This window comes from Ornithorhynchus anatinus, chromosome 1 (genome assembly GCF_004115215.2).
Source record: "Ornithorhynchus anatinus isolate Pmale09 chromosome 1, mOrnAna1.pri.v4, whole genome shotgun sequence".
Taxonomy (NCBI): Eukaryota; Metazoa; Chordata; class Mammalia; order Monotremata; family Ornithorhynchidae; genus Ornithorhynchus; species Ornithorhynchus anatinus.
In genome coordinates, this window is record NC_041728.1 from 70,729,167 (window position 1) to 70,786,669 (window position 57,503).

Consider the following 57,503-nt stretch of genomic DNA (forward strand, 5'->3'; position numbering starts at 1 on the left):
CCTGTACTGAGTGTTGGGGTGGATACAAAGTAATCAGGTTGGACACAGTCCCTTGTCCCACTTGGGGCTCACAGTCTCAATCCCCATTTTACAGATGAAGTAACTGAGGCCCAGAGAGGTGAAGTGACTTCAAAGTCACACAGCAGACCAGTGGTGGAGCTATTCATTCATTCAGTTGTATTTATCGAGTGCTTACTGTGTGAAGAGCACTGTACTAAGCGCTTGGGAAAGTACAATACTGCAGCATGGCCTAGTGGATAGAACACAGTCCTGGGAGTCAGAAGGTCATTCATTCAATAGTATTTATTGAGCGCTTACTATGTGCAGACCACTCTACTAAGCACTTGGCATGTACAAATCAGTAACAGAGACAGTCCCTGCCCTTTGACGGGCTTACAGTCTAATTGGGGGAGACAGGCAAAAACAATAGCAATAAATAGAATCAAGAGGATGAACATCTCATTAAAACAATAGCAAATAAATAGAATCAAGGTGATGTACATCTCATTAGCAAAATAAATAGAGTAATGAAAATATATACAGTTGAGCGGATGAGTACAGTGCTGAGGGTTTGGGAAGGGAGAGGGGGAGGAGCAGAGGGAAATGGGGGGAAAAGAGGGTTAAGCTGCGGAGAGGTGAAGGGGGGGTGGTAGAGGGAGTAGAGGGAGAAGAGGAGCTCAGTCTGGGAAGGCCTCTTGGAGGAGGTGAGTTTTAAGTAGGGTTTTGAAGAGGGGAAGAGAATCAATTTGGCGGAGGTGAGGAGGGAGGGCGTTTCGGGACCGCGGGAGGACGTGGCCCAGGAGTCGACGGCGGAATAGGTGAGAACGGGGGACGGCGAGGAGGTGGGCGGCAGAGGAGCGGAGCGTGCGGGGTGGGCGGTGGAAAGAGAGAAGGGAGGAGAGGTAGGAGGGGGCAAGGTGATGGAGAGCCTTGAAGCCTAGAGTGAGAAGTTTTTGTTTCGTGCGGAGGTCATGGCCTCTAATCCAGGCCCTGCCACTTGTCTGCTGTGTGGACTTGGGCAAGTCACTTCACTCCTCTGCACCTCAGTTACCTCTTTTGTAAAAGGGGGGTTAAGTAATTGTACTTTCCAAGGGCTTAGTACAGCACTCTGCACACAGTAAACGCATATGACTGAAAGAATGAATGACTGGGAGTCCCACGTGGGATAGGGACTGTGTCCAACCCGATTTGCTTGTAATAATAATAATTATGGTATTTGTTAAGGGGTTACTATGTGCCAAGCACTGTTCTAAGCGCTGGGGTAGAGACAAGGTAATCAGGTTGTGCCACGTGGGGCTCACAGCCTACATCCCCATTTTCCAGATGAGGCAACTGAGGCCCAGAGAAGTTAAGTGTGACTTAACCAAGGTCACACAGCAGACAAATGGCAGAGCCAGAATTAGAATCCATGACCGCTGACTCCCAAGCCTGGGCTCTTGTCACTAAGCAAAGCTGCTTCTCTTTCCACCCCAGCACTTAGGACAGTGACTGGCACGTAGTGATCACTTCACAAATCCCACAATTATTATTATTATTAATTCCAGTCATGGTGCCTTTTTACTTGTTTTGTTGTCTGTCTCCCCCGTTTAGACTGTGAGCCCGTCACTGGGCAGGGATTGTCTCAATCTGTTGCCTAATTGTCCATTCCAAGCGCTTAGGGCAGTGCTCTGCACACAGTAAGCGCTCAATCAATACGACTGACTGACTGAATGATGGTATTGATGCCTGTCTACTTGTTTTGTTGCGTGTCTCCCCCTTCTACACAGTGAGCCCATTGTTTGGCAGGGATTGCCTCTCCTGGTGCCCAACTGTACATTCCAAGTGCTTAGGGCAGTGCTCTGCACACAGTAAGTGCTCAATCAATACGGTTGAATGAATAAATGACTGATGGCGTTGATGCCTGTCTACTTTAGTTTTGTTGTCTGTCTCCCCTGTTTAGACTGTGAGCCCGTTGTTGGGTAGGGACTGTCTTTCTCTGTTGCCCAAATGTACATTCCAAGTGCTTAGTAGAGTGCTCTGCACACAGTAAGCGCTCAATCAATATGCCTGAATGAATGAACGATGGTATTGATGCCTGTCTACTTGTTTTGTTGTCTGTCACCCCCTTCTAGGCTGTGAGCCCGTTGTTGGGCAGGGATTGCCTTTCTGGTGCCCAATTGTACATTCCAAGCGCTTAGGGCAGTGTTCTGCACACAGTAAGCGCTCAATCAATACGATTGAATGAATGAGTGACAGATGGCATTGATGCCTGTCTACTTTAGTTTTGCTTTGCTGACTCCCCTTTTAGACTGTGAGCCTGTTGTTGGGCAGGGATGGTCTCTCTGGTGCCCAACTGTCCCTTCCAAGTACTTAGGGCAGTGCTCTGCACCCAGTAAGCTCTCAATCAATACTCCTGAATGAATGAATGAATGATGGCACTGATGCCTGTCTACTTGTTTTGCTTTTCTGTCTCCCCTATTTAGACTGTGAGCCCGTTGTTGGGCAGGGATGGTCTCTTTGGTGCCCAACTGCCCCTTCCAAGCGCTTAGGGCAGTGCTCTGCACCCAGCAAGTGCTCAATCAATACTCCTGAATGAATGAACGATGGCACTGATGCCTGTCTACTTGTTTTGCTTTTCTGTCTCCCCTTTTTAGACTGTGAGCCTATTGTTGGGCAGGGATGGTCTCTCTGGTGCCCAACTGTCCCTTCCAAGTGCTTAGGGCAGTGCTCTGCACCCAGTAGGTGCTCAATCAATACTCCTGAATGAATGAATGAATGATGGCACTGTTGCCTGTCTACTTGTTTTGCTTTTCTGTCTCCCCTATTTAGACTGTGAGCCCGTTGTTGGGCAGGGATGGTCTCTCTGGTGCCCAACTGTCCCTTCCAAGCGCTTAGGGCAGCGCTCTGCACCCAGTAGGCGCTCAATCAATACTCCTGAATGAATGAATGAAGGAATGACTAGAACAGTTGCCCCCCCCCCGAGGGCCAGTCCCGCGCTCTTCCCAGCATGCCTCGCGGCCTCCCCTTCGCGGGCCTCTCTCTCCCCCGCCCTCCCCCGCCCTGCGCCTGCGCGGCAGGCCGGGTCACGTGTCGCGCGGGCGGGCCGCTCTAGCCGGCGTCCGGCCCCCGTCTCGCTGGTGGCGGCGGGCGCTCCGTCCCCGCCCCCCTGGTGTCGTCTCGCCTCCCCTCGCCTCCCGTGCCCCGGCGCCGTCGGGTCCCCGCGCCCGTCCCCGTGGCTCGCCGCTCTGGGAAGATGGCCGCCGTACGCCGGGCTCGCAGTTACTGCCGCTGCCTGGTGCGCTTCTCCGACCGAGAACTCTGCTAAGCCCCGCCCGCAGGGACTGGGAGAGGATACACCGACGGCCTCCCCCCCCGGCCGGGGGGGGAGGGGCAGGGGGAAGCCCCCCGGACGCCCGCCCCGCCGCCATGGTAAGGGGGGAGGGGCGGCCTCGGCTCGGGCGCCAGTGCGCAGGCGCCGGGAGGGGGGGGGGGAGAGAGAGCGAGAGAAGGGGCGCGCGCATGCGTCCTCCACGGGGGGGGAGGGGGAGGTCAGGGGTCACGGGCCCCCGGCCTCCGTCCTCCCCCATCATAATGCTATTGATGGTATTTGTTAATCATCATAATGGTGGTCCTTAGTAATAATAATGGTGGTATTTGTTAATCATCATAATGATGGTTCTTAATAGTAATGATGGTATTTGTTGATCATAATAATGGTGGTCCTTAGTAATAATAATGGTGGTATTTGTTAATCATCATAATGATGGTTCTTAATAGTAATGATGGTATTTGTTGATCATCATAATGGTGGTCCTTAGTAATAATAATGGTGGTATTTGTTAATCATCATAATGATGGTGCTTAATAGTAATGATGGTATTTGTTGATCATCATAATGGTGGTCCTTAGTAATAATAATGGTGGTATTTGTTAATCATCATAATGATGGTGCTTAATAGTAATGATGGTATTTGTTAATCATCATAATGGTGGTCCTTAGTAATAATAATGGTGGTATTTGTTAATCATCATAATGATGGTCCTTAGTAATAATGATAATGATGGTATTCGTTAATCAAAATAATGATGGTTTTGTTAATCACAATAATGATGGTACTTGATAATAATAATGATGATACTTGATAATAATGATGGTATTTGTTAATCATAATAATGATGGTGCTTAATAATAATAATGGTGGTATTTGTTAATCATAATAATGATGGTGCTTAATAAGAATGGTATTTGTTAATCATAATAATGATGGTACTTAATAACAATAATAGTACTTAATAATAACAATGATGGTATTTGTTAATCATAATGATGATGGTCTTAATAATAATAATGATGGTATTTGTTAATCATAATGGCGATATGTGTTGATAATAATGATATTTGTTTATAATAATGGTATTTGTTAATAACAACGATGATTTTTTTAATAGTGATGATGGTACTTTAAATAATGATGGTATTTGTTAATCATAATGATATTTGTTAATAATAATGATGATATTTGTTAATAATATGTGTGGATAATAATGATATTTTTAAATAATGATGATGGTACTTTTAATAATGATGGTATTTGTTAATCATAATGACGATATTTGTTGTTAATAATGGCATTTGTTCATAATAACGATGATATTTTTTAATAATGATGATGGTACTTTTAATAATAATGATGGTATTTGCTAATAATAATAATGATGGTATTTGTTAATGATGATGATATCTGTTAATGGTATTTGTTGATAGTAACGATGATATTTGTTAATAATGATGATGGTACTTGTTAATAATAATGATGGTATTTATTAATAATGATGATGGTATGGGGCTCAATGGAAAGAACCCGGGCTGGGGAGTCAGAGGTCATGAGTTTTAATCCCAGCTCTGCTGCTTGCCTGCTGTGTGACTTTGGGCAAGTCACTTCACTTCTCTGGGCCTCAGTGACCTCATCTGTAAAATGGGGATTTAAACTGAGCCCCACATGGGACAATCTGATGACCCTGTATCCCCCCAGCACTTAGAACAGTGCTTTGCACATAGTAAGTGCTTAACAAATACCATCATAGTATCATATATAATAGTAATAATAACAATAATGACAGTATTTGTTAATAATAATGATGGTATTTGTTATTAATAATAATGATGATGATACTTGTTAATAATGATGGTATTTGTTAATAATGATGATATTTGTTAGTAATAATAATAATAATGATATTTGGTAATAATAATAATGATATTTGTTAAGCTTTTCCTATGTGCCAAGCACTGTTCTAAGCACTGGGGGGGATATGAGGTTATCAGGTGGTCCCGCGTGGGGCTCACAGTCTTCATCCCCATTTTGTAATAATAATGATGGTATTTGTTAAGCGCTTACTATATGCCAGGCACTGTTCTAAGCGCTGGGGAGGGATACGAGGTCATCACGTCTCACGTGGGGCTCACAGTCATCATCCCCATTTTGTAATAATAATAATGATGGTATTTGTTAAGCACTTACTATGTGCCAAGCACTGTTCTAAGCGCTGGTGGAGACACAAGGTGATCAGGTTGGACACAGTCCCCTGTCCCACTTGGGGCTCACGGTCTCCATCCCCATTTTAAGGATGAGGGAACTGAGGCCCAGAGAAGTGAAGGGAGTTGCCCAAGGTCGCACAGCAGGCGAGTGGCGGAGGCGGGATTAGAACCCAGGTCCTTCTGGCTCCCAGGCCCCGGGTGCTGTCAGAGAAGCAGCGTGCCTTAGTGGAAAGAGCGCGGGCTTCGGAGTCAGAGGTCGTGGGTTCTAATTCTGGCTCTGCCACTTATTGGCTGTGTGACCTTGGACAAGTCACTTGACTTCTCTGTGTCTGTTACCCCATCTTTAAATCGTGGATTTAGACTGTGAGCCCCACGTGGGACAACCTGATGACCTTGTATCTACCCCAGCGCTTAGAACAGTGCTTGGCACATAGCAAGTGCTTAAATAGGGTGGAGAGAGGAGAGCTTAGTCCGAGAAGGCTTGGTGAAAAGTCAAGGTCTTAGGAGCCAGATGGATAACGCATCAGGTTAACATTGTGTCCAACCTGATTAACTTCCACGTACCCCAGCGCTTAGAACAGTGCCTGGCCTCTAGTAAGCAATTAACAAGTGCCATGATGATTATAATTGATACCCTACTGCCGTCTAGCTAGAAAGCTAAAAAGGATTTCCCGTTAGTTATAGCAGCAACCAGATATACTTTACGACTCTCTCGTAACTTGCATTTGTTCAGCGCGCGCGTGAAAAGCCAGTAACGGCAGAAGCGTTTGAGAACTGCAGGGCATTTCCCCAGCGAACAAGCTTCAGCTTTTCAGGGAACTCACAGGGGTCCCCGGATAAGGTGTCGGGCGGTGTTTATGCTGACGAGGGGTGGCAGCTATTTCTAGAGTCTGGTCAGCGGCGATAGCGGTCAGGAAATGAAACCGGCCTTACATAATGTTGACTTGCAGTGCGGCTGTGCAGATCGCGATCAAATGAAAAGGTCTGTGCAGATGCAAACTTATTCTGCGAATGTCCTGCCGGTTTCTGTAAACAGACATTCTTCAAAATCGTCCCAGAAACTTCACCTTCAGAGCTAGTCGTACTAAACTGTGGTTTCACCAAAAGTCGTACGATTCCCCTTTGCTCTATGAAACTATAACTGAATTAGCAAATTTTGGCTACTTGGGATACACTGACCTTCTACACCCTAAGGTAAACTTAAAAAAAAAACCTCATTCGAGTCTGCCGCGATATAGTACGTGGGTGTTTACAATAAGCTTAGAATTTGGGTCGTATATCAAAATGTAAGTATACAATTAAAGCGGGGCTCGAGTAGACAATTTTTCAACATCAACACCGACATTAATAAATGCGCCCACTCTCTGCTGGGCACTGAACTAGTCATCAGGAAGCAGAGCTGTTTTCCCTGTTGTAGAGAAATGCGAATCTCTGCCTCGGACAGACCCAAGTGCAATTACATGAAAACCCAAGAGATGCGAATATTCGTGATGAACTATACCAGTGGACATGGAGGCAGCACCGCCCTGTGGGAAGAGCATAAGTCAGGGAGTCGAGAGACTAGGGTTTGAAACCCAGCTCTGTCATTGGCCTACTGCGTGACCCCGGGTAAGTCACTAACCTCTCAGGGCCTCAGTTTCTTCTTCGTAAAATGGGGATAAGGTACCTGACTCCGAGGCCCGTGTGGGATAGGATTTTTCGTCCTATCTCCTAAGCATGAATCTACCCCTGTGGTTAGCCCATAGTAGTAATTGCTGAATAAACGTCATTATTTCTGATTTTTCTGATTTTTAGATGTTTACAGGTTCTTAGTAAGTGGTACGTGGAGTAAGCGATGCGTGGAGCGGTCACCTTGCTCCCTCCTACCTCATCTCGCTACTCTCCTACTACAACCCAGCCCGCACACTTCACTCCCGTAACGCAAACCTTCTCACTGCACCTCTCCTTGTAGTAGGAGAATAGCGAGGTGAGGTAGGAAGGGGCAAGGTGATTGAGTGTGTTAAAACCCGTGGTAAGGAGTTTCTGTTTGCCGAGGTGGGTGGGCAACCACCAGAGGTTCTTGAGGAGTGGGGAAACACGGCCTGAATGCTTCCGTAGAAAAACGGTCCAGGAAGCGGCTTGAAGTACGGTCCGGAGCGGGGAGAGAAGGGAGGCAGGGAGCTCAGCAAGGAAATTGTTAAAGTAATCAAGGCAGGAGAGGAGAAGTGTTTGGATTAACACGGTAGCAGTTTGGTTGGAGAGGAAAGGGCGGATTTTAGCGATGTTGCGAAAGTCGAAGCGGCAGGATTTAGTCACAGATTGAATACGTGGGTTGAACGAGGGAGGTGAGTCGAGGATAATGCCAAGATTAAGGGCTCGTGAGACAGGGGTAGTGGTGCCGTCTACAGTGATGGGAAATCGGGGGGAGGACAAGGTTTGGTGGGAAAAGAAGGAATTCTGTTTAAATATGTCCAGAGAAGGTGATTCCGCGACCTACTTACAGTCGTAATTTGGCAGCGGTTCCCAACCGATGGTGAAATGGAGAGACAAAGTCAGGTTCTGACAGGAAGCAGCATGGTTTCCAGGCGCTTGGCCAGTGGAGTTTACCCGGTGGGCTTCGCCTGTGGAAACGAAGCAGAAGAGTAGGCTTCAGGTTGGGAGAATTTAGGCTGCAGCTATGCAAGGGTAGTTTTGCTCAGAGCACTGAAAGATTGGTTGGCGAGAGCTGTGAGGAGGCCCAGAGTAGCAAGCTTCAAGGAGGATCCGAAAAGGAGCCCAGGGATATTTTGGAATCGTCGGGTAATTTTCTGCCTATCTCTAGGCATCACTGCTGTGTTTTGAAGCAGATGTTGCCGTGAGCCGTTGGCATGACTGGTGACAAGACCGTGGTACAGTCACCTGATGTTAAAGGGCCATAGAGAAAGGGAACAAAGTATTGCCACAGTGGCCTGGTGTCCAAATCAAATATTAAGAAAGTTCCTCTTGCTCTTCTGGAGTAGCACACACACACACACACACGCAAGGCTTAAACCCAGCTGAATCTCACAGGGTGTCCCTTTCAGCTGCTTTCTCTCTCCCTCCACGCCCCCCTCCCCACCACCCCAGTCCTCCCCCCGATGGGCTTGGGAGTGAAGGTTGGGGTGTCTAAGCAGTGTGCCCTAGTGGAAAGAGTCAGAGGATCAGGGGTTTCTAATCCCAACTCTGCCACTAGCCTGCTGGGTGACCTTGCCTACTGCGCTTCCGATTCCTTATCTGGAAAATGGGAATAAAATACCCTTTCTTCCTCCTACTTAGACCGAGAGCTGCATTTAGGACAGGAACCGTGTCTGAGCTCCATATACCGCGTCTTACCTAGAGAGGGAGAAGCAGCGTGGTCCAGTGGAACGAGCTGCGGCCTGGGAGTCAAAGGACCTGGGTTCTCATGCCGGCTGTACCAGTTGCTTGTTGTGTGACCCTGGGCAAGTCCCTTAATTTCTCTGTGCCTCAGTTTCCTCAACTGTAAAATGGGGATTAAATTCCTTGCCCTCCATCGTAGACCGTTAGCCCCATGTGGGGCGGCGACTGCGTCCGACCTGATTGACTCGTTCCTACCCCAGTGCTTAGAACAGTGTTCGACACATAGTAAGTGCTTTTCAAATAGCATTAGAAAAATCGCTCAGTACAGTGCTTGGCACATCGTAAGTACATAACAAATACCATATCAATGCCGGGGGTGGGTGGGGGGGGAGTTCTGTCCTTTAGTTTTGAGCTATTGGAGGAGTTGCTTTCAGAACTGTGCCTGGTGATAATGCCAGTACGTGGAGAGCCTAACTTTTTGGCAGTTTGAGAGGCCAAGGTCTGCATCTCAACCACAAAGCCCTTCCAGCCCTTCTCCATTGTAACGCTGGGCACTGTGACGCTCTTGCGTAGTTTCCATCCCAACCGATCCTACTTTTGGGGTCCAGCCAGAGGCCCTTACGGGCTGCACTGTCAAATTCCTTTCCCTTCATTTGACTTGGGGAATTGGCTCTGGTGACAGGTAAGCAAAATAAAGGCCTTTCGTGTTTCAGATATTTTAAGGCTGGCCAGAAAAGCAGCTCCCACCAGCACGGAATCGATTGGCAGATTCTCAGTTTCTTCCTTTTTTATGACATCGATGTCATTCCTGGGGGGCAGGTAGGCTTCTCTGGCTTCATCGACATAAGAAGTTGTTGAGGATGATAATAAAATATAGTATTAATGTGACTGGTTATAAATGGAATCCGACATGTTTTTACCTGTTCGAGCAATAGCCTAATGATTATGCCAGTTATAAAGTGCTTGCTTTTTACTATGTACTAAGTGCCAGGGTAAATATAGATATATTGCTTTGTTTTGTTTTATCTCTCTCCCTCCGACTAGAATGTGACCCCATTGTTGGATAGAGATTGTCTCTAGTTGTTGCTGAATTGTACTTTCCAAGCTCTTAGTAGAGTGCTGTGCACACAGTGAGCGTTCAATAAATACAGTCGAATGAATATAGTGATATGAAGTTGATACCTCCCCTGTGCCACACTGGGCTCACAGTCTATCTCATCCTCAATTTACAGTGAGGAAACTGAGGCCCAGCAGAGTTAAGTGACTTACCCAAGGTCACACTGTAGGCTAGTGATCAAGTTGGGGCTTGAGTCTGGTTCTCTTGGCTGACTTCTTGTCATAGATTCTTACGCCTCATAGAAAATACTGACTCGTTTGAAATTGTTTCCCTCTCAGGCAGAAGCTGATGAAGATTGTCGCTCTGATACCGTAAGAGCTGATGAAGATGATGAAGATGAAAGTCCTGCTGAAGCAAATCTTCAGGTATCTCTCTGATGTTGCATGTTATGTCTCATTCCAATTGTTTTAAGAATTGGTAAGAGATAATCTATAATAATAGTGCCAAAGTCTCAATAGGTCAGGTTAGGATTCATTAATTGCATTCCAGCATACATCGAAGCAGCATAATGTAGATAGAGCCCGGGCCTGGGAGTCAGAAGTTCATGGGTTCTAATCCTGGCTCTGCTACTTGTCTCCTGTGTGACCTAAGGCAAGTCACTTCACTTCTTTGGGCCTCAGTTACCTCATCTACAAAATGGGGATTGAGATTGTGAGCTCCGTGTAGGATAGGAACTGAGTCCAATCCAATGTGCCATTGCCCATTTGTATTCACCCCAGCACTTGTACAGTGCCTGGCACGTAGTAAACGCGTAACAAATAGTAATTATTATTTCATGCAAGAAAACATCACCTGAAAGATCAGGTCTCATTTCTTCTAAGCCATACACTTGTGGGTTAACCCTAATATGCATGGCTTTTCTAATGTTATTCAAGCCTGAGGGTAGCTGACAGGTATTTGGGGAATTAGGGAAGTAGATTCTGCAAAATGTAAAGGCTGACCCACATTCCCAGATGTGGTTTTATACCACAAGGAATATTTTATTTGTTGTATTTTCTAACAAGCATTTCCTCACATCTCCAGGTAAATGGTGTCTGCTCTCTTGCCATTTTGTTACTATTCATTTTTGAGATAAGAGATCACACAGATTAAAGCCCAGCCAGCTTTCCAGTTTAAAAAGAAAGGAGTCTCTTTACTGGACTTGGAAAATTTGAGGGAGCAAATCCTCTTCGGAAAGGTGTAGGTAACTCATTGGTACAAAAATTCCATAAAAGTCCCCTCTTTTGAAGTTGCAGAGAGGATTCCCTTATCTAGGAAAAATGATCCTGTTTGCAGAAATGACAAGGTGTACCTTGCAGGCGCTAAAGAGTACGTGTTTCATCACTGAAAAACTTCTTGGAGTAGCAGAGGCTGACCCAGTCTTGGTAGTTTATTTGCAGTTCGGCATTCTGTCTATTTGCCTTTTTCTGGTCATCAGCTTGAAGTCTGGGCAAAGCACAATAATTCTTTCATCTCTTTTAAAAACTACGAGAGAGATAACCTTAGCATGAACAGGGTGCCTTGGAGAACTTTTAAAGAAAAAACAAAAACATGGTGCTTGGCCTCAAGAAACTTAGACCCTCTCTGACCGGTGTAGCTTAACCCAGGAACAGCTCTGTTATATTGTACTCTCCCGAGCACTTAGTACAGTGTTCTGCATACAGTAAGCACTCAATAAATACAATTGGTAATAAAAATCATGTACAAGAAATGTAAAGCAGTGAGAAGCAGCATGTTCTATTGAAAAGAACACAGGCCTGGGAGTCAGAGGACCTGGGTTCTAATCCCAACTCTGCCACTTGCCTGTAGTGACCATGGACATGTCACTTCTCTGGTCCTCAGTTTCCTCATCTGTAAAATGGGGATTGTATATCTGTTCCTTCTCTTGCTTAGACTGTGAGTCCCAGGCTCTGTTACCCTGGTACTCGGTACATATTAAGCACTTAACAAACACCACAATTATTATTATTACTACTACTACTACAAGTAAATCCCATAGTGCTTTGAGGAGTGGAAACGCGTGGCCTGACCTAATAATAGTAATGTTGGTATTTGTTAAGCGCTTACTATGTGCCGAGCACTGTTCTAAGCGCTGGGGTAGACACAGGGCAATCAGGTTGTCCCACGTGGGGCTCACAGTCTTAATCCCCATTTTACAGATGAGGTAACTGAGGCACCGAGAAGTTAAGTGACTTGCCCAAGGTCACACAGCTGACAAGTGGTAGAGCCGGGGTTCGAACCCATGACCTCTGACTCCAAAGCCCGTGCTCTTTCCAGTGAGCCACGCTGCTGACCTGGTGTTGGATGTGTTGGGAGGGAAGGAGGAGATGCTGGAGACCCTCCTCATTTGGATGGCGACTCCCTGGGATCCATTGGAATCGCTCACATCCTCCATCTGAATGGAGACGGTGTCCTTCCAGTTGTGTTGAAGGCCCAGCTGGATTCAGTCAGGCAGTTGAACCCAATTTGTCTAAGCTGGTTGTGGCCTGGGAACATATGTATAGACTCTTAGTACAATACTTTGTACTTAGTACAGAGCTGTGCACACAGTAAGAACTCAATAAATACCATTGATTGATTGTGTATTAGACATCATGGTTTGGTATCACCTCTCCCACCTTTATAGTATTTTACTTTCCCAAGTGCTTACTGCAGGGCTCTGCACATAGCAAGCACTCAAATACCTTTGATTGATGATGTCATCCACTCCCCTTCCCCCTGCTTTTGGGGGTTTAAAAGTGTGATAATTCATCCGTGAGTGAGTTCCTTGATTAGTGAGCTTCAGGTTTTGGGCATTAGCAATAATTGGCCCTTATCAATGGTTGACCGTTTGTTCTTGTTTTCGCCAGCTGTCGCTCTTTTCTTTGGCAGGTCTGGGTGTAGGCCGAGGTGCAAAGCAGTCATTTTGAAAAGATCGGTCCAGGATGGTATGACTGACTAGTGACTTTACAAAATATTCATAACAAATGATTAAACTTTTTTGTCTTAGGCACAGCTCCAGATGTTCCGAGCCCAGTGGATGTTTGAACTTACCCCAGGCGTAAGCTCTAGTGGTTTGGAAACGCGGTCGTGCAGAACGTCGGCAAGGGGGCCTCCAGGAAAGGCCGCGGATACCAAAGGAAAGCAAGAACTAGCGAAAGAGGAGAAGGTAAATATTAAGTGCTAACCCTTCCCTGAGACAGAAGGGTAGCAGCTGGGGATCATTCAGATTCTCTCCTCTGCAGAGATCTGGAAGGAATCAGGCTCCCTAAATTGAGTAGCTCACAGTCCATCCCTCTGCATTGGACGTGAATCCATTTGACATGTTCTTCCCAGTCTCGATTTCTCAGTTTGAGCCTCCACTGTTCTTTCTTGAGAGGAAGCTGGAAGTTGAGCGGAACGTATATAGGATGAATTCAGGTTTTCTTTTTCGAGTTGCTGTCCGGTCCCAACGAGGGGTGGTTTCCCAGACCATCAGGTTGGAATTGAACAGTTGCACTTCTTTCCTGGGTTTCCTTCACCACATGTTTTTTTTGCTCTTCCCATCAGCCACTGGAGTTCACTCAAGGGAAGCAGAAATGGCAGTGTCCCCGACTCAGCCGTTGCTAAGGAGACCCACCGCCTGCCCATCAAATTCTCCTCCTTAAGTCTTGCGTTGCTGTTGCCATATTGACTTGCTTTTAACGTCAGGTTTCAAAAGCCGAGTCTCTTATCTTTTTAAAGGCGAGAGAACTGTTCCTGAAAGCAGTGGAACAAGAACAAAACGGAGCTCTTTATGAAGGTAAGGTGTAGTGCTGAGATGAATTCCGCTTGAACGGCTGCTGAAAAACCGTTGTGGTCATTGGATGATTTGTTGGAGATTATATTTGATTATTATTTGCTTATATTAGCATTAGTAGATTCTAGAAAGTTTATTATTAAAACCTAGTGTATCTTTGAAAGACTTAAAGCCAGAGCTCTGATGAGCGAGGCCATTTTGGTTCACTTCAAAGAACACTGCAGCCTAGGGCTAGGACGCTGAGATAGGGAGGAAAGCCGCTGACAAATAGACTTGGGTATATGCAGAACAGCACTTTGAAATTGAATTCCAAACTCAAGTGAGAATCTCTAGAAATTTTGGATAATGTCTGTCTTCTCAACCCCCCTCACCCTCATTCTTGTCCTAAAGGGGTGAAGTTGACTTCTCCTCTAGGCTCTAACCTCCTTATGGGCAGGGAATGTGTCCACCAACTCCGCTTTATTGTGCTCTCCCAAGAGAATACAGTACTCTGCTCACAGTAAGCACTCAATAAATACAGTTGATTGGATTGACCCATGGTGGTACTTAGGGGAGAAGAACAGTAAATGGAAATCTGGAATGGTTTCACAGGACTCATATGCATTTTCTGTATACAATTTAGATTTTCTTAAGAAGTCCTGTTTAAAGACCTAGGTTGGCAGCACCGTTTGATAGCATTTTTGACATAGGACAAAAGGAAGATCCAAATAAAGGTGGGAAAATGTCCTCTGGAATCCCAGTATTTGTGTCCAGTTGCTATATGGGATTTGAGCCCCATGTGGGACAGGGACTGTCCAACCTAATTAGCTTATAAATACCCCAGTGCTTAGCACAATGTTCGATACGTAGTAAGCGCTTAACAAGTACCATCATCATTATTATTATTAGGTAGCCTGGGCTTGCAGAGGTTTTGGAGTTAGTTATTATTCTTGGAAAAATAGTAAAGCAAGGGAAATTCTATATGCGGGTTGGAAACGGCTATTAGCCCAATTTAAGATGAGGAGAGTGAATGATAATGTTTGGCACGTAATAACCATTTATACTTTATCGTTTCAGCCATCAAGTTTTATCGAAGGGCCATGCAGTTGGTACCTGACATAGAGTTCAAGATTACGTACGCCCGGTCTCCAGAAGGTGATGGCGTGGGAAACAGCTAGTGCGTATATCATTTGATCTGCTGTGAGCCATAGAAGCAGAGAAGTTAAGCATCTCTGCCACATCGACACTCCACAGTATAACACCATAGTGCAAATACTAATGTTTAGATCCAGTAATTTTCCCTAACAGGAGGCATATAAATCTAGTGGATTCCTTCCCTAGTGGAGGCATATAAATCTGCCAGGAAGTTAAGATCACACTCAGCCATGAAACCTAAGCATATGTTTTCTAATTTTTTCAGGCTGATAATTGAAACTCTTTTTAATGAGCCAGCTAATAGAAAGAGAAAGTTAAAGAATTAATTTGAATTCTGCACAGCTTTTTAAATCTTCGCGTTTGAAACAGAAAGCAGAGAAGGATAATGAAGGGTTTGCATCCTGAAAGTACTTTTAAGGTGTGCAACTAATGCATCTATATTATTTAGCCTAGGTCTGTGGCCTGAAATAAATTAGGCCTGGCATAATTGGAATGGTGTTTAGAGAAAGTAAATCTTTTCATTCATGTCTGTCTCCGGCCTGTAAGGTGGTTATGGGCAGGGAATGTGTCTGTTTATTGTTGTATTGTACTGTCCCAAGTACTCAGTACAAAGCTCTGCATATAGTGAATGCTCAGTAAATACTGAATGAAATAATTATCCACCAAATTAGTCCTGGACTTCAGGTGATGTGTATTAACACACAGCATCAGACAGATCCCACTTGTAGATCTAGGACGGGACAGTTTAATTTGTTTTAGGGCCAAAGACATTTGAACCTGTTTGCAACAGGGCATTCTGGAGTGATTGTGCAACTTATCTCTAAAGTCACAGGGTCACGTTTGCTGGTAAGGCTGGCGAGGAAAGAAAATGAGAGAATTCTCCCTCAAAAAACCCAGCTACCAAATAATCTGCTTTAGAAAAAGCTACACATCAGTGAATGGGTATGCCTGGGAGATGTTTTCTTCATAAGGCACCCTAGCTAGAACTGCTTAAATCAGGCATGGAGTCATGAACTCAGGTGTCTTTTATTCATGCCACACTAGCTGGTGATCAGGGCAGCAGATAAGCATCTGCTCTTCTTGTCTGAAGAAGGGAGAACCAAAATCATCATTATCAATGGTATTCAATCAGTGGTATTTACTGAGTGCTTACTGTGTACAGAGCACTGTACTAAGCACTTGGGTGAGTTCAATACAGTGGTGGTGGACACCTTCCCTGCCCAAATGAGCTTCCCCAGGCAAGTTGTAGAATTTCATTTTCCATTTGCTTCCTGAATTGGAAGCATTTTTTCTAATGAAAACTAGTCCTGAGTTTTAGAGAAATGTCTTTAAAAGAATTCACATAACTTTCCCAGTATGGTCTTCTTGCTTGGTTGTTTTGCAGTGTTTTGCTCTTTCACTAAGTGCTTGGGGCAGACCAAGAACCAGTTAAGATTTGGATTAACCCTTCTCAGGGTTGGGAGGGGTCGGAAAAGGCCCCAGTCCCTCACCATTCCGCCCAGAGGAATAAATATCTGCCATAAAGGTTTCATCAAAGACAGCTTCAGATGCTCTGAATGTGGTTTGAAGAGCTGATCAATGTTCTCGTAAAGGCTGCAGGTTGCTTCTCTAATCTCCTGCCCCTCCCATGTAAAACTGCTTACTGCCCAGCCATTAAGGCTTAAAGCATCTAAAAGTTTTTCTTCCACAGGATTATCAAGAAGTGTTTCAGGTCTTGCCTCTGGGAATTTCCAGGAGCCTGTAGAGTAAAATTACAACCGGAGAGGAGACTGGAAAGGGGAAGACAAAAGTTTATAACAATGATGAAGTATTAAATTGCTTATTAGTGGCAGATGACATCCCAGACTTGTTGAATTGATTGACCAATAACAGTGTCCTTGAACTGAGCTCGTCCTCAGCCGGCTCACTTTACCCACTGACTGGCTGCCTCCCAGGGGGTTGAAAGGTTCCATTCTTTTGGATCTCTTCTGTCCTTGCCTTTCAGTATTGAGGATAATGACGACGACAGCCAGATGGCTGATCTATTGTCCTACTTCCAGCAGCAGCTGACCTTTCAGGAATCGTTGCTCAAACTCTGTCAGCCTGAGCTGGAGACCAGCCAAACTCACATCTCAGGTGAGAAAACTTAGATGTTACAACTCTGGGGCGAAGTGTTTGGGGAAGCGTCTTTCTAAGATCAAGTATTGAAGTCTTGAGGTGGTGTCTTACCAGCCTTTTATTGCTCGGACTAGGAAATCCCCACCCTGAGCTGAGTTCCAGGGTGTGAGGAGAAGCTTATTCTCCCTAGAAGACTGGAAGATTTATTTCTGTCTCAGTAGAAGCTTTGTGGACCGCTGGAAAATCTGGAAAAAGGGCTGGCGTCATCAAACATGCCATTATAGAGAATCTGCAGCATATAGGAAGGGTATTAATGACTAAACATCCTGACATTTCCCGGTAGCAAATGTATTACATTTAATTTGGGGATTGAGAGAGAAACTGGAAATCATCTGCCTCAGTGAGCAATTGGAGATTTTCAAGCAGGGGGAGGAATTCGAGTTAACATGCAATAGGGATTGTCGATGTAGGAGACCTACATCTAATCTTTTAAATGATAGCTAAAGGTTTTTAAGTGACTTCAGGGGTCTAATGTGGTGTCAGAAAGGATAAGATCTTTAAGGAGGAGGAGAATAAATTTAAAATTCTAATGGAGTTTTTGATTTAACAGTAACCTGCCTTAAATACCACCTTAGAAGACTTTTAACTCTTTCTTTTGCATTTGGAACAGTGATTGATAATGTCCAGTCCTTACTTCACTCTGTTGCCCGGATCATTTGTCTACAGAAACATTCAGGACGTCACCCCACTCCTCAGTAAATTCCAGTGGTTGCCCATCCACTTCTACATCAAAAATGCCTCACCATTGGCTTTAAAGCACTCCACCACCTTGCCCCCTCCTACCTCACCTTGCTTCTCTCCTTCTACAACCCAGCCCACACACTTAGCTCCTCTAGTGCTAACCTTCACACTGTGCCTCCATCTCGCCTGTCTCGCCGCCAACCCCTACCTGCCTCTGGCCTGTAATGCCCTCTCTCCTCAAATCCAACATGCAGTTACTCTCCCTCTCCTCCCCCCAACTTCAAAGCCTTATTGAAGACCCATTTTATTCGATGACATTTTCCACTCTTCCTCATATTCCACTGCCTTCTGTGTCACCCTTACTTGCTCCCTTTGCTCTTCCCACCCAATCCCACCCCCACAGCACTTCTGTATATATCAGTTAGTGATGTCCGCCTCCCCTACTCTAGATTGTAAGCGCATGTGGGCAGGGAATAAGGCTGTGTATTCCTATATTGTACTCTCCCAAGTGCTTAGTACAGGGCTCTGCACACAGTAAGCGCTCAATAAATACCACTGAATGAATGAATGAAAAGATGGTGGAGTTGGTGAAGCCATATAAAGAGGATATAACTTACCTTTCTCTAGTGAAATTCCCGGGGACGTCTACTTAGTAGTTGTGTGTGAAAAATGCACTCACAACAGCCTGGGTACCGGGCCCCAGATTACTCCCCAGAGTAAAGTAGACACTTTGGAGGGAGCATTGATTGGCTCTTCAGACCACTAGGAAACCATTTCATTCATTATTGACTGTAATGGACACCCGCTGCTGCACAAGTTGGACATAGTGTATACACAGTCTCCTCGTGGAAAGGAGAGTCACTGTGCTCCTTCCAGAGTGCTTAACCTACTGCCGTGCAGAAAAATAGGCCCTGGGAAAATTGCCAGCTCTCCTCACTTCTGCCTTGTGACCTTGGGCACATCTCTTAACCTCTCAAGGCCCCAATTTCCACATCTGAAAATGAGGTTCATAGAACCCGTTTATCTGTACCCCATGAGAATGTAGAGAGAACAAAGTGCGTTAATTGATGCCATGGAAAAATGAAAGTTCACATGAATTGGTTTAGTCTTTTTCCTGTTGGTGATTTAATTGTTTTTGGTTTACAGTGCTACCAATGGAGGTCTTGATGTATATATTCCGATGGGTGGTTTCCAGTGAGTTGGACCTCAGGTCATTGGAACAGTTGTCCCTGGTCTGCAGAGGATTCTACATTTGTGCCAGGTATTGTCTTTTCACGACTTGCGAGGCGGAGAATTGCAACCATAACCCTTTGCTGAGAAATCCCTGGAAACTTTGGGTGGTTTCCTTTGGAATGGTCCTAAAAGGAACCTGGTGGCCCATTGGGAAAGGGTTAGTTAGCCCAGCTTTATTTGTATTGAGATGGAACCTAATAAGCAGCTTAACCTAATGGAGAGAGCATGGGCTTGGTCGTCAGGGCCTGGGTTCTAATGCCAACTCTACCAGTTGCTTGCTGAGTGACCTGGGGGAAGTCCCTTAATTTCTCTGTGCCCCACTTAAGTAAGTAAATTAAGTAAAAGGGGGATTAAATACCTGTTCTCCCTCTTACTTAGACTTTGAGCCCCAGGCGGGGCAGGGATTGTGTCCAATATAATTAATTTGTAAATACACTAGCACTTAAAACAGTGTTTGATACATAGTAAAGCGCTTAACAAATACCCTCCGCACTCACAAAAAGAAAAAAAAGCTACGCCTATTGCAACCCAGTAGCCCAAGCATGATGGCTGAGTCAGTTCAAGGAACAAATGCTGGTGTAGATTCAAGTTAATTAGGTTAATTGGTCTAAGTGAGAGAGAACAGGATAACTGAGGAGGCACAGAGAAGTTAAGTGATTTGCCCAAGGTCACAGAGCAAGCAGTTGGCAATGCTGGAATTAGAACCCAGTGTTCTCTGACTCCCAGGCCTGGGCTCTTTCCTGTAGGCCTTGCTGCTGTTTTAAGAAATTTGTTAATCTGACCACTTGAATTTTGTAACAATTAAACAATAGTTTCTCTCTCAAACCTCAGGCCGAACGTACCAGTTTAGTGCTGCAAGCTTTTAAAAGCACAGTTTTAAGATTAACAGATGGGTGGGGATGATTAAATGTAATACTCTGGACAGCTGCCAGTTCCCTTCGATCTGCTCTGTCATGTTCTTCTCTAATGAGTTTGCTATTGAGAGCTATGTAGAGCTGACATATTTTGACAGATCCTTATACTTTCCTGGTATTGGCCAAAGCTTTAGGTGCAGATACATTTAAAGAAATTAAGCTGTGATACTTGTATTTTTTTTCTCTTTAGACTTGAGATATTTGTTCTCCAATTTGATTTTCCTTTTGAATCCTGGGTTTTTAGGAAGAGAATAACTTGCTGGTAGTGGAGGCCTCTTTCAGTAGATTGATTTGCACTTATCCTTTGGAGGAAGGGTCTGTCTGGCACTTTTTCTGACATCGATCCTTAAAATTGAAGCAAATATACTAAGGAAAGAATTGGAAATGAGGGAAGAAAATTAGTAAGGGAAAAAATGTTGGTGTAGCATTGCCATAAAATATTTTTGTATAATACAGACCCATATTATGTGAATCTAGTGCATAAAAACTAGTTTTAGTCGTTAGTCCCTAGTATAAAAGTTACTATCTGTCTCACTTCAAAAAGTATCACAGAAAGTTTCTTCATATTAAAAAAATCCCAAGTTCCTAGTAGACTGACAGGTATGGTGGGAAAAGTGCATGTCTGGGAGTCAGAGGACCTGGGTTCTAATCCCAGCTCTGCCCCTTCACAGCTGTGTGACGTGGGACAAGTCACTTAACCTCTCCGTATCTCAGTTCCTTATCTGTAAAATGGGAATTCAGTACCTGTTCTCCCTCTTACTAAGTCTGTGAGCCCCATGTGGGACAGATCTGCTTAACTTGTATTTACCCCATTGCTTGGTACAGAATTTGGCTCATATTATGATTATTTTTATGGTATTTGTTAAGTGCTGCGTGCCAAGCACTGTTCTAAGTACTTTGGAAGATAGAAGGTAGGTTGTCCCACGTGGGGCTTAAAGGTAACTGAGGCCCAGAGAAGTGGAGTGACGTGCCCAAGGTCACAGCAGAGAATTGGACAGTTGGGATTAGAACCCATGACCTGCTGACTCCAAGGCCCATGCTCTATCCACTAGGCCATGCTGCTTCTTGTAAGCTCCTTCTTATAGTAAGGGCTTAACAGATACCACAATTATTATTTCAGTGCTTGGCCTGTAGTAAGCACCTAAAAATATCAGAGTTATCATTATTATAAAAATAATCATTACTATACTATAAGAAGCAACAAGGCCAAGTAGAAAGATCACAGGCCTGGGAGTCAGCTGACCTGGATTCTAATCCTGGTTCTGCCACTTGTTTGCTCTGTGACTTTGGGCAACTCACCTAACTCCTCTGTGCCTCAGTTCTGTCATCTGCAAAATGGGGATACAATATCTGTTCTCCCCCCCATCTTAGACCGGGAGCCTTATGTTAGACCTGATTATCTTGTATCTATTCCAGCACTTAGTATGGTGCTTGGTACATAGGAAGCGGTTAACAAAAACCACAATTGTTATTACTAGCAATGGCTTTAAGGAGCTCAGTGGTCAGTTGTCATCAAGTTAGATGTGGAAGTCATAATAGATCTCTGGCCAATCTATAAAGCATTTTTAGTTCAATCCCTTTAATCTTACAACTCCAAATCTGCAAAAGTTCCTTTTGTGCCCCAAAGTAGGGTTGGGAGGGAGATCACTCTACTTTTGAGCTAATTTGCATATGTTGTTATTTCATCTTCAGGGACCCTGAAATCTGGCGTTTAGCCTGCTTGAAAGTGTGGGGTAGGAGCTGTATGAAACTTGTTCCTTACACCTCTTGGAGGGAAATGTTTTTAGAGCGGCCCCGTGTCCGTTTTGATGGTAAGTTGAAGTCCTTTGAAATCAGTAGCTATTTCGTAATTGACTAATAGCTGTAGAAACCTTACAGCAATTATGTACATATTTGTAATGTACAGTGAGCCCGTCTTCTAGACTGTGAGCCCGTTATTGGGTCGGGATTGTCTCTATTTGTTGCTGAATTGTACTTCCCAAGCACTTAGTACAGTGCTCTGCACACAGTAAGCGCTCAAATTTGAATGAATGAATTTATATTAATGTCCGTCTGCTCCTCTAGACTGTAAGCTCATTGTGGGGAGGAAATGTGTGCTTATTGTTATTCTCCCAAGCATTTAGTGCTCTGCACACAGTAAGAGTTCAATAAATAGGATCAAATGAATGACTGAATGAACTGCTCTGGGTCATAAACACCATCCTGGCCATGGTCTCCCAGCACTAGCGGCTCCAAAGGAGATTTTGAGGACCAGTGCGACAGTGCCTTACTGGCCATCAAACCCCATGCTTAGGGTTAGACACCTGAACCGGTGCTGGACGGAGGACCCGAATTACCCCCTCCACCCATAGAACGCCCACCCAAACCCACAAAAAAAGTCAACCCTGGGGACTCCCATGGGTTGAATCAGGCGAACAGCGGGTTTTGGACAGCCACTGTCCCTGTCTCAGCAGATGCTTCCCTGACCACCCTGTCCCTGACCACCCTACCGGCCACTCCTCTGGGGCCCAGGCTAGCCCTAGAAAGCAGAGAAGCAGTGTGGCCCAACAGATGGAGCACGAGCCTAGGTGTGAGAAAGACCTTCCGGCTGCAACACATATCTGCTGTGTGCCCTTGAGAAGTGAAGTGACTTCTCTGGGCTTCAGTTACCTCATCTGTAAAATGGGGATTAAGGCAGTAAGCTCAACCGGATTTGTTTATACCCACCCAAACGCATAGTAAGGCGCCTGGCACCTAGTAATTGCTTAACAAATACCCACAATTATTATTATTAGGCAAGCAAGGATGGGCAGGAGTAGGGCCAGAGGGCAAAAAGGAAAAAGTGCATATGGTGAGACGGAGGTAGGTGGGGGGTCGCACAAGTCTGGTCTTTGCTTTTCCGACAACGGCAGCTGCTATTCAGTGCAGCCAGCTACCCACGTCATTCATTCATTCATCCAGTCATAGTTATTGAGCGCTTTCTGCCCGAACTTGCAGCTGGATACTGATCCTCCAACTCAATTCACAGCTCTGCTGCAGATACCCATATTGTTGGTTTGAGAAAAGTGTGGGTATGCAGTTCTCTAAGGCTGTATCTTATGATAGCCCAAACTTTTCCCTCCAAAGGCCCTGATGACTATGAATTTATCTCAGCCCTTTTTGATGCGGTGTGTTTGTCCCTCCTCATTTCCTGCAGTAAAGAATTTCATATGCTAACTACCTGTTGGAGGAAAGTTCTCTCTCTTGTTTAGATGCTAAAAATGCAGGTGGCAGTGTAGAGTTCATGGCTTCTAGTCTTGTAACCGATGAATTGTTTTGCAAAGGAAACTTTTCCTCCCAAGACCTTCCTTAATTTTTCCCTTTTTTGTCTTTTTCTGCAGGGGTGTATATCAGCAAAACAACTTATATCCGCCAAGGAGAACAGTCTCTTGATGGTTTTTATAGGGCATGGCACCAAGTGGAATATTACAGGTACAACTGTCCTAAACTGAGTGAGTGAAACATTATCTCCCCCGCTTCTCTCTAGCTCTCTCTCTTTCTCTCTCTCAAAGTACAGCTACAACTTAGCACAGTACAGCTTCCGTTTCTACCTCTCCCTACAAATTAGTTTGCACATTTTCTGCTCAGTTGTTGCTTCAGCATACAATCAATCATTGATATTTATTGAGTGCAGAGCAGGGTACTAAGCACTTGGGAGAGAGTTGGCAGGCATGTTTCTTGGCCAAAAGAAGCTTTACACGTAGAAGGAGAGACAGACATTAATATGAAGAACTTAGAAACTCTAGGTGGCAGACTCAGGGAAGATACCTGATCCAGCAGTCCTTTGGTTCCCACGCTCAGAAACTTGGAGAAGAAATGCTTATACTTCTCTGTCAGACTAAAGTCAACTTTTGAAATTACTTCCACACCTCCTCAGGAAGCTTTTCGTAGTATTTTTTTTAATAGACTTTACCCATTTTCCCTCTGCCTTAATATGTCCGCCTGGCTATTCCTAGAATTTAGTGGCCTTCTCAGCTTCTCTTCCTGGGAGTGACATTCTCTTTGGCCATATCTGCTAGCCGGTTGAGGAAAGTTCCAGGCGGCAGTGGTCTTGGGCTCACTGGACCGCTTCCATCTGGAATTTTAGAGATTGAAGCTCTGCCAGCAGAGAGTTTCGGCCTTGCCGTTTTGTCTTCGGGCCCGGCTCCTGGGAGCTCCGGGAAGTTTTCCCGTTTGCCTGATAAGCGGGAGTGGGGGTGCTGGCATTTCTGCACTGCCCCGCCTTGTCCCTCCCCAAGCCGGTTTCGGGTATCGCCTGGGGGGCGGCAGCAGAGCTAGGAGCTGGAGCAGGGGATGGGAGCCCAAAACATCCGCCTCCCCCTGCTCCGATCGACAAGAAAGGTCAGGGCTCCCGGAGCGGTAGCAGATGGGAGGCTGGTGGAGCGCGGCTCCGGAAATGACCACCCCACTGACCGGGCCTGCTAATGTTAGTTTGGCACTTTCAGGTTTTCCAAATGGACTCTTCCTCTGGAAAATATATATATCCGGCCCATGAAGACTCCAGCTATTCGTCTCTTAGAAAAGATTTTCCTTTGTTCTCAAAGGAAGAATCTGATTTTAATATTGCCATTATCTGCCATTCTTAATCTGGATAATTCAGCTCAAAAAAAATCCTTGGCTTTAATAAGGCATATATTGTGGTCAAATTGAATCATTTTTGCCTCCCTGAGTAGTTTGCTGGTTTAAGCCCAACTTAAGTACATTTTATTTCCTCTTCGGAGGTGATAGTAAGATATTCGTGTTACCCTCTTCTGAAGAGTGTCTGGTGCTTTCCATTCTCCTCTCTCGCCAACTTGTTGGACGGAATTTGGCCTCAGGCCCATCTGTGCTTACACGGGGAAGATAGGCCAAGAGGACCAAGCAAACGAGTGTGTTCTCAAAATGCTGAGACTCGATAGGAGCATAATTCTTCCTCTGCATCTTTATGTAAATAACTTGGCCCAGAAAAAGTTGAATTTTTTTTTTTTTGGCATTGGGGGCATTTGTTTTTTGCAGATATATGAGATTCTTCCCCGACGGCCAAGTGCTGATGCTGACGACACCGGAGGAGCCTCAGTCCATCGTTCCTCGTTTGCGAAGTAGGAGTACCAGGTAGTGAGAGTCTCAGACTCAGCTAAATCCGTGTTTCAGAATCGCGGGTAGTCACGATGAATTGCCCTTAGGCGTCTCTTTTCCCGTAAGGATTAACTATGGACGTGAGTTAATTAACAGACCCTAGTGTTGAATTGTGCATGCCTTACCTTGTAGAACTGATGCAATCCTGCTTGGTCATTACCGCCTGTCCCAGGACACAGACAATCAAACCAAAGTATATGCTGTGATCACCAAGAAGAAAGAAGAAGTAAGTAGATCGGGGAGGCATTGCCGTCCCACGCTTTCCATTTCAGCTCAGGACAGTCATTTCTATCCTTCTGTGGTATCGTGTTCTTGTCAAATTTTGTGTTTTGGGAAAATCACATTTTAGAGAGAAGCAGCGTGGCTTAGTGGAAAGAGCCCGGGCTGGGAGTCAGAGGGTCCTGGGTTCTAATACTGGCTCCGCCACTTGTCTGCTGGGTAACTTTGGGAAAGTCACTTCACTTCTCTGTGCCTCAGTTACCTCATCTGTAAAATGGGGATTAAGACTTTGAGCCCCACGTGGGACAACCTGATAACCTTCTATCTACCCCAGCGCTTAGAAGAGTGTTTGGCACATAGTAAGCGCTTAACAAGTACCATCATCATTATTATTATTTAGTAACCGTCTGTTTGACGGGAATTAACAGGCTAGTGGGTAGGCAGTTTTAATAATATCACCGTGACTGCCATTTTTCAGTACCAGCGCTTCAGCATGGCTTAGTGGATAGAGCATGAGCCCCTAATCCCAGTTTCCCCACTGTCTGCCATGTGACTGTGGGCAAGTCACTTAACTTCTCTGTGCCTCAGTTACCTCATCTGTAAAATGGGGATTAAGACTGTGATCCCCAGGTGGGACAACCTGATTCCCTTGTGTCTACCCCAGCGCTTAGAACAGTGCTCGGCACATAGTAAGCGCTTAACAAATACCAACATTATTATTATTATGTGACCCTGGACAAGACTAGTACAGCGTCTGGCCCATAATAAGCACTTTAACAAATACCATAATATTATTATGTGGGACAGGGACTGTCCAACCCAATCACCTTGTATCTACCCCGGTACGTAGTACAGTAAGTATAGTAAGCACTTAACAAATACCGCAATTCATCATTGTTATTATTATTATTATATATGATCACCTTCAGCAGAACGCTGTATACCCCCACCATTCATTGCTATTTTACTGTATTAAATACTGTAAAGTTGCAAAACCAAAAAGAAACACAAAATACCATACACCACAGTAAGTCTTGGAAGGAAGCTAGAAAACACTGTAGCATAACGTCCTGACTGCCTCCAACCATGGGGGGAGATTAGGTATCCACCAAGTAGTCCACCGGTCATCACGTTTCCATCTGTCGGTAGGAAAGAGTGAAGTTCCAAAAATGTCGGTCCCTCTCATTACGTTTTCTTGGGTTAAAACTGCCAGTTGGCTGTGACTGTTGTTCTTGTCACGACTGGGCGCGGAGAGGACCCAGAGGGAAAGGGCTCCCTCGGGCTGAGGGAAAAAGTCCAGGCTTGAAAACTGAACCTAATCTAGGGGAAACTGCCGGAAAAGCAGAATCCTGGAGAACAGGATGAGGTGGGGAGGGGTTCCCAGGATTAGCCCCTTTTCTCCTTCAAACCCTCAGTCCACGCCTTCCTAAGGATAAAAGAAACCACCTAACAGTTGGGAAGGGATTATGGGTCAGGTAACCTTTAACCCCAATGTCAGGAGGTGTCACACAGTTTTGAAGTCATACTCTCTCCTTGGCTTTCAGCTGCCTGCCCAGCCCTGAAGTACTGTGGAAAGGCAGGGGCTCCCGGGGAGGTTCTTGGCCAGTAGCAGGCCTCACCACCGGGCCGGCCGCCGGTCCCTGCCGTCTCTTCCTCCTCACTGAGTGGCTCGGGAGATGGGGAGGCAAGGGGAGAGGGCAGAGAAAGGAGTCCTGGTGGAATCTTGGCCACACAACTCCCGGGTGGGAAGGGAATGATGCTCTCTACATTGGCACTGTCAGCTAGCTGGCCCAAAGGCTGGGCGGTACGGTACTGACACTCCTGCCTCAATGTCCTCATTATAGAGCACGGGCCTGGGAGGCAGACGGAATGGGTTCTGTTTCATTCATTCGGGCGTATTGCAGAGCACTGGATTGAGCACTTGGGAGAGTATAATGCAATAATAAAAAGACACATTCCCTGCCCCACAACGAGCTCACAGTCTAGAGCGGGGGAGACAGTAATATAAATAAATTACAGATATGTACATAGCTGTAGGGGTGGGGGGGAGGGGGGAAGAACAAAGGGAACGAGTGAGGGTGACGCAGAAGGGAATGGAAGAGGCAAAGGGGGACCTAGGGAAGCCCTCCTTGACGAGATGTGCCTTCATTAAGGCTTTGAAGTGGGGGAGAGTAACTGTCGGATTTGAGGAGGAAGCGGGACGTGGACGAGTGGTCGGCATTCTAATTCCGGCTCTGCCTCATGTCTTTGTGACCTTGGGTGGATCACTTCACTTCTCTGGGCCCCAGTTACCTCTTCTGTAAAATGGGGATTAAGAGTGTGAGCCCCATGTGGGACAAGGGTCTGTGCCCAGCCTGAATGAATTGTGTCTAATCCAATGCTTAGAACAGTGCTTGGCACATAGTAAATGTTTAATGAATACTATTATTATATTTTGAAATTGAAACCACATCCCCCCTTCATTGATGATCCTATGCAGCCTTAAGGTATTTCTCCCCTTTACCATTTGAAATGGCTTGGGTCAGTGCTACATGGGGGTTTTCCGGTCGGGGGGGGTGGGGGAAGGATGGAGTTTCAGTGACTTACCCATTGGATTGGTCTGGCCCACTCACCTGTTGATTTAAGTGAGCCTGGTCTGGTGCTCCCAGGGTGGACAGATCCAACCTCATAATCAGCTTGTGGGCCAGGGGGGTGGCTCTTACTTCCACATGGAAATTAGATATTGACAACTAGTCGAGCTCACTTAAGCTGCCAAGTGTTAAAAGTTCTGAGGCAAATCAACTTGTTGGGGAACTTATAGAGAAAAGTGTTGGCCAAAAAATGTAGTGGTGGAACAGTAGCCAAAGTGAGTGCTGGTGTCCTTAAAAAAAAAAAAAGGCGATAAGCCTACCTATACCTCTTTGGTTGGAGTGGAAGAACTGATTTAGTCTTGTAATCTGAGCTTCAGCACAAGATTAAATCCAGCTTTTGGTTAATATCAAAGAGGTGCAGCTTTATTATACTTTTAACCTCAACTATCCTAGAGCCTACTTAAGTAGACTGACCAATGCATAAGTATTCCCAGAAAGTTTTCCTCATAGTAAAAACAAGAGTCCCTGGCGGGCTGTTATGGTGGTGGTTTTTTGTTGTTGGTCAATGGTACTTATCAAGTTAAATTGTATTTATTAAATGCTTACTGTGTGCAGAGCGCTATACCAAGCACTTGAGAAAGTACAACACAAGAATAAAGTGATAATCCCTGCCCACAACGAGCTCACGGTCAGGTGCTTACTTTGTACCATGCGCTCTTCTGAGCACTGGGGTAGGTATAAAATAATCAGGTTACACAGTCCCCAGTCTGCATGGGACTCACCGTCCCAGTAGGAGGGAAAACAGGCAATAAATCTCCATTTTACAGATCAGGAAATTGAAGCACAGATAGTGACTTGCCCAAGGGTGAACAACGGACAAGGAGCCAGATTAAAACCCAGGTCCTCTGACTCTCAGACCCACACTCTTTTTCTAGGCCACGTTGTTTGTGTCTGTGACGTTTCTCCATTAAAGAGGACCCAGAGATGTCCAGGTCAGCTTGACTTTGCTTAATGATTCTTTATCACTTTCACTAACCTCGTCTTCTTTTCTAGAAACCGATGGATTACAAGTATCGATTTTTTCGCCGTGTTCCCGTGCAAGAAACAGATCACAGTTTTCACGTTGGGCTACAGTTGTGTTCCAGTGGCCGCCAGAGATTCAACAAACTGGTCTGGATACATCATTCATGCCACATTACGTACAAGTAAGCAAAAAATGGGTCCCTCTTTTCACTGATCCCACTGGGGTCCCCCTGGCTTGTCCAGTCCCCCGGCTAATGAAGACTCATTCAGTTGGATTTATTGAGAATTTACCATGTGCAGAGCACTGTACTAAGCCCTTGGGCTAGTACAACAGTAAACAGACAAATTTCCTGCCCAATGTGTTTTCAGTCTAGAGGGATGAGATGATCATTTTAGTGTATTAGGAATATCAGCATGTCACAGGGAGTGGGTGGCATCTGAGAGGGTACAGTGTTATAGACCTTAAGTTCATGTCTAGACTGTGAGTTCGTCTAACCGTTGTATTGTACTCTTCCCCGTGATTAGCACTGTATGTTGTGCACAGTAAGTGCCCAGTAAATACCATTGATTGATAGGAAGGTAAACCCCGTGATTTGTAATTCCACTGATCATTATGTGACCTTCTAAACTTTCTATGCCTGATCTCTGTCCCCTCCATAACCTGTTGGGGAAAGTAAAATAAAAATTAACAGACATTCCCTACTTACAAGAAGCCTACAGTCGAGAGGGGTAAACAGACATTAATATAAATGATTTAATGGGATTTAAGTGCTTACAATAGGCTGACACCATACTAAACACTGGGATAATACATGCTCATCAGGTCGACACACCCTGTTCCACGTGGGGCTCACAGTTCTCTTTCTTGCATGGGCATGGGTTGACACGGCCAGCGGTAGGGAAATGCCTGCTGAGTCTACGCGTCCCCACCACGGTCCGTACTTCACTCTGCTCTCTGGATCTTTTTTCTACAAAAATGTTCAGTCCCTGTGTCCCCACTCCAGGGCTGCCCATCCACCTCCTCACCCTTGGCTTTAAAACACTCAGCCTCCTCTCCCCCTCCTACCTCATCTCGCTACTGTCCTACTGCAACCCAGCCCGCACACTTTGAGAAGTAGCGTGGCTCAGTGGAAAGAGCCTGGGTTTAGGAGTCAGAGGTCGTGGATTCTAATCCCGGCTTCCCCACTTGTCAGCTGTGTGACCTTGGGCAAGTCACTTAACTTCTCGGTGCCTCAGTTACCTCATCTCTAAAATGGGGATTAAGACTGTGAGCCTCACATGGGACAACCTGATTACCCTGTATCTACCCCAGCACTTAGAACAGTGCTCAGCACATAGTAAGCACTTAAATACCAAATAATAACAACTTCGCTCCTCCAGCGCCAGCCTACCCTCTCCCCCTCCTACCTCATGTCGCTACTCTACTACTACAACTCAGTCTGCACACTCTGCTCCTCTAACGCCAGCCTACTCACTGTACCTCGATCTCGTCTATCTCGCTGCCGACTGCTCGCCTACGTCCTGCCTGTGGCCTGGAACACCTCCCTCCCCTATTCCATATCTGACAATTACTCTCCCCACCTTTTTGAAGTCACACCTCCCTGACAAAGCCCTTATATCCTTTTCTCTCACTCCCTTCTGCATCGCCCTGACTTGTTCCTTTTATTCTCCACTGCCCCCTCTCCCCACAAGTCCCACAGCACTTACGTACGTATCCATAATTCATTATGTTGTCTGTCTCCCCCTGTAGACTGTAAGCTCGCTGTGGGCAGGGAATGCATCTATTATATTGTTTATTGCATTTCCCCAAGTGCTTAGTGCAGAGCTGTGCACACCGTAAGCACTCAGTCAGTAAATACGACTGATTGGTCGATCAGTGGTGAAGGTATCTGACACATAGGATATTTCATGTGGTGGACAGGTTCAGCAGGAATCCTGAAGGAGCTGGCTAATGGGGGGTGGCAAAGACACCTCTGAAGAATCCTCCTGGGCTACCTCCTTTTTCTTTTTTATGGCATTTAAGTGCTTACTATGTGCCAGGTTCTGTGCTAAGCGTTGATTAGATACAAGCTAATCATGAGACTCAAAGTCTTAATTCCCATTTTACAGATGATGTAACTGAGGCACAGTGGAGTGACATGCCCCAGGTCACAGAGTGGACAATAATAATAATAATGATAGTATCTGTTAAGCGCTTATTATGTGCCAAGCACTGTTCTAAGCGCTAGGGTGGATACAAGTTTATCAGGTTGTCCCACATGGGGCTCGCAATCTTAATCCCCCTTTTATGGGTGAGGTAACTGAGACACAGAGAAGTCAAGTCACACAGCTGATATGTAATGGAGCAAGTATTCGAACCCATGACCTCTAACTCCCAAGCCCATGCTCTTTCCACTATGCCAAACCGCCTCTACCAGAACCCAGGTCATCTGACTCCCGGGCCTGTGCTCTCTCCACTAGGCCACGCTGTTTCTACCTCCTGCTGGCCTGTGGGGCCTCGGTACAAACACATGGGATTTTTGTGTAAAATTTTTGCCTGCGTGTTGCAGCTTTCCCATTGCCCTCCGTGGCCGGGTGGAAACACGACTGGCAGGGATCAGAGAGCCTGAGTGGTAGTATGAAAATCCCTTTCGTTTCTCCCCGGAACCTCTCAGTTCCAAGGTCCTCATTGTGTCCCCTGTCTTGACCGTAAGCTCACTGTGGGCAGTGAATGCGTCCTTTATATCGTACTCCCTCAAGCGCTTAGGACAGTGCTCTGCACACAGTAAGTGCTCAGTAAATCTGAATGAATGAATGAATGATCGAAGGGACCACTGTACCATGGGGAGCAGCTTTAATTTCATTTTGGCCAATAGGAGGGGCAGCAAGGCCAGAAGAAGAGACTGGTGTTGGGAATCACTTGCACACCCCCTCCACCACGCGGTGGAGCTTGGAGCCGCCTGAGTCATTCATTCAGTCATTTATTCGGCGTTTACTGTGTGCCAAGCACTGTACTAAGTGCTTGGGAGACAACAACATAACTTCAGACACATTCTCTGCCCACAGCAAGCTCGTGGAAGGGGAGAATCCAGGCCTTAAAACACATCCGTCCCTCACTGGAACCACGTAGCAGCATACCCCTGAAGCCCTCCGCAGTAAACAGGGCCAGAACTGCATGACAATCCCAGCCAAGAAACGATGCTACTTAAAGGGTTTACATTTACCTGGAATTTAATCCTTGACCTTCTCTCTCTCTAGGTCTACAGGGGAGATTGCAGTCACCGCATTTGAAATCGACAAGATGTACACCCCGTTGTTCTTTGCCCGAGTGAAGAGTTTTACTGCATTCTCAGAAAAGCCTCTTTAAAGAAACCTACATCTCTCCTCGTCTAATTCCTGCATGAATAAAAAGAAAAAGTTTAGAGTAAAAGAGCACTTAAGTTATAAATGTGTACAGATTTTGAACTTGTTTTGATTGTTGGAATTTCTTTTGAGACATATATAAACTGGTAATCTGTTCTTTTTGATCTGAGGGGGGATTCATTTGAAGGGAGTCTTGTTTTGAGAACAAGGTGACCCCTTGTTTTAAACCCATTTTGGTTGTGGAGTTTTGCCTGTTTTAATCATGTCACTTCTGCAAGGACCCTTGCAAGCATCTCCTTAGAATGCAAACCTGTATCTGCCTGTTTCCACATTATTTACATGAGTCAGGGAAGAGCCATGGTGGAAAACCATTTTGCTGTTTGTAGTGACTTAGTGTATGTGCTTCTGAGGCTCAAATTGTGAATCTCCGCTGAAGACCCTAAATAAATGTTTTCTTTCCAGAAAATCTACTTGGGGTTGCCTGTTAAATTCTTTGGGGCATGAAGTTGTCTGAAGACTTTGGAGCAAAGGGAAATTAAAGGCTAGATGTTTCCTGTCAGTTCATACTAGGATGCTATGAACAATATCCTGTGGGGATGGGAACTGCTTATGTTCTAGATGTAGACTAAAACCAGGCCCATGGAAATTATTTATATCTAAGGCTTTCTCTCCAGTCTGTTTTCAGGTGACTTCCCAAGACCATCGCTCTGTTCTGATGTTTTGTATTGAGTAGATTAGTATCACGTTCAGCTGTTTGTCAAAAAATTTCTGTATGGCTCAATTTAAATGAGATTTTTTCTTCAATCTTTGGTCCAGTTTTGCAGCCACTGCCAAAGAAAATTGAATTGATAATCACAAAGGTCATCTTTTGAACTACTTTAAGAGTACCTCATTTGTCACCTTGATGGTTGAAACATTTTCCAAGGCACTGGGAAATTATTTTTCCCCTCAGTTTGAATCGGTTTTTAATCCAATTTTTCCAACTCATTGGAATAGCATCCATTAAAGTACTTCAAAATCTCACGCAAGGAGTGGGGTAGGGATCATTAGTGGTATTTTTTGAGCATTAAATGTATGCAAAGCACTGTACTAAACACTTGGAAGAGTACAGTATAACAGTAAGCTCATTGCAGGCAGGGAATGTGTTTATCGTTGTACTCTCCCTAGCGCTTCTGTACACAGTAAGCTCTCAATAAATATAATTGAACAGAGTTGGTAGACCTATTCCCCACCTACAGTGAGCTTAATCAATAAACAAGGAGGGATGTGCATCAAAATGCTTTCAAAAAACTTAGAACCCTCTTTTTTATGGTAATTGTTAAGCACTTAGTATATGCCAGGCACTGTAATAAGCACCGGGGTAAATAAGCTAGTCAGGTTGGATGCAGTCCATGTCGCATGTGGGGCTCAAGGTCATAATCCCCATTTTACAGATGAGGTGACTGAGGCACTGAGAAAGTAAGTGATTTTCCCAAGCTCACACAGCAGAGAAGTGGCGGAGCCAGGAATAGAACCCAGGTCCATCCTCTGACACTCAGACCCATGCTCTTTCCACTAGGCCACACTGCTCCCCCCTTGCTTCATGGACTCTGTTATATTCCTAAGGGTTTGCGAGAGACAAGTTTATTACCAGTAATGCAGCTTCTAGCACTAGAGGGAATGATAGCCAATGGGAAGAGTTTCCTCTGATCATCAAGGCCAGCTCAATGTCAAGAAATACAGAGCTGCTTTATATACACAGTTGGTTCAGCATTCTAGGTTTGCATGTAATTGAAGAGCCCAATACATGAGGTATACTTCAATAATAATGTTGGTATTTGTTAAGTGCTTACTATGTGCAGAGCACTGTTCTAAGCGCTGGGGGAGATATAGGGTAATCAGGTTGTTCCACATGAGGCTCACAGTCTTAATCCCCATTTTACAGATGAGGTAACTGAGGCACAGAGAAGTCAAGTGACTTGCCCACAGTCACACAGCTGACGAGCGGTGGAGACAGAATTCGAACCCATGACCTCTGACTCCCAAGCTCTTAAGATTAATAGCAGTAAATTTATACTCATCTAATTGCCCAGGGTTGCTTAACCCTCCCTGGTTCTCAGGATAGAGGCAAGGTGGCCATATAATAATGGTATTTAAGTGCTTACTATGTTCCAGGCACTCTACTAAGCGCTGGGGTGGATACAAGCAAATTGGGGTTGGTACTGACCCTGTCCTACACGGACTCACAGTCTAAATCCACATTTAGATGAGGTAATCGAGGTACAGGCAATGAGTGACTTACCCAAGGTCACACAGCGGACAAGTGGCGGAGCTGGGATTAGAACCCATGACCTTCTGACTCCCAGGCTCGTGATCTATTCACTACACCATGCTTCCTCCCAGCATGATAAACCAGCCAGGGGTCATGATCTTGCTAAAAGAGGAACAGATCCATCCTCTCTCAAGACCGTGGTGTACCTCGGTCCGCGATAAGGCAGACATCTGGACAGGAGAAACAAGGAGAGGATACATGATGTTCCTGCTTCGAGTAAATGGAGGCTTGGCCACAAAATGGAATCCAGGCCTAAAGGCCCATCGCGTTCCATCCTTTTGATATTCTACCACTCCTAGAGATTAGTCACCAGAGTTACTCTTGCCCAAACAAGTTTGTTAGAACACAGTCAAGCAGGCCTCGATACAGAACTGCTCAGAGGGATGAGAAGAGGTTAATGCAAGGCCCAGAACACTCTGCTTCCAGAGACTATTTATGTCTCTTCCCTGATGTTTGGCATTTTTACCTAGTAGATGAAAATGGTATTAGGGAAGCAGTGTGAGCTAGTGGAAAGGGCACGGGTTTGGGAGTCAAGATCTGGGTTCTTAACCCAACTCTGCCACTTGACTGTATGGGATCTTGGGCAAGTCATTTAACTTATCTACCTCAGTTTCCTCAAGTGTAAAAGACTCAATCCTGCTCCCTCCTAAACTATGGGCTCCATGTACAGTGCTAGGCATATAGTAAGCACATAATAAATATTATTAAGAGGGAATATATACACTGATAGGATATAGTCTTAGACTACTAAGTTTAAATTAGTAGCCAGAAGCAGCATGGCTCAGTGGAAAGAGCATGGGCTTTGGAGTCAGGGCTCATGAGTTCGAATCCCAGCTCTGCCACTAGTCGGCTGTGTGACTGTGGGCAAGTCACTTAACTTCTCTGTGCCTCAGTTCCCTCATATGTAAAATGGGGATGAAGACTGTGAGCCCCACATGGGACAACCTGATTCCCCTATGTCTACCCCAGCGCTTAGAACAGTGCTCGGCACATAGTAAGCGCTTAACAAATACCAACATTATTATTATTATTAAATTTAGATCTTTGCCTAGTATCTGGATTTAATTCAGTCGGTGGTCACGATTATATATACATACATATAGTGTGTGTATATATACACACACGTATAATTTCCATACCATAAACTGGTTATTTATGGTAATAACTGCCTGCCAGTCTTTCTTCTGACAACCCAATTGCTTCTTGTTTACAGAAAATGTTATCCCCTGTAATGTTTGACTTAGACGGAGTTTCGTCTCTGCAACGGGTCTCTGGGGAGGTGCTCTTGAATTACAGTCATTTCTTTGAAGGTTGGAGTCTGCATACACTTCGAGTATGACTAGAGCATAGGTTGAGGCTTTGACATCTCCAGTAAAAACACTCTTTTCACTTGACTCTTTGAAGCTGACTTTCAAGCAGTTTTTTGTTTCTCTGAACTCTGAGCCTTACAGGCATTCTATGCTGCAGATACAAGTCCTGGGTGCTTGCTTATTCCCACTGCCTTGTGCACACCAATCAGACATTTACCCCTATGCTGCACCTCTCTGGAAGGCTTGGTTCATTGGGGTGGTTTGACTGGGGCCCAGGGTGGTAGGGGAGACTTGTGGAAGAGCAGGAATTATAGATTGGCTGAAGTACCTATGCAGGTATAGTTTTGCCCCTGAGGGTGCTTAAATTTGGAGGAGAGGGGAGCAAAATCCCACCTGACGTGCCAAGTGTGTGAGCTGGGGTGTAGTGGGAGAACAAAGGTATCCAAACTAGAGAGAGCTGATTGAGTGCCTTGAGTTTCTGCTCGAAGTGGAGGTGGGTGGGCAGCCATTGTAAGATTTTGAAGGATGGGGAGACAGACATAGAACAATATTTTAGAAAAAGGATGTGGACAGCAGAGTGAAAGATAGACCGGAGAAGGGAAAAATGGAAGCCAGGGAGGTCTACGAGGAGGCTGATGCGGTAGTTGCGTCGGGATATGGCTTTAGTCAACCAACCCACATGTTTTGCCTCTGTATGGTCAGACTCCATGGGAAACATTTGGGCTGGCACAGTCGAGGCCGACCCCTGCCTCGTTAATTGCATGGTGCCGGCATAGTGCCAACCCCGGGTGGGAGAAAGACGGACCTGCCGGAGGAAGGAGGCCCCATGGCAGCATCGAGACCGTACGGTGAATGACCACCAAGGACATACTGCCTTGCAAATCTTGGGGTCCCAGAGATACCGGGAAGGGAGCATCGAGCCAGGTGGCCGATGCCTCCCTCCCCTCCGCCCATTCAGGGCCCCCTTTGTTCTTGGCACACCAGAGGGGATATAAGGCAGTGCACATAGGGGAAGGGTGCGGTGCGATCTCCCCAAGTCCGGCGGCTGCCACAGGCCGTTCTGTGGGTACGCTCCCCCCCCCACGTTCCACTCTAAATAAACTATCAACCTGGACTCTTTCTTCGGTATTCCGTTATTATCGATATACGGGAGACGGGCAGTCTACGCAGGCTCCGGTCCAAACCGGTACAGCCTCATTCTTGTCTCTCACCATCAGCCTCTTGTTCACGCTCTCCCTTCTCCCTGGAAACCCTTCCTCTTTTGTATCTGGTACACCATTAACCTCCTCATCTTCAAGGCTGTTCTGAAATAACCACCTCCAGGAGGCTCTCCATCACCTCGCCCTTTCCTACCTCTCCTCCCTTCTCTCTTTTTATCACCCACCCCGCATGCTCCGCTCCTCTGCCTCCCACCTCCTCACTGTCCCTCGGTCTCGCCTATCCCGCCGTCGACCCCTGGGCCACGTCCTCCCGCGGTCCTGGAACGCCCTCCCTCCTCACCTCCGCCAAACTCATTCTCTTGCCCTCTTCAAAACTCTACTTACAGCTCACCTCCTCCAAGAGGCCTTCCCAGACTGAGCTCCCCTTTTCCCTCTGCTCCCCCTTCACCTCTCCACAGCTAAACCCTCTTCTCCCACCGTTCCCTCTGCTCCTCCCCCACTCCCTTCCCATCCCCTCAGCACTGTACTCGTCCATTCAACTGTATATATCTTCATCACCCTATTTATTTTGTTTAATGAGATGTACATCACCCTGATTCTATTTATTTGCTATTATTTTAATGAGATGTTCTTCCCCTTGACTATTTATTGCCATTGTTCTTGTCTGTCTGTCTCCCCCGATTAGACTGTAAGCCCATCAAAGGGCAGAGACTATCTCTATCTGTTGCCGATTTGTACATTCCAAGCGCTTAGTACAGTGCTCTGCACATAGTAAGCACTCAATAATAATGTTGGTATTTGTTAAGCACTTACTTTGTGCAGAGCACTGTTCTAAGCGCGGGGTAGATACAGGGTCATCAGGTTGTCCCACATGAGGCTCACAGTTAATCCCCATTTTACCGATGAGGTAACTGAGGCACAGAGAAGTGAAGTGACTTGCCCAAAGTCACACAGCTGTCAAGTGGCAGAGCCGGGATTCGAACCCATGACCTCTGACTCCCAAGCCTGGGCTCTTTCTATAAATACTATTGAATGAATGAATGTCTTCCCTGATTAATCTCACCTTAATTCCGCAACTCGTGCCACTTCACACTTTCACATCATCTAAGCGCTTGGGTACTCACGACCCCACCATTGCGCTTAGGTTCATATCTTCTCCTTCTCTATCGCTTCACCTGTTATTTGAGTGCCTGTCTTCCCCACTAGATAAGTTCCATAAGGGCAGGGATCAATTAAACCGGTGCACTCTCCCAAGCAATTAGTTGAGTGCTCTGCAGATAGTAAGTGCTCAATAAATACCACTGCCTGATTGACTGAAGCAGAAAAGGCATGATCTAAGGAGGACTCCTCTTCAGCGCTGACCTTCCAATCTCTCTTGAAGGGAAGTTTGAAATCATAGCCATAAGATGGCACTGCATACAAGCATTCTTTTTAACTGGTGGGTAGCTGGAGACACAGTCCCTCTCAGGATCACACCTGGAGAGTTTCTAGTACTCTACCAGTCACGCCTAGGGGAGGGAGAGTCAAGCAGAGGCCTACCCATTCCGTTCCTAGCTTGGACAGTGACCAGCCAGTGGAAGGCAATCTGCTACAAGTCAAAACTCACATGCTGGGCAGCAGCAGCCTGAGAGAGTGGAGGGCGGAGACTCACGTTTACTGCGCGGAAGGAGGTGATGGTAAACCACTTCTATATTTTGGCCAAGAAAACTCTATGGATCCACTACCAGAACGATTGCAGATGGAGGTGGGGCGTTATGGGAGAGAGATGTCCATGGAGTCGCTGTGGGTGGGAGGCAATTCAACAGCACAAGATGGAGACAAGAGGAAAAGCAGGAATATAAGTCAGTTGAGAGATCAGGATGAGAGAGAGAGTTTTGGGAGTTTTCCCGCATAGAGGAGATAGCTGAAGCCACATGAAGCAATGAGCTCCTGAGAGACTGGGTGTAGAGTAAGAGTAGACAACTTAGGCCAGAGATAAAAACGATAATAAAAATTACGACATTTGTTAAAAGTGCTTACTATGTACCGAGCACTGTAGTAGATCAGAGATAATCAGGTTTGACATAGTCTCTGTCCCATATGAGGCTCACAATATAGGTAGGAGGGAGTAGGATTTAATCTCCATTTCACAGATGAGGAAACTGGGTCACAGAGAAGTTAAGTGGCTTGCCCAAGGTCATACAGCCGTGAAGTGGTGGAGCCGGCATTCGAACCCAGGTCCTCTGACTCCCAGGCCTGTGCTCTTTCCTCTAGGCCACAGTTTTTCTCCAAAGATAGAAAACAGCAGCGGCAGCAGGGAAAGGCATATTGCAGGAAAAAGTGGCTCAAGATCACCAGACAGATCATTCATTCAATAGTATTTATTGAGCACTTACTATGTGCAGACCACTGTACTAAACACTTGGAGTGTACAATTCGGCAACAGATAAACAATCCCTGCTCAATAACGGGCTCACAGATCAGATTTGGGAGGCCTGAGTGCACAGTTGTCTGACTGTGAACCTTCCTCCCCTTACTGCACCGCCCCCACCCCACCACCAAACACACACACACACAACACTTACTTCTCTGCTGAAGACAGCTCTCTCCCAAATACAGGGCAATCTCAACATATAGGGCTGACACTTCAGATAGATGCAACCAACTACATTATTAGAAATAAAATTTACTCTTGTCCACTACTGTGCAGTAATTTCCCTTAACTTCTCAATCTTTGTAGTCCACAACTTTTTTCTTATTTCAGTGGAATTTTTTAAGCACTTACTGTATGTCAGTAACTTAAGTGCTAGGGTAGAGACAAGCTAATAAAGTTGGGTACAGTCCATGTCCCACAAGGGGCTGTCTTCAACTCCCATTTTACAGATGAGGCATTGAGAAGGTAAGTGACTGGCCCAAGGTCACACAAAAGAAAGTGGTGGAGCCAGTATTAGAACCCAGTTCCTTAGACTCCCAGGGCCGGGCTCTTTCTACTAGGCCTGAATTTCCAACTTCTGGTGGGGCTGGAGAGGCTGTATTGGAAAAAGAGACTGGCCATTTTGAATCAGGGCAACTTTGAGGGTGGAAGTTGAGCTCAGAAGTCAGAGGGGAATCAGGGGGAAGGGTCTTCTGGGTTTGTAAGGATTGGGCAGGGGGACTTACCACTTCTCTTGCCAATTCAACATAAAATGCACATGCCCAGTGCGATCAATGATATTGACTGAGCATTTACTGTGTGCAGAGCACTATACTAAAAGCTTGGGAGAGCACAATTCAACAGAGTTGGTAGATTCATTAATTCATTCATTCAATCGTATTTATTGAGTGCTTATAGTGTGCAGAGCACTAAACACTTGGAAAATCCAATTCTGCAATAAAGAGAGATAATCCCTACCCACACAGGGCTCACAATCTAGAAGGGGGGAGACATCAAAGCACGTAAACAGGCATCAATATAATTATAGATATGTACATATATATACACACAAGTGCTGTGGAGCGGGGAGACGGGGTTAGAGCAAAGGGGCTTAGTACAGTGCCTGGTACATAGTAAGCACTTAAATACTATAATAATAATAATAAAGGGAGTGAGTCGAGGCGACAGGGAGGGGGAGCTGAGGAAAGGGGAGGCTTAGCCTGTGATAAGAGGCTTAGGCCTTAGATGTGAGCCCTGACCAAAAAAAGCTTATATAGTCTATCAACATACCCCATCTCTCACTTGCTCTCTCCTGTCCACTGCTCTGAGGGCAGAGTTCTGGCCTTTGCTGGCCCAGTGTACTGGAATGCACAAAATGGGACAGCCATTTATTGGATGGCATCAACCAATAAATGCCACGACAGAGGAGCTCTCTCCCCCACCTGCCCCACTCTGCCTTTCCACTAAGCCACGCTGCTGTCACCAACAGAGTTGGTAGACACATTCCCTGCCCTCTGCAAGCTTACAGTCTTGATGGGGAGACAGACAATATGCATAAAGCAATTTTAATATGTAACTGGCCCAATACATGACACCATCCTTCTTCTGAAGAGTCAAGATGGCTCCAGTCATTCTCCAGACAAGAAGAGAAACCTGAAAAGTCAGGGACAACATTCCTATGTCTTCTTTAACCTATCACCCCCAAATCAGAAGTCAAATCCCTGAGCCTCAACGTGACATCAATCACATCCCAACCCAGTCCCTGGTTAGGTTAGGCAAGGTGAACCAACAGGGCCAAATTGGCTTTTGCCTCACAGTCTGTCTTTGCTGCCCGAAGAGGGTGGCACCCTTTCCTTTAACAGATTATTCACTTGGGATGACAGCTTTCCCTTTGCCATCCCCTTAGTCACTCCTCTAGTCCTCAGTGAACGCTTTTCCCTACAATGAAGAGTCATAAGGAGGATATAGGAAAGTGTCATTCACTCAATCATTCCGCAGTATTTATTGAGCACCTAATGCATGCAGAGCACAGTACTAAAAACTTGGGAAAGTAAAACAGAGGTAGTAGACTTGATCCTTGACCTCAAAAGGAGCTTACATTCTAGAAGACACACTAGAATCATTTAATCTTTTTTTATTAAACCATCAGTGTCCAAACAGCAGCAGGGTGGAAGATCTCTGTTAGTACATCTCAATTTAAAGCATTCAATTACTTTGCCCCCTCCATCCTCACCTCACTACTCTCCTACTATAACCCAGCCCACACAATTCATTCCTCTAATGCCAACCTTCTCACTGTGCCTCAATCTCATCGATCAACACCGACATCTCATCCACGTCCTGCCTCTGGCCCAGAACGCCCTCCCTCAAACCCCACAGGCAATTACTCTCTCCCTGTCAAAGCCTTACTGAAGGCACCTCTCCTAGAGACCTTCCCTGACTAAAACCTCCTTTCCTCTTCCAACTCCTTCCAAGTTGCATTGACTCGTGTCACGAGCTCCTGGTTCATACCAACCAGGACCTTCCTGGACCTGTGGAGCCTCAGGGGCACATAATAGAAGTCAAACCACATACATCTGATCACCAAGGTTACTGTGGAAAGTTTTTACTTAGTTTTACCAGCATGTAAGGGAGTGACACATAAACACAAACTCACTCACTCCACCAAGGCTCCACTAGCAATCTGTGGTCAAATGAGCCCGTTTTGCCAAAGTTTCTTCTTTCTGCTTCCAAGCGCTGGTGCCTTCTGCTGATTCTACTGCTCTCAGGATACTTCCTTCTTGTTTCTCTGTATGTGCCTTCAGGTGCTCCCTTGCCATTCAAAACGAGCACCTTTAATCTCCCTTAAGCATCCCAGCTGTGGCTCTCCATGGCTGTCATTGATTGGTCCCGGCCCATTACTGGGTAGAATAGAGAGAGAAAGCCACGCCTCCCTCTATGTTCGGCCCCCCACAGCCCCGCAAATCACCTGTCTCAGGCAGAGCCCATCACTGCCTTCTCCAATCTGTTCCTCGTTGTCGTTCGCAGGATCACTGTCACTCAAAAGGCAGCTTATTGTAGGCTCACCACATCTTGCTCCCTTTATTCATCCCCCCTTTCAGCCCCACAGCATTTGTGTACATAACTGTAATTTTTATTTACTTATATTAATGTCTCTCTTCCCCTCTGGACTGTAAGCTCACTGTGGGGAGGGAAGGTGTTTGTTATATTGTAAGTTTTTAATACAGTGCTCTGCACACAGGAAGCGCTCAATAAAAACAATGGAATGACTGACTGACACTAGGGCTAACTCATTCATTCATTTGATCATATTTACTGAGTGATTACTGTGTACAGAGCACTGTACTAAGTACTTGGAAAGTACAATTCTGCAACAGATAGAGACAATCTCTACCCAACAATGGGCTCACAGTTTAGAAGGGAGAGACAGACAACAAAGCAAAACAAGTAGACAGGCATCAATAGCCTCAAAATAGATAAATAAAATTATAGATATATGCACATCATTAATACATAAAATAATAAATATGTACAAATGTCCATCAAAAGGAACTTGACCAATAGCATTTTATTTCACAAGTTATTAGAGTCTTTCAGGGCTAAGGAAGTACTGATCTGGTGGGTATTTTGTTTGTTTTTTAATGGTATTTGTTAAGTGCTTACTATGTTCCAGGCACTTTACTAAGCATGAGGGTAAATACAAGCTAATCAGGATGGACAAAGTTCATGTCCCAAATGGGGCTCATGGTATTAATTGTACATTCCAAGTGCTTAGTACAGTACTCTCCACATAGTAAGCGCTCAATAAATACTATTGAATGAATGAATGAATGAATAATCCCCTTTCCAGAGACATAGAGAAATTAACTGACTCGCCCAAGGTCACACAGCAGACAAGTAGCAGAACTGGGGTTAGAACCCAAGTCCCTCTGACACCCAAACCCATGATTTATCCACTAGGCCATGCTGCTTCTCCCAACACACTTGATGGTGTTCCATCAAGTCGTGGAAGACTGGCATCTCTTTGTGTGTGCAGTGTCAGTTGTGTAAGTGTAGAATTGGAGGCAGCAGAGGCTGCAGAGAGGAAGTCCTACTTAAAACCCCATTTTAGCAGCCTATGCCCATGGGTCTTTACCCTTTAAGCACTTATCATTCACCCCACCCTCAACCCCGCAGCACTCATGTCCATAGCTGTAATTTATTTTAGTATCTGTCTCCCCCTATAGACTGTAAGTTCTATGTCTACCAACTCTACCAATTGTACTGCATTTTCCCAAGTGCTTACTCAGTGCTCCACACACAGGAAGCACTCAATAAATGCCTCTGATTGATTGACTCCATTATCATCATTATTATTATGGTATTTGTTATGTGTCAAGCACCATTCTAAATGCTGGAAGAGACACAAGTTAACCAAGTCTGTCACCGTCCCTGTTTCTCGTGGAATTCACAGGTGTAAGGAGGAGGGAGAGCAGACATTGAATCTCCATTTTACAGATGAGGAAAACTGAGCAGCACAGAGGTTTAAGTGAATTGCCCAAGGGCACACAGCAGGCAAATGGCAGAACTGGGGTTAGAACCCAAGTTCACTGACTCCCAGGCCCGTGGACTTTCCACTAGACCACACTGGATCCAGTCCTGCTCTTTTTCCCGTCAATCACACCATTCCTGGATCAGACTCATTGTTCATTCAGCACAAGAATCCTTCTCCAACAGAGAAGCAGTGTGGCCTAATAAGAATAATGATAATTATGGTATTTGTTAAGCGCTTACTATGTGCTGAGCACTGTTCTATGCATTGGGGTAGATACAAGGTGATCAAGTTGTCCCAAGTGGGGCTCACAGTCTTATCCCCATTTTACAGATGAGGTAACTGAGGCCCAGAGAAGTGAAGTGGCTTGCCCGTGGTCACACAGCAGACAAGTAGTGGAGCCAGGATTAGAACCCACATCCTCTGACTCCCAAGCCCATGCTCTTTTCACTAGGCCATGCTACTTCTCTAAAAAAGTATTTGTTAAGCCCTTACTATGTACCAAGCATTATTCTAAGGGTTGGTACAAGGTAATCAGTTTGTCTCATGTGGAGCTCACAATCTTAATCCCCATTTTACAGATAAGGTTACTGAGGCACAGAGAAGTAAAGTGACTTGCCCAAAGCCATACAGCTGATAAGTGGTGGAGCTGGGATTAGAACCCATGTCCTCTGACTCCCAAGCCCATGCTCTTTCCACTACATCATGCTGCTTTGACCTTGGGGCAAGTCACTTCACTTCTCTGAGCCTCAGTTTCCTTAGTTGTAAAACAGAGATTCAATACCTGTTCTCCCTCTTGCTTAGACCGTGAACCCCACATGAGAGAGGGACCGTGTCCGACCTGATTGATTTATATCTACCCCAGCACTAGAACAGTGCTTGACATAGAGTAAGTGCTTAACTAATAACACTAAAGAAAAACAAAAACGTAGCCCCCGGATTCTTGAATGAATCATGAGCTGTTGCCCTCCTGTTCACCGTGACCTCCTCAAGGTCAGGGATGTCCCATCCCACATCTCTAACTTTACCTCTGGTAACCCAACAAGAAACCTTTGTCCTAACAGCTCCCAGCTCTGCCCTGATCCACTGGATCCTGTGCCACGTTTTAATTTGCTATTTGTAGGTTAAAGACTCTAGATGTTTTTGGTCTAGTGATCTCGTCCCCTAATTCCAGGGGCTATGGCTGAAGGCGCTGTCAATCTGACTCTGCCGATAGGCAATGACTCCTGTTACAAACAAGTCTTCTCAACTGTGAGCCCGTTGTTGGGTAGGGATTGTCTCTATCTGTTGCTAATTGTACTTTCCAAGCGCTTAGTACAGTGCTCGGCACACAGTAGGGGCTCAAGAAATACGATTGATTGAATGAATGAATGAATGAAAGTCTCTCCCACACATTCTCTTTCTCTTTCCTCTGTCTCTCTGTTCCTCTCTCTTTCTCTCCAGCATGGCTTAGTGGAGATAGAATGGGCTTGGGAATGAGAGGGACCTGGGTTCTAATCCCAGCTCTGCCACATGTCTGCTGTGTGACCTTGGGCAAGTCACTTCACTTCTCTGGGCCTCAGTTACCTCATCTGTAAAATGGGGATGAAGACTGTGAGCCCAATGTGGAACAGGGACTGTATTTAGAAGAGTGGTTGACACGTAGTAAGCACTTAACAAGAACTATTGTTATTATTATTGTTATTATTTTCTCTGCCAATCTGGCCCTGCTTATAGGCAAAGACTCCTGCTGCAGTCTCTCTTGTATTCTTTCTGTCTCTGTCTCTGTCTCTCAATCTGGCCCTGCTGACAGGTGATGACTCTTGCTACAGTCTCTTTCTCCCATCCTCTTTCTCTCTCTCTCTCTCTCTCTCTCTCTTTCTCTCTGTCATGTCCTGCATCAGTCTCCTCTCTCCTGAGCAGGAGGGGCCTTTAAAGTGCTGCTCAGTGCTTCCCGCCAAGATAACTGCATCTTGCCAAGGTTCAATCTTTCTTCATAAAACTGTCTCAGCCCCTTAATCACCTTGATGGCCCCCTTCTGAGCTCCCTGAAATACTTGGGCAATATCTTCCCAGAAACAGCCTGCCGGAGACTGGACGCGGCGTTCTCGAGAGCGGTTCGGGTCAAACATCGAAACAATCACCCAACCATCTTGGCCTGGGGCAGGATTGACTCTGCTGGGAAAAGCAGTGCCGGAGCTGCCAAACTGGAACCGCTGGGTCGAGCAGGGGTCAGAGGGGGGCTCCCTAAGTCTGACTAGCAATCGCTCCTTCAGCAGGAAACCACGCCAGTGGCTTCTTGCCAATCCTGGCAGCGCTCTCCATTTGTCATGAAAGAGGTGCCAGGACTCTAATGATGATGTCACTTTACATTTTATATGGGTAATGATTTTGAGTGTGCAGCAATTATACTGTCCTTGTTACCAAAGGCAGTGATGCTCCCTGGCTATGAACTGCCAGTCTCCCCTGCCCCGCTGGGAAATTAAAAGGTCACAGCTGGTTCTCCTCCAGTTCCTTTTCCTTACCACTTTAAGATTTCTCCTTCACACCGAGATGACCTTCTGATATTAAGGACAACTGAAGAGTCATAGGAAGTGTCTAATCTAGGATGCGCTTTCCAGAGTAAATCCTGTCTACAAACTGCTGACCATCAGTAATTCATCCAGACAAATCCTACGTATAGGTGAATGGAAGGGAGCTAAATATAAAAATGTCTGACACAGAGGTGTCCGGTGTGGTATCCAAACTGGGGAGGGGGCACAGCAGTGTAAAACCAGACTATCACATATAAAACCGTCTCTGGGGTGATCAACCCCCTGCCCCAGAGGGCGATCCATCCCACCGTCTTGCCAAGAGAATGAGCTAATGACCCATTAAAATCCTTTTCTCTCTAGCCTTCTTCTCCCAACTTTTATTGCTTCTCCAAGCCCTTCATAATAATAATTATTATTATGATATTTTTAAGCACTTACTATGTGCCAGGCACTGTGCTAAGCGCTGGGGCGGATACAAGCAAATTGGGCTGGACATAGTCCCTGCCCCATCTGGGGTTCACAGACTGAATCCCCATTTTACAAATGAGGTAACTGAAGTATAGAGAAGGGAAGTGACTTGCCCAAAGTCAGAGAACAGACAGGTCACAGAACCAGGGTTAGAACCAGCATTAGGGCTCTATCCACTATACCATACTGTTTCATCCTCCCTTCCTTCCTCCCTGCAGGCCTGGAACTTCAGGGTTGAGCTGAAAAGCACAAATATCTACTCCAGCGCTTAGAACAGTGATTGTTGGTATTTGTTAAGTGCTGACTATGTGCCGTGCACTGTTCTAAGTGCTGGGGTAGACAGAGGGGAATCAGGTTGTCCCACGTGGGGCTCACAGTCTTAATCCCCATTTTACAGATGAGGTAACTGAGGCACCGAGAAGTTAAGTGACTTGCCCAAAGTCACACAACTGACAAGTGGTCGAGCCAGGATTCAAACCCATGACCTCTGACTCCAAAGCCCGTGCTCTTTCCACTGAGCCACACTGCTTCTCAGTGCTCGGCACATAGTAAGCGCTTAACAAATGCCATCATTATTAAATTCAATTCTCTTGTAGGAATTTTCCAGCTGTTTTTACAGACACCCTGAAGAGTCATTCGTTCAATTCATTCAGTCAATCGTATTTATTGAGCACTTACTGTGTGAAGAGCACTGTACTAAGCGCTTGGAAAAGTACAACACAACAATAGACATTAACCACATTCTGCCACCTTGAGAGGGAAGCAGAGATAAGGGGCAGAAGATGAATTGCCTAGCACATGTGACAAGTTGAGGACTGCCCCTCATGTGATGCGGTACCCCCAGGTGGACTAAATCAGGATCAGTAAAGGAGGCCTCAGTAGATAGCCACTATTCAATTGAGAAGCAGGGTGGCCTAGTGGAAAGTGCTCCGGCCTGAGAGTTAGAGGGTCTGGATTCTAATCATAGCTCTGCTACTTGTCTGCTGTGTGACTTGGGGAAGTCTCTTCACTTCTCTGTGCCTCATTTCCCTCATCTGTAAAATGGGAATTAAGACTGTATGATAATAATAATAATATTGGTATTTGTTAAGCGCTTATTATGTGAAGAGCACTGTTCTAAGTGTATGTTCTAGGTGGGTTTGTATTCAATGTGATTATCTTGTATCTACCCAGCACTTATAATAATAATAATGGTATTTGTTAAGTGCCGTGTTCCAAGCACTGTTCTAAGTACTGGGATAGATACAGGGTTATCAGGTTGTCCCACGTGGGGTTTACAGTCTTAATCCCCATTTTACAGATGAGGTAACTGAGGCACGGAGAAGTTAAGTGACATGCCAGGAGTTATGCAGCTAACAAGTAGTGGAGCTGGGATTAGAACTCACGACCTCTGACTCCCAAGCCCAGGTTCTTTCCACTAAGCCATGCTGCTTCTCGGGCACATAGTAAGCGCTTAACCGATATCTTAAAAAATCAATTTTCCTGAACTGCTGCTCTTTTGCTTCTCCATGCTATATCTTGATTCGTTAGTATTTACTGTATGTCTATTATGTACAGAGCTCGGTACAAGGCACTTGGAAAGAAGGGAATAGCCTCAGTCCCTGTTCTGAAGAACTTTGCAGTCAAATGGAAGAAATAGGCAGGCATTTTTTTAATGGTATTTGTTAAGCTGTTACCCTGTTCCAGACACTGTACTAAACGCTGAGTTAGATACAAGATAATCAGGTTGGATACAGTCCCACCTAGTATTTACAATCTTAATCCCCATTTTACAGATGAGGGAAGTGAAGTGAAATGAAGAGAAGTGAAGGACTTAGATTCTGATCCTGGCTTTGCTACTTGTCTGCTATGTGACCTTGGGCCAGTCACTTCACTTCTCTGGGTCTCAGTTCTCTCATCTGTAAAATGGGGATTAAAAATGGGAGGAGGACAAATATAGTAATAATAATAATTGTGGTATTTGTTAAGCACTTACTGTGTGCCAGACACTGCTCTAAGCTTTGGGGTAGATACAAGATAATCAGGTTGGACAAAGTCCCTGCCCCACATAAGGCTTAGAGTCTTAATCCCCATTTTATAGATGAGGAAACTAAGGCACAGAAGAGTGAAGTGACTTGGCCAGGTCACTCAGCAGACAAGTAGCAGAGCAGGGATTAGAACCCAGGTCCTTCTGACTCCCAGACCCATGTTCTAACCTCTAGACCACACTGCTTCTCTACTGCAGCTCCTTCCCACTGCAATTCCTTTGGTTTCCCAGATGAAAATCAATTGGATTTTTTTCAGTCTCCTAGATATTTTCTTACTGTCTAAGAGAGTCAAGAAGACACACTCATTCTCCTCAATAATGGAATTTCTTAAGGAGTTACTAAATGCCAAGCACTGGGGTATATAGTAGATAGTCAGTTGAACACAGTACCTGCCCATATGGGGCTCATAGTCTAAGGAAGAGGTAAAAAAGATATTTTATTCCCATTTTACAGATGAGGAAACTGAAACACAGAGGGGTTGACTTGTCCAAAATCCCACAGCCAACAAGTGACAGAACCGGGACGAGAACACTCACTTCACCTTACAGTGTTTGGGGTTTGAAATGTTTCAGTGTCAGCAACGTTGTGTCTTTGTGAAATGCAAGCATGGAGAGGTGCCTTATACTACAAATAATAATAATAATAATAATCTCATTTGTTAAATTCCTATTGTGTTCCAAGCATTGAACTAGTCCCTGGGAAACATACACACAAAATAATTGTCAGATGCAAGTCCCTGTCCCACATGGAGTCACAGTCTAGGAGGGATAATAGGTGTTGAATTCTCATTTTAAGGTTAAGGAAACGGAGGCACTACGAAGTGTAGTGACTTGCCCGAGGTCACACACAGCAGGCAGGTGGTAAAACTGGGATTAGAATCCAGGTCTACTACTTCCCAGGACCATGCTCTTTCCTGTAGAGCATGGAGAAAATACCATTTCCTCGAAAAGCAACATGGCCTAGTGGAGAGAACGTGAGCCAGGTAGTCAGAAGGACCTGGGTTCTAATCCCGACTGCCACTTGTCTCCTGTGTGACCTTGGGCAAATCACTTCCCTTCTCTCTGCCTCAGTTACCTCATCTGTAAAATGAGGATTAAGCCTGCAAGCCCTATGTGGGACAGGGACCCGATTACCTTGTGTCTACTACGTTACTTAGTATATTACCTGGCATATAGTAAGTGCTTAATAATAATAATAATCATAATTATTATTATTCTAGACCACAGCTCCTTCTCAAGAAACAGACTACAAACACTCATCTTCTTCTCCCCAGCCCTGACCCTCTCATAGCCCTAGTGTAGGGAACATACTTTAGGTTGGTTTTTATTTTTGAAGTACAGGAGGGAGATTTGATCTTCATGACGAGCATTCCCCACAGTTGCGAGACGCCCCAGTTTCTTTCTGAATCCGTGGCAGAGGTCAGCCCACCCGTATCTCATCTCATCCCTGCTGTCACGATTGGATTTGTTCAAGGAAACAGAAATCAGCATAAGCAAAATGTTCAAAGGATTTTTTTTGGCCTATGCTACAATTATCTAGTGAGGCAAATGCTACCCAGCTTTGATCATGGAGGAGACTGGTTTCTGAGAAATGTCAAACATGCAGAATGAAGCTAGCACTTAAAATCCACCTTTTGTCCACTCTGGACTCAGAGTTCTGCTGGCTTACATGTTCAGGAGTGAAGGAGTTCTCAGTTTCAGAACTGGCCCTGAGCATCAACCTCAAGAATAGAAAAGCAGTGTGGCCTAGTGGAAAGTGTCCAAGCCTGGGAGTTAGAGTTCTAATCCCATCTCCCCCACTTACCTGCTGCGGGAACTTGGACAAGTCACTTAACTTCTCTGTGCCTCAGTAATGATAATAATGGTATTTGTTAAGCGTTTACTATGTGTCAGACATTATACTAAGGGCTAGGGTGGGTACAAGCAAATCAGGTTGGACACAGTCCCTGTCCCTCCTGTGGCTCATAGTCTCAACCCTCATTTTAGAGATGAGGTAACTGAGGACCAGAGAAGTGAAGGGACTTACTCAAGGTCACACAGCAGACAAATGGCAGAGCTGGGATTAGGACCCATAAACTACTGACTCCCAGTCCCGTGCTCTATCCACTACTCCATGCTCCTTCTCTGCTGCAAGATGGGGATTCAATACCTTTTCTCCCTCGAATGGTACTGATTTCCTTGTATCTCCCCCAGCACTTAGTACAGTGCTTGGCACATAGTAAGTGCTTAACAAATACCACCAATATAGGGAAAGATTACTGAGTGGGAGTGAGGTGGGCTGGGAATTGAGATTCATTCATTCAATCGTATTTATTGAGCACCTACTATGTGGAGAGCACTGTACTAAGCGCTTGGAATATACAATTCGGCAACAGATTGAGACAATCCTTGCCCAACAATGGATAACCCAGAAAAGCAATTTCCTCTGAGCAATCAAGGAGAGGTCTTAGATCTACTCTGGCCTGCAAAAATGAGCTGCCTGGTTTCCCTTCCTTCCCTTCCGATACATTCTTCCCTGGCCCCCCACGTCCTCAGCAGAATGAACCTCTTACCATCCCTATTGCCTCTGGGACGGTTTGAGTCATCAGCAGGAGCCTCTTTAATGCCATGGTATTTACTGAGCACCTCCTAAGGGCAAGGCGCTGTATTAAGTGCTTGAAGAGTTACTTACTGGGAGTCCCAGTGGGAGAAGAGGGGAGAGGAGAAAGAGAAGCCAGTGAATACATAGGCAAGAGGTTGTCCAAGGCCTGCTTAGCTGGGCCAGAAAATGTCAGGCTGCAAAAGCCTTTCCCCAGATGTAAGTAACAGCACAATACATTCTCCTTGAGAAGCAGGTTTGCCTAGTGATAGAGCACGGGCCTGAGAGTCAGATGACCATCAACCTCCGCACGAAACAAAAACTTCTCACTCTGGGCTTCAAGGCTCTTCATCACCTTGCCCCATCCTAACTCACCTCTCTTATCTCTTTCTACTGCCCACCCCGCACGCTCCGCTCCTCTGCCGCCCACCTCCTCACCGTCCCCCGTTCACACCTATCCCGCCGTTGACCCCTGGCCCACATCCTCCCGCGGTCCTGGAATGCCCTCCCTCCTCTTCTCCACCAAACTAACTTTCTTCCCCTCTTCAAAGTCCTACTGAGACCTCACCTCCTCCAAGAGGCTTTCCCAGACTGAGCTTCCCTTTTTCCCTCTGCTCCCTCTGCTTCCTCTCTGCTCCCTCCTCCTCCCTCCCTTCACCTCCTCTCAGCTAAGCCCCCTTTCCCTCTGCTCCTCCCCCTCTCCCTTCCCCTCCCCTCAGCACTGTGCTCATTTGTATATATTTTTATTGCCCTATTTATTTGTTAATGAAGTGTACATCCCCTTGATTCTATTTATCGTGATTATGTTGTCTTGTTTTTATCCTCCTGTCTCCCCAGATTAGCCTGTAAACCCATCATTGGGCAGGGATTGTCTCTATCTGTTGCTGAATTGTATATTCCAAGCGCTTAGTACAGTGCTTTGCACATAGTAAGTGCTCAATAAATACTATTGAATGAATGAATGAATGAATCTCCTAGTTCCTTCTACAGGAGGGAGAATCAAGCAGAGGTCTATCCATTCCATTCTGAGCATGGGTAGTGGTTAGCCAGTGGAAGGCAATCTGCTACAAGTCAAAACTCCCCTGTGCCGGGCAGCAGCAGCATGAGAGACAGTTGGGGGCAGAGACTCTTTTACTGCACAGAAGAAGACAATGGTAAACCACTTCTGTATTTTTACCAAGAAAACTCTGTGGATTCTCTACCAGAACAATTGCAGATGGAAGTGGAGTGGTCTGGGAGAGAGATGGGTCTTTGGTGTCACTATGGGTCAGACACGACTCTACAGCATAAGACAACTACTACTGGGGGGAAAAGCTATTTTAGAGGCAAAATCAACAGGTGAGAGAGAGGTCTGGATAAAAGTTCCAGGGATACTAGGGGAACGTTAGATGGGGGACAGGGGAGAGTAAGGGACAGACCAACCTAACCACAGGGCAGGAGGGCAGTCTGACCCAACTGACACAGCTCACCTTCCCTGAGGAAATGGCCCCGCTGAGAGGAATTGGAAACTCTGGCCTGGAAGGCCTGTGTGCCCCACCCACCGGGCACCACTCACCTTCCATGATGAATAATTGTGGTGCTTGTTAAGTGTTCATTATGTACCACGCAGTGTACTAAGCAATGGGGTGGCTACAAGCAATTCAGATAGGACACAGTCCCTCATGGGGCTCACAGTCAATATCTCCATTTTACAGATGACTGAGAAGTGAAGTGACTTGCCCGAGGTCACTCCGCAGACAAGTGGCGGAGCCGGGATTAGAACCCAGGCCTTCGGACTCCCAGGTCAAGCTCTATCCATGCTGCTTCTCAATTGGCCCGAGTGGCCCAGGAGGAAGGGAATAGGGACTGGAAGGTCTGTAAGCCTGACCCGCCTGGCACTGCTCAACTTCCATGATGCAAAGGCTCAGGTGGCAGGACTCTTTCCCTCTCCCTCAGGAGAGTAGATTATCACTCTGGAATCTAAACTTCTCAAATCCCAAGTCTTTTTTTTTTTCTATTTCATTCCAGCCACCCTCCCCTGAACCCAACTCAATAATCCAAGTCCCTGCCTTGGTGCTATCCGTCTCCACAGGCTTCTGTAGACCATCTCTGGACTGGTTTGTCTCACAGATAGGGGACGGGCCAGAGGGACTGGAGGCAGGGGCCGACACAGAGCTAGAATAATAAATGTGGTATCTGTTAAACACTTAATATGGGCCAAGCACTGGATTAAACACTCGGTCGTATTTATTGAGCATATTCATTCAATCATATTTACTGAGCGCTTGTTGGGTACTAAGCACCGTTCTAAACACTTGGGAGAGTACAATATAACAATAAAGAGACACATTCCCTGCCCGCAAGAGTTTACAGTCTAGAGGTGTGAGATAATCAGGTCAAACATAATCCCTGACCTACCTAGGGCTCATAGACTAAGTGCAGAAAGAGAACATTAAATCCTGTTGTATGGGAGGAAATTGAGAATAATAATAAATAATAATAATGGTACTTGTTAAGAATTTACTGTTGTGTCAAGCACTGTTCTAAGTGCTGGGGTAGATAAAAGATCATCAATTTGAACCCAGTCCTTGTCCTACATAGAGCTCACGGTCTTAAGTCCCATTTTACAGATGAGGGAACTGAGGCCCAGAGAAGTGAAGGGACTTGCCCAAGGTCACAACTACACAAGCAGCAGAGCCGGGATTAGAACCCAGGTTCTCTGAATCTCAAGCCCGTGCTCTTTCCTCAGTGCCACACCACTTCATCGGGGCTCTAGAAGGTTTGAAAAGGGATAGGAAGATAGATGGGGATGCAGTTTCCACAAAACATCTCAGGCAGTCCTCTCCTCTTCCCTTGCTGCCAACCAGTCACGTATGGAGGGGCTACCACACCCTCCCCAACATCCTGGCTGCTGTATTCATCACACACATGACCTGCTTCTGTTATTCTCTCTTTTTTTAAATCGTTTTTATTAAGTGCTTACTATGTGGCAGGCACTGTACTAAGCCCTGGGGTAGATAATAACAATAATGGTATTTGTCAAGAGCTTACTATGTGTCAGGCACTGTCTTAAGCACTGGGGTGGACAAAAGCAAGTCGGTTTGGACCCAGTCTCTGGTCCACCTGGGGCTTACAGTCTCAATCCCCATTTTACAGATGAGATTACTGAAGCACAGAGAAGTGAAGTGACTTGCCCAAGGTCCCACAGCAGACAAGTGGCGAAGCCAGGATTAATACCCATGACCTCCTGACTCCCAGGCTCATGCTCTAGCCACTGTAAGCCCGTCATTGGGCAGGGATTGTCTCTATCTGTTGCCGAATTGTACATTCCAAGCGCTTAGTACAGCACTCTGCACATAGTAAGCACTCAACAAATACTATTGAATGAATGAATATGCCATGCTGCTTCACTAGCCAATATTAATAATGTTGGTATTTGTTAAGCGCTTACTATGTTCAGAGCACTGTTCTAAGTGCTGGGGTAGATACAGGGTAATCAGGTTGTCCCACATGAGGCTCACAGTTAATCCCCATTTTACAGATGAGGTAACTGAGGCACAGAGAAGTGAAGTGACTTGCCCACAGTCACACAGCTGACAAGTGGCAGAACCGGGAGTCGAAACCATGACCTCTGACTCCGAAACTCAGGCTCTTTCCACTGAGCCACGCTAGATACTAGTACCTAATATCTAGATAGCATCTAGATATTAGATGGTAACTAATCAGTTTGGACACAGTCAAGGACCTGCATGGAACACACAGTCTTACTCTCCATTTTACAAATGAGGTAACTGAGGCACAAAGAAATGAAATGACTTGCCCAAGGACACACAGCAGACAAGTTGTGGAGTCGGAATTAGAACCCAGGTCCTTCCGACTCCCAGAGCTGTGCTCTATCCTATAGGCCATGATGAGCTTCTGGGACATTTCCTTTCCTTTTGCCTCCCATGTCCCTCATAAACCCTTGAAGGTATTTTACTGCTCACCCAAAGTTCATCGTTAATGTTAGCGATGGGAGACCCATCACTAGGGGTGGGAGACCCAGGCAGACACCCATAGATGTCATTTCTGGTTTCTCCCCTTGCTCTCAGGCAGCCTCTCTCCCCGGTCCCGACTGTGAGGGTATTCAGAGGTCCTGGGCAAACTGTCATTTTGTAGATCTGGGTTAGGATCGAGGGGAGAGGTTGTTAAAGAGAAAAACTGCCTCCCCCAATGTCATCTGTTTTGAAACTGCCCCCTTCCTGGACAGTTTCCAAGATGGATTGGTTGAATCGAGGAACCAGTTTCCTGGGCTCTGAATGGAGAGGGAGCGGTTTAAGGAATGAATTTACCAGAGTGATACGCCTCTTTTTTTCTTCTTTTTATGGTATTTGTCAAGTGCTTATTATGCGCCAAACACCTTACTGAGTGCTGGGGTAGATTCAAGTTAATCAGGTTGGACACAGCCCATATGCCAGTGGGGCTCACAATCTTAATTCCCATTTTATAGATGAAGGAACTGAGGCACAGAAAAGTTAAGCGACTTGCCAATGCTCACATGTCCTCCCATGCTACCCGCTGACGGTTCCACAATAGGGTCAGTCTAGCCCCACTCCCCCCCTAGGCAATCTTTAGGGGAGGGGAGCTTAGAGAAGCAGCGTGGCCTCCTGGAAAGTGCTTGGGCCTGGAGGTCAGAGAACTCCGGCTCCAGTCCCAGCCCCACCACCTACCAGCTGTGTGATCTGGGCAAGCCACCCAACCTCTCTGTCCTCTGCTTTTTAAAGCCTTGGACCTCATCTGGGGAGGTCGGACTTCTCGTCCTGACCCTGCGGTCTGCACTGGAGTCTTGGAGGCAGAGCAAAAGAGAAGATAAAGGTTTAGTGGAGATGCACCAGATACACCAGAGAAGCAGCGTGGCCTACTGGATAAAGCACAGGCCTGGAAGTCAGAAGGACCTGGGTTCTAGTCGCTGTTCCACCATTTGTCTGCTATGTAATCTTGGGCAAGTCACTTCACTTCTCTGGGTCTCAGTTATCTCATCTGTTAAATGAGAATTAAGATTGTGAGCCCTATGTGGGACAGAGACTGTGTCCAACCCGATTAGCTTGTATCTATCCCATAGTTCAGTACAGTGCCTGGCACATAGTAAGTGTTTAACAAGTATCATTAAAATACATATTTTAATATATATATGACACAAAAGGCTCCTCTCTGCTCTAACGTACTTCCCTCCTGAGTTACTGAAGGGCATTAAGGTTGGGTTGACTATATACTAAAGGGGATTGGCTACACTGGCGGGGGGCTGCCGACTCCATTTGAGGTCTAATACTTTGCTGGCTCCCTTGCCAGCGAGCCCCACGTCACACTGCATGGGCACCCTGAGCTGGAGATCTCAGGCCTTCCAGTTTCTCAGCATCTAAGTTTTCTTGTGTTCCTTTTCTTGGGACTGGGGCTTCCCTGATATCAGCTTCCCAGACTCTCCACCTGCTGGCTTTCTCCTCCCCACACCCTCTCTTCTCCTGATCCACCCTGACTCACACTCTTCTTAAGTTCACCTCTTAGTCATCCCTCAATAGCAATACTCAGAATAATAATGAAAAGAATACTAATAATAACAATAATAGTGTTTGTTAATTGCTTACTATCTGCTAAGTGTTAGAGTAGGTACAAGATGATCAGACACAGTCCCTTTTCCACACGGGGCTCACAGTCTGAGGAGGAAAGAGAACAGGTACTGAAGCCCCATTTTATAGCTGAGGAAGCTAAGGCACTGATAAGTGAAGTGACTCACCCAAGGTCACGCAGCAGGCAGGCGCCAGAGCCGAGAATCAGACCCCAGCACTCTGACTCTCAGGCCTGTGCTCTTTCCATTAGACTATGCTGTTTCTAGGGCTCTTACCTGCAGCAATAAATCAATGGTACTTATTGAGTGCATATATATTGTTCACCCATTCATTCAATCGTGGTTATGGAGGGTTTACTATGTGCAAAGCACTGTAGTAAGCACTTGGGAGAGTACAGTATACATCAGACATATTCCCTGGAGAAGCAGCGTGGCTCAGTGGAAAGAGCACGGACTTTGGAGTCAGGGCTCATGAGTTCGAATCCCAGCTCTGCCACTTGTCGGCTGTGTGACTGTGGGCAAGTCACTTAACTTCTCTGTGC

General features: G+C 45.7%; 1 protein-coding gene and 1 non-coding gene across 4 annotated transcripts; both read left to right on the plus strand.

Annotated features, from left to right (window-relative positions):
• Nucleotides 1-3,181: 3,181 nt before the first annotated feature.
• Nucleotides 3,182-32,562, plus strand: FBXO9 (F-box protein 9). 3 transcript variants are annotated; one of them, XM_029061572.2, is made up of 13 exons: nt 3,182-3,408; nt 10,229-10,315; nt 12,919-13,077; nt 13,632-13,689; nt 14,743-14,842; nt 16,805-16,935; nt 18,805-18,919; nt 21,498-21,616; nt 23,165-23,255; nt 24,819-24,914; nt 25,071-25,164; nt 28,781-28,932; nt 31,988-32,562. In XM_029061572.2, the coding sequence occupies exons 1-13, from the start codon at nt 3,406-3,408 to the stop codon at nt 32,094-32,096; spliced, it is 1,314 nt and encodes a 437-aa protein (XP_028917405.1). In that variant the 5' UTR covers nt 3,182-3,405; the 3' UTR covers nt 32,097-32,562. The 3 variants fall into 3 exon arrangements, with proteins under 3 accessions (XP_028917405.1, XP_007665659.1, XP_028917413.1); XM_007667469.4 differs by lacking the exon at nt 3,182-3,408 and adding an exon at nt 5,964-7,126; XM_029061580.2 differs by lacking the exon at nt 3,182-3,408 and adding an exon at nt 9,571-9,652.
• A 5,769-nt stretch (nt 32,563-38,331) lies between these two features.
• On the plus strand, nt 38,332-38,469 carry LOC114816469. The gene has a single exon (XR_003764243.1). It is a non-coding gene; the product is annotated as a small nucleolar RNA SNORA7 (small nucleolar RNA).
• The last annotated feature ends 19,034 nt before the right edge of the window (nt 38,470-57,503 follow it).

Coding starts and splice junctions, on each gene's coding strand:
- FBXO9 (XM_029061572.2), top strand. Junction 13,078..13,631: donor AACTAGCGAAAGAGGAGAAG/GTAAATATTAAG, acceptor ATCTTTTTAAAG/GCGAGAGAACTGTTCCTGAA. Junction 13,690..14,742: donor AAACGGAGCTCTTTATGAAG/GTAAGGTGTAGT, acceptor TTATCGTTTCAG/CCATCAAGTTTTATCGAAGG.